This window comes from Eretmochelys imbricata, chromosome 23, assembly GCF_965152235.1.
Source record: "Eretmochelys imbricata isolate rEreImb1 chromosome 23, rEreImb1.hap1, whole genome shotgun sequence".
NCBI classification, from domain to species: domain Eukaryota; kingdom Metazoa; phylum Chordata; order Testudines; family Cheloniidae; genus Eretmochelys; species Eretmochelys imbricata.
Genome location: NC_135594.1, coordinates 10056017 through 10127603, shown reverse-complemented (window position 1 = coordinate 10127603; position 71587 = coordinate 10056017). Strand labels below are relative to the sequence as shown.

At 51.3% G+C, this 71587-nt stretch overlaps 1 pseudogene; it reads right to left on the bottom strand.

Moving 5' to 3' along the window:
* Window positions 1-54295: 54295 nt before the first annotated feature.
* LOC144278961 (peptidoglycan-recognition protein SC2-like) lies at window positions 54296-56386 on the bottom strand (annotated as a pseudogene).
* Window positions 56387-71587: the final 15201 nt, after the last annotated feature.

Here is a 71587-nt window from a genome sequence, read left to right as displayed (position 1 = left end):
TCAGCAGTGTGCCCTTGTTGCCAAGAAGGCCAATGGCATTTTGGGATGTATAAGTAGGGGCATAGCGAGCGGATCAAGGGACGTGATCGTCCCCCTCTATTCGACATTGGTGAGGCCTCATCTGGAGTACTGTGTCCAGTTTTGGGCCCCACACTACAAGAAGGATGTGGATAAATTGGAAAGAGTCCAGCGAAGGGCAACAAAAATGATTAGGGGTCTAGAACACATGACTTATGAGGAGAGGCTGAGGGAGCTGGGATTGTTTAGCGTGCAGAAGAAAAGGATGAGGGGGGATTTGATAGCTGCTTTCAACTACCTGAAAGGGGGTTCCAAAGAGGATGGCTCTAGACTGTTCTCAATGGTAGCAGATGACAGAACGAGGAGTAATGGTCTCAAGTTGCAGTGGGGGAGGTTTAGATTGGATATTAGGAAAAACTTTTTCACTAAGAGGGTGGTGAAACACTGGAATGCGTTACCTAGGGAGGTGGTAGAATCTCCTTCCTTAGAGGTTTTTAAGGTCAGGCTTGACAAAGCCCTGGCTGGGATGATTTAACTGGGAATTGGTCTTGTTTCGAGCAGGGGGTTGGACTAGATGACCTTCTGGGGTCCCTTCCAACCCTGATATTCTATGATTCTATGATTAGTCCTGAGAGGCATGTTCTAGGTGGGCTGTTAGACTGCCATCGCTGCCCTAGACCCCAGAGAGGCCTGTGCCAGCCCCCAACCCCCCTCACACAGCCCTGGTCTCCAGTACATCCCTTGCACTGCCAAACACTGTTACTTTTCCCTGCTTACTGCTTTCTATATCAGGGGATTTAAAACACTTTCAACCCTTCAGGCAAAATCCACATATTTTAACAGCTGCAATGCCTGTGCGATCTCAGGCCCTGGCCCGAGCACGGACCCAGCACTGAATATTGCCAGGGCCGTTTTAAATCACTCATTCACCTGATCCACAGGTGGGGGAAAGGTGAGAGTTCAGGAAAGAGCTACAGGAATGATGCGAGGTCTGGAACAGCTGCCTGACAGTGAGAGGCTGACGGAGGTCAGTCTGGTTAGCTGGTGGGAGAGAAAGTTAAAAGGTGACTAGATTACAGCATAGAAGCCCCTCTGCAGGGAGATTTCTGACAGCAATGGTAGATTTCTTGAATCGATCAGACAAAGGCTGAATGAGAGCCAACGGCTGGAAAGTGAAGTCAGACTAATTTACTCTGGAATAAGGCCCACGTAGGGAGGGTGGCTCGTTTACCGCTGGATCAGATTAATAAGGGAAGCAGTTAGACTGTCTGTCACTTGGAGTTATTAAATGAGGAGTGGATGTGTCTCTAAGAGATGCTGTCTAGCTCAAACACAGGTGCTTGCCTAGATGCAGGAATCATCTTGTCAGGTTCTCCGTAGAGTCCTTTGCAGGAAGTCAGAGCCAGATGATCACAATGGTCCCTTCTGGCCTGAGAATCCATGAGCCTAGGGATCCCTTTTCTCAGCAGTGCAGTTTGGTGGGTGAGAAGCCGTCGCAAGGGAGAGGGATTAGTTGGAAGAGTGCGATTAACAAATGCAGTTTTATTGCACAGGAGAGACTTAAAGGAGGGGATTCCACAGCTGTCACCATCCTGTGTCTGTATGTTGCCTTGCTGGGAGAATGTCCATTAATTTTAAACTGAATGAAGTGTTCTACAGCACATCTGTCTGCCCTACTAACAGGAATGCGGTGTATTTTATTTAAAAGGTTCGCTTGCTGCAAGCCAGGAAATTTGTAGCTCTCCAGGTGAGTGCTGAAAAAGTGCCTAATAATGAGTGCAGTGGGCTGGGAGTCAGGACTCGGCAAGGGGAGTGGGGTCTAGTGGGTTAGAGCAGATCACTGCGGGGTCAGGACTCCTGGGTTCCATTTCTAACTCTGACACACAAAGCCCAAACCTGCTTCCTGTGGTAGAATTGCTTGTAATTTGGGAACAAGATCAGAAAAAATCCTCTGCTGGTGTAAACAGGTCCAGCTCCACTGAAGTCACAGGAGCTGCATCCATTTACACCAACCAAGAATTTGTCCCATCAAGTTTCAGCACCTAATTTAAACCACTGAGGGCCAAATCCAGTGGCCGTGTCGACAGCACTGTGACACAGGAGGGCCGCGAGGTGGCCAGTGAGAGGTGATAGATCAAACCTTGCCGAGCAGTGGAAATTGCACCCATTTGGTATTCAGTGGGGACTGAATTCAGCCTCTGGCATAAGTGGGTGCCTGTCCTGCTTAGACCAGAGCTGGGTTTGACCCTGAGGACTCAGAGTATTGGGGTCGGTGCAGCATCAGTGTAAGTGTCTTGGGGCCTGACTCCCCTCTCTCAGGGGGGACTCCACTTGAGGTGAGTTACTCCTGATTTACACCAGCGTGGGTAGAGAGACATCTCTTTGGAGGGTGGAGGTGGCTGCTTTTCCTTGCACACAGCTGAGAGATGCTCTTCCTGTAACACTCACACCTCCCATTCCATTCCATCTTTACAGCCCCAATGGAACGGGCTCCCTGGGATGTTCTGGCCATTGTGCGCTACTCCAGTGACCCCCAGCATCTGCCATCCCACCGGAAATGGCCCATTGACGTGGGTTCACACGGCAGCACATAGCTGCTGGTACACTCAGGGGTATCCAATCCCAAATGGGGGCAAATAGCAATCTCTGCCCCTCTGCCTGTCTCCTGGCTGAACCCTTGTAATCCATTGCACTGCACTGGCATGGAAGGGAAGCATGCACTGGGGCATCGGGCCCAAAAGTGGGACAAACAAAGGCTAAAATCTCTGCACATGCCCAGTGCATCCTGTCCCTCCCTCCAGACACCACAGCCTCAGTGAGTGACACCACCAAGGGGCCAGATCCCAGCTGGTGTAATCAGCATTCCTTCATTGGAGTCAATGGAGCCAGATCCCCCGCTGGTGTCAATCAGCCCCACTCCAAAGGAGCAAATGCAGTTTTGCTGATTGACACCAGCGGGGGATCTGGCCCCAGGTGTTTAACACTGATGTGTTTGCTCCCCAGGCACTCTTCCAGCCCCGCGGCTGTTCCTGGACAGGCTGTCTGCACACGAAGGGGACACGGCCATGCTGTCATGTTTAGTCCCTTGTGGCATCCCAGTGACCCGCATTGTCTTCTGCAAAGATGGGAAGGAGATTTCTGTCCAGCCCAAGGGAGGAAACACAGTAGTCTACGACTCACCCTACACAGTGTCCAAGGAGAGTGCAGGGGCCTTTTCCTGCCTCTACCAGCTCAAGGATGACAACAACCAGGAGAACAATTCTCTCTCCAGTGACCCCCGGTACCTGCCCGTGGATGGTAATGCAAAGCACTAATGGTGGGCTTGGTGTGGAGGGTCAGGGAGCTGGGACGGGCTGGGGACACACTGTGATATCTAGAGTTAAGATGTAAAACTTCCCTCTTCTTCCCCGACATTTCCCAGGTGAGAACTCTGTCCCTGAGGGCATGTAACTGTTTTTTTAGTGACTAATCGTCATCCTCTCAGCCATTGCTGAGTTTCATGGTGAGGAAGAGAAGGTTTTTCCCACTAATTAAAAGACAAAATATTGCAATCTTCTCTGAAGGGCAGAGTGCGATACACAGATATTTGGTAGGATTAGTGTCATCATGGTCTACATTACTAAAACCTTCATGAAATACAAGTACGGAACAGAGCAGCAAAAGACTAGCTGATTTTTTTGGTTCACTGGCTATTTCAAAAAATCCGGGGGTGGGGACACTTGTTTCAGATTGACTTGAAAACAATATTTTTTTTTCCAAATTTTCAGTGAATCAAAAAGTTGAGAAAAATCTGCTTGAGGTTGCTCTTCTACCCCTCCTTTGTATGAGGCTTTTGGCTGTTTGAAGTGATGTGTAATCACTGTGTACCTGCCCCACAGGTGGTGATGGCTCTGGAGGGGACGCATCGGCCCAAGGTAAATGGTTTTGCTCTGTGCTGTGGGATTTCCCTGTAGGAAAGCTGGAGGGCTGGGCTGGGATGAGGGGGGAGCACATGCCAATCTCAGAGGGGAGACTTTACCCCACCACAGGTGCCTGGGTGGGCAGGAGGCCACGGGCTCACCTGCATGTGGGGAATGGAAAATGTCCAGGCAGCCCCACATGCCACCATCTGCTCCCCAGTGAGCCCTGGTATGTGCTCGTGGCCAGAAATGCTCTCAGCTAGTGTTAACAAGGGGTGAAGACCCTGCTGGGCAGAAGGGCAAAGAGGGACTGAGCTGGTGCCCTGACCTGGCCCTCGCACAGAATCTCAGCCCAAGTGACGAGGATTCAGATAGTGGCCGTTAATGCAGCACCGGCTATAGTCGGGGGGCTCAGCTCACCTCTGTGCCCTCACAGATTGCCATCGGTGTCACTCCATCGCAGTCATCTGTTGCAATCAGTGTGTTGCCCTGGTGACAAGCTGGCATCACACAAGGGTGAATCGGGGAAATCACTTTCCGTTATAACCCCCTGTCGTCAGTCACTCCTCACTCTGGAAACTTCCATCTCTTGTGCGGACGTTTTCCATGCCTGCCTCTGTCCCAGGGCGAAGGGGGGCTGGGGGCGTAGCAGGTAAATAGAGGAACCTTTGCGCCCGCAGCGTGGTTGCTGCACAGGTGCGAGTGGCAGGTGTGATTCTTGTCAGTTTGGCTGCGATTCAGCTGCTCCGGCACGTGCTTTGCTGGAGTTCAGAAAACAAAGCTGTGAGCTAACCGATGCCAAACTAGAATTGCTGGAAGTATGTCGCCTGACAAACATTCCACCAAAAAAATAGGATTTAATGAAAAAAAAGTCACTGAAAAATGTTATTTTTGACATTTTTATTTTGCTTTAAATGAGAACTTTCCAAAATAGCCAAAAATGTTTCATTCCTAACGGAAATTTTTTTTATTTCCATTTTAAAAAATCACAGCTTTTTTTGAAATTTCTTTCCCCTGCCCCTGCCTCCCCATTCCCCTTTTTTTGCCCAAGTGCAGCAGAATGAATGATGACAGGGGTGGTTTTTTGTTTTCATTGTTACCTTTTTATTTTTCTCTTTTTTCTGCTCTGTAACTTTTCAAAACATCTCCAACTCCGGCAAAATCACTGAACGGGAAAAGGAAAGCGTGGCTCTGGCTACACTACAGAACCGTTACCGACATAGTCTCCGAGTGTACACACAGCGTACACCGACGGAAGCAGTTGTTCTCCCTGTGGAGGAAACCATGTCCCCAAACAATGTTAGCTACACCGACAGAAACACTCTTCCCCCCGCTATATCTGAAGCTCCGCTGAGGGGGTTATCTGCATAGGTGGTCACTAAGGGCCCAGTGATTTCAGTGGGAGTTAGGTGCCTAAATACCTTGGAGGGTCTGGGCCCAACTCTCATTTTCCCTTTGGCCCCTGGGTAACTATTCCAAACATGGAGCCATTCTGAAAAAGTTACAGAGCAGAAGTCGGGGCAGGGGGGGGGAGGGGCAGAAAAAGCAGAGGAGAAAAGCAAAAATCCTACCCTGGCCATGGTTTATATTATCACACTCTATGGCAAAAAGGGGGAGGGGGGGAAAGAAGAGAAAAAGTTTGAAATTAGAAAAATGGGGGGGGGGGGGATGGGGGAAAATGCAAAACCAAAAATGGGGGAAAGAGAAAAAGGGGAGGAAATGCAAAATCAAGCATTCAGCATTTATTTATTTATGATTTAGTTGGGGATTGGTCCTGCTTTGAGCAGGGGTTTGGACTAGATGACCTCCTGAGGTCCCTTCCAACCCTGATATTCTATGATTCTATGATTCTGTGATTTGAACAAATATGTGTAAGCCCTGCCTGCCCGGTCTGGCACTTTGTCCCCTTCTAGTGGTGGACAGGCCAGCGAGACCGTGAGGAGCCTAGTGCCTCGCAGGTAAACAGGCTTTTATCTTTTCAGCTAGGGCAGTACATGCTCATGCATTAAGAGCAAGAGGTCCCAGGTTTAAGCCCCACTGGTGACGACCCACCGCGGTATCACTATTGCATACGTACTGAAATATTTTTTTTAATTACTCTATTTGAATCCTGTAAAACAGAAACATCAATAGTCTGAATTTTTTTTGTGAAACTGGGGTTCCCCCCCCACACACTTTTTTTAACATTTGAAAATCAACCCAGACCCAAGTGCAGTTCGAGGCCTGGTATAAGCTGAAATATTAGACTGACCTAGCTATCCTGTGCAGGGCTGTGAAATATGTCACACCCGCAGCTCTGTAATCAGGCCAATGAATTCTTTCAATGACTACATCACAAAGCCCTTTACCGAGTAGGTCAGTAGCCTCATCATCCCAATTGTACGGATGGGGAAACTGAGGCATGGGGCGAGGAAATGATTTACCCGAGGTTACCCAGCCGCAGAACTTGAAATAGGACCCGGGTTTCCTGAGTACAAGTCCAGTGCTTTATCCACTCTACTGAGTGCTTTATTACTTTGTTAATCGAATGTTCCCATGTCCCTGTGTGATGGCTCCAGAGCTGGTTGCACATATTTCACTGGCAATCATTGCCATGCTACATTGGGGTATCAGCTGTCTGAGGGGATCTGTGATCGCTCTGTGTCTGCCCCACAGATGGACCCAGCCCTTCGGGGAGTGACACCTCTGGAGGGGAGGCATGTCCCCAAGATAAAGGGTTTGGCTCAATGTTGCGGGATTTCCCTCTGTGTGTGGGGGGAAGTGGGGGGGAGCTGATCTGAAATTACAGGAGAGCACCCACCACTCTCAGTGGCGAGACCATTACCCTGCTGTAGGCACCTGGATGGGCAGGGGCTGCAGGGTAAGAATCCATGAGGAGCAATAGGGTGTTTCACAAGGAGATGGCTAAAGCCAACTTGTTATCTCACTGTGAAATGTGATGGCAGCCCAGGTGTCCCAGGGCGACTAGCCCCGTGATGAGGTGACTGGTCCTGCCCCTCCCTGCACTCCTCCCCTGCTAGGGAACATTATCACAGCCTTGTGACAGGTCGGCTATGTGGCTAAGTCAGTCCAGGCTTGGGATAACAGAAGCCTCCAGGGAGTCAAAGGCGGGAGGAGAAGATGGATGGATGTGAGGTGACCAGAAGTCCTGATATTATCAGGACCATCCTGATATTTGGAGCTTTGTTTTATATAGGCCAATATACTCCCCCTGCCCCCGCACCGGAGGAAAAAAAGTGTCCCCATTTTTCACACTTGCTATCTGGTCATCCTAGATGGCCGGCCTGGGTTAAAAGGGGCTGGTGCAGAGAAGCTGAGCGAGGGCTGAAGTTGGCCTCAATGATTCCTTGCAGCCCTGGGAACGAGGGCTGTGGGACTCCTGATTCCCAGGAGGGGAACTCCCTCCCCAAGATGTCTGCTCAGAGCTCAGAAAGAGGGCTGTGATATTCCTCTCCTAAGGGGGAAAGTTACAGGCAGCTTCCGCAGGCCACAGAAGGAGGCCTGTGGGGACCTTGAATCAAAGCAGAACCAGGGATGGAGAAATTTGGTGCCCTGTAAGAGATCTAATCAATGAGATCCCATAAAGGGAGGATGGGTCTTGGTTCGAGTGTCCCTGGCCCATGGGGCTCATCCCTGGTCCTGGATCCCTGCCCCTGGGGCTCACCCCCTCCCCCATCTTGTATCCCCACCCCTGGGGTTCACCCTTCATCCTAGATCCCTTTTGTGTTGCCTCTGTGTTCTGGATGCTCCCAGCCCCACCCACGTCAGTCCCTGGGCTCCTCTGCCCCAGCCTAATCCCTTGCTTTTCTCTCTGTTCCCGGCTGTTCCAATGGTTTTCTAGGACTGGGACCCATTGTGGGACTCGCCATCATGGCCGGCCTGGCTCTGGCATTGCTGGGCTGTTTTCTCATGAAGACAGGTAGATGTCGGTGGGGTGGAGCATGAGCTGAGATGGGCGGCTGTTGCAGAGCATCGCTCTGAAATCTTAAATCTCACTCCAAGGGCAGTGAAAGGCTATAACCCAGCTGTAACCTGGCTGAGGCACGGGGAGCAGAACTGACTGGTCTGAGATCACCCAGCACTGAGGTCTCTGGGCAGCTGTCCCCGGCACTAACCACTGCCCTGTGCTGCCTCCGTGGATCTGCGGCTGCAGGGCTCTGTGGGTAGCTAGACCCCACAGACCAGCGGGGAGGTGCAGCACATCGGGGGCAGAGGTGCACACTGTCAGGCCCCGACAGTCGCCCCAGGCCGTGACGTGCGCTGAGCTTCCCTAACGCTCTTTTCTTTCTCTCGGTAGTTGTGTCGCGCTGCAGGACTCACAGGTAGGAGGGAACCTCGCCCTGACCCCCAGCTCCATTCTGGGGTTGCTCCCCCAGGTGATGCCCAGGTCTGGGGGGGACCATTGCTGCCCTGTCTGGGACTCCGCCCTGGGGAGCTGACCTGGGCCGTACCCCCCGGCTACCCACAGTGCAAATTCTCCTTGGGTTCTGCGGAGGCCTGACCCTTGTCTGGAAGCCTCGTAATCCCCCCGCCCTAGTGATGGCGATGGTGCTGCTGCCCCATCACTAACGGCAGCAGGGCCCCAGCACCAGCTGCTGCACGTGGGACTGACGCAGCTCTCGTTCCACACAGGGAACCCGACCCAGACCGGAGCAGCCCGGCTGCTGAAGATCAGATCCAGTGTAAGAGCCTGTTGTTCCGGCACTGCCCTGGGGGGAGTTTGGCTCCTGCCTTTTGTCCGTCTGTTGGGTGGTGTCAGAGTGCGGGGTGTTGGGGCCAGAAGGGGCCCTGGGTAGCCAGGCCAGAGAGTCCTGTCCTGATGGGGACTGTTCTCCCTGTCTCCTCAGCCTCTGCCCAGCCCAATGACAAGGTGACAGGAGCCGTGGGCCGTGGGCAGGAACGGGACTGGCTGGAGCCTGGCAGCTTCTGCCACAAACTGCAGGGTGGGTGCAGGGGCTTGGGCAGACACCTCCCTGTATGGGGAGAAAGGAGACACATGACAGGAACAAACAGCATCGCCCCGTTATCTGTGGTCAGCCAGTGTCCATGGGACCTGTCCCAGTTCTCACCCTGCTGATATGGGGAGCAGTCTGGGCACCCAGTATCCATGGGGCCTGGCCCAGTTCTCCTCTCCTCTCCCCCAACATTAGGGTTGCCAAGTTTCTACTCACACAAAACCGAACACCCTTGCCCCACCCCTGCTCTGCCCCTCCTCTGAGGCTCTGCCCCTTCTCCGAGGCTCCGCCCTGGCTCAGTCCATCCCTGCTCCCTCTGTCGCTCTCCCCACCCTCACTCACTAGCTCATTTTCACTGGGCTGGCTCAGGGGGATTGGGGTGGGGGTGAGGGCTCCGGCTGGGGGTTGCGGGCTTCAAGGTGGGGCCAGAAATGAGGAGTTCACGGTGGAGTGGGGGTCTCTGGGCTGAGGCAGTGGATTGGGATGTGAGAGGGGTGAAGGCTCTGGCTGGGCATGTGGGCTCTGGGGTGGGACAGGGGATGAGGGTTTAGGGTTGCAGGAGGGGGCTCCAGGCTGGGGGGTGGATCCGAGGGGTTCAGAGTATGAGAGGGGGCTCTGGGCTGGGGCAGCGGGTTGCAGGGGGGCAGGGATGCAGATTTCAGGTGGCGCTTACTTCAAGTAGATCCCGGAAGCAGTGGCATGTCCCCACTCCAGCTCCTATGTGGAGGCATTGCCAGGTGGCTCTGTGCACTGTCCCATCTGCAGGTGCCACCCCCACAACTCCCACTGGCTGCGGTTCCCAGCCAATGGGAGCTGCAGAGCTGGCACTTGGGGCAGGGGCAGCGTGCGGAGCCCCCTGGCTGCCCCTATGCATAGGAGTCATGGGGGGACATGCCGCTTTTTCCAGATGCTGCACGGAGCCAGGGCAGGTAGGGAACCTGCCTTAGCCCTGCTGTGCCACTGACCGGACTTATAATGTCCTGGTTGGCAGTGCTGACTGCAGCCACCAGGGTCCCTTTCCAACCGGGCGTTCCAAGCGAAAACCAGACACCTGACAACCCTATCCAACACGGGCAGCAAGCTGGGTACCCAGTGTCCATTGGGCCAGCCAGCCCGTTAGTGCTCAGACTGCGGTGCCCGCCGCTGTCTCTCCTCAATGGACCCTGCTGGGGTCAGGGTCTGGGGCCCTGGGGGACATGGGGCAGTGTCTCTCCGGGGCATGGGGTGGCTGGTGAGGATGCACTGACCTCAGTTCTCTCCCCCAGACACCGTGGTCACTGGAGCCCGCGCTGACCAGGTGAGTCGCCGTGCCGGTGCCCGCAGTTTGCCAGGTTTGGGCAGAACCTTCCCATGAAAAGAGGCACCAGGAGTTACAGCTAAACCTGGGAACCCCCTGGGCTGATCCCAGTGCCAGCACCCCTGGTCTGGCCAGTAGTGAGGGTCGCTGTGGGGTGACCCTAACCCTGGGGAATAAATAGTGACCGTCTTGGCATGAAGGAAGAAAGAATTGAAGAATCTGAGTTTAATTCTCCAGCCAGTTTCATATCACTGTAGCTCCATTGGAGTCAATGGGATCAGATCCCACACTGGTGTAAATCAGCTGTAGCTTCATTGATGTCAATGAACCAAATCCCCAGTGAGTGTAAATCAGCCTCACGCCTGTGACAGCAATGGAGTGATGCTGATTTACACCAGCTGGGGATCTGGCCCCATACATGCAATAGAAGAAAGGAGAAGGGTTTGTCTGTGGGTCCCTGATGACATCCCAGCTCAGCTGGGGGAGTTTCCCTAACTGACCCATGGCTTGTCTCATCCCCGGAAGCCCCAGCTGATGGGAGCCCTTGATCCTATGGGGACTCCAAGCGCTTGCATCCCTCCCATTGATTCCAATAGGACTGAGGCAGGTGGTTAAAGTTAAGACCTGTGCTCCAGCACCCTCCTGAGCATGGCGCTCCCTTGCCCCAGGTCTAAGGAGGAGCTGTTCCTCCCCCTCCCCTTCACCATGTCCCTGGGCCCTGCTCAGGGCTCCCTCCCTGGTGTTCCCTTGTAGACAAATTCAGACTGGAAACAGGGTGTAAATGTTTAACTGTGTAAATGTATTGATGTCCCAGCAGCCCAGAATGGACGGGGATGTTGCAGTGACGTACGCGGTGGTAGGAAAGGTTCGCTCTCAAGTGCGGGACACCCAGACGGCTCCGTAGCACTGGGTAAGGGCGACACTCTGTGAATAGTCCCACGTGGGATGGGAGTTGTTCTCCCCACAAAGCCAGTGCAGGGACTGGTTGGGGGTGCAGGATCTAACCCAGGCTCCCTGCCAACTCAGAGCTTTCATCTCCCACACCTGCTACCAAGATCTGTGCTGAGACCACTCACTGGCTCCACCTGCCAGGCCCCAGAGCTCACTCACCTGGAGCCTGAGCCCCTGCCCTTCCCCAGCATTTTATAACCCCAAAGACCAGGGGCTCAGACTGGGGAGTGAGCAGCATCTGAGCAGGGGGGCTCAACAGCAGGGAACTACCCCAGCTCTCCTTGCAGATATGGGGACAGGCAGATAACACAGTATGCCCAGGGCTGTCCCCAGCCCATTGCTGGGGAATGCTTCCCTGCCCAGCACTCAGGGAGCTACTGGGGAAGGGGTGGGCAGCAGCTGCATTTGAGCTGGTCACTGGGATTCCCTCTCACTTCCCCACAGGATTCCCAGTGCCCCACAAGCCTGCATGAGCCCCACACTCGCTGCCAGCCTGATTGGAGCCCCAGGGAAGGAGATGGTGATGGAGCCTGTTAACCAGCCAGCAAGAACCAGTGTTTGGGTCAATCGATGACACGGGGGAAGCTCCGACTCTTCTTGGGTGTGGCCAAGGTTAGACTTCACGTCACAGCCCGTTGTTCTAGTTATGGCAGAACCTTCCTGGCTGAAGTTCCCAGCCCTCGGAGACTGTTCATGCGGAGGGACACCTGACATGCACACCTGTTTGTGGGAAATGCAAATGCAGGGTCCCAAATGGGTTCAAAATGTGGACCCAAATGGCTCCTGCATTTACTGAGGGTCCAGGAAGCAGATGCTGAGCCAAATCTCTCTGGTGCCGGCCTGATGGTGGGGGTGGGGAGAGGAGCAGCGTGGGGAGGCCTGCGTGGGCATAGCCGTGCCAGCGACACGCTGTAATGTTGCTATCGGGGGGACGTGCTGGGGTCTGTGCTGAGACTCTGAGCATGTCCAGGGGGAACAAGGCGGCAGATTTTTGACGGTCTTGAAGTGCCTAACTCCCATGGATGTCAATGAGAGTTAGGTGCCTGAGTCACTTTAAAGACCTGGTCCCAAGGAGTCTCTGGCAGGCTGGGTCTGAGCTGGCTCCTGTGCAGTGAATAAAGTGATTTGCCTTCTCTCTGCCCAACCTGCCTCCTGGGAGCGTCGTACAGCATCACCTGGGGCCAGGCATTACGGTGAGACACGCATGCGGCCATTGCCTCCCCGAGTCCGCTGGGGCCCCACGGAAACTTTGCGGTTACACAGACTCGGTTCAAGCAGCGTTTTCTCATCCCCACGGGGGCCGCAGAGACGCCCAGATACAGAGAGTCGTGAACATCACTGATCGAGGGGGACAGGGCCTGATCTTTCTCTCTCTCTCGCACACGCACACACACTCACACACACACTCTCCCTCTTTCTCACACGCACACATTCTCTCTCTCTCTCTCCCCCTCCCCTTTCCCTCCCCCCCGCTCCCCCCCGTCTCACACACACACACTCTGACAAACAGTTTCATTAGCACAGAGTCAAGGCTGCCCCGGGGTATCTCGCTCCCGCCCAGAACGCTGAGACCAGCCAAACTCACACGTCTGAAACCCAGAACATTCCGAGTTCAGGTATTTCACACTCAGGCTTCCTAAAACCAGGAAACCGAGGGAAGGGTCAGGCCTGTGCAACCTTAACTCTGCCCTCATTGGTCGATGCCCCAATACGCCCAGGCTCCGCCTTCGCAGTGTCGCAAACCGGAGCTACAGACACCCGCTCTCTGCTCACAGACCCAGCCTGCGCCTCCCCAAGAACTCCGCCTCTGCTACATTTACACCCCTTCCCCCAGCCTGCGCCTCCCCAAGAACTCCGCCTCTGCTACATTTACACCCCTTCCCCCAGCCTGCGCCTCCCCAAGAACTCCGCCTCTGCTACATTTACACCCCTTCCCCCAGCCTGCGCCTCCCCAAGAACTCCGCCTCTGCTACATTTACACCCCTTCCCCCAGCCTGCGCCTCCCCAAGAACTCCGCCTCTGCTACATTTACACCCCTTCCCCCAGCCTGCGCCTCCCCAAGAACTCCGCCTCTGCTACATTTACACCCCTTCCCCCAGCCTGCGCCTCCCCAAGAACTCCGCCTCTGCTACATTTACACCCCTTCCCCCAGCCTGCGCCTCCCCAAGAACTCCGCCTCTGCTACATTTACACCCCTTCCCCCAGCCTGCGCCTCCCCAAGAACTCCGCCTCTGCTACATTTACACCCCTTCCCCCAGCCCCTCCCTCCTACGCGCACGATGCCATTTCCTGCTCGACTTTCCCTCGCCCCTCAGCAAACCCCCAGAGCAGCCCCACCCCCACCTCCCTGCTGCCAGTCCCCGGGCCGAGAACACCCCCGAGCCCAGCGACTGGCCCAGCCTGCAGAGCGCAGCGCTGCACAGGGCAAACTGGGTCTCTCAAGTACAAACACCCCTTGGGCCTTCGCTCACCACCTGTCCCCCGTGGACTCCGAGCCCATCACAGCCCTGCCACGCTTCTCAGACAAACCCCGCCACCATTCACACAGCCGCACCTAGCGCAGGGAACGCAGCCGGAGCACAGACCCATGGTTCCCAGTGGCTGCTGCCGGCTCCCGGGGAGCAGAGGTGAGGTGTGTGGGCGTTAACCTTAACCTTGCATTTCCTGGGGTTGACAATCTGAGCTGTGCTGGACTCAGTGCCCTGGCAGGGCAGGAGCTATCGCCGGGCACCTGAACCCTGCGTTACCAGCGTGTTTTGTCAGTGACTGATCCAGAAGCAGCTCTCACAAGTGTGTCCTCCCCTGTTCTATGCCGCTAAAGCAGCTTCTCTGCAGACACCCCCAGAGCAGGTGTTGTGTTCCCCTGTCATGGGGGAGAATTCCTGCTACAGTCAGCTACCGACTGGGGGAACTGGGGCAAGTGGCGTCATCTCCTTGGGCCTGATAAAATGGGAATAATTCTCCCCTGCCTGCCAGAGGTGTGGGGAGGGAGAAATCCAGGTATGATTGGGAGGAGCTGAGATGCTACAGCGTCTGTCAGCCTAGCTAGACACGGCCAAGACAGAATGCCGTCTCCCCGTTCCAGAGAGAAAAGCAGCCTCAGTCGGGCAACCCGGGCAAGCCAGCCACAGAACTGACAAGCCTGACAAACAAATAATGTGGTGAATTCATGTTACTGGGGCTGGAGCTGTGGGAAGTAAAACCTGGGTTTGGACAAGAGACAGCAATTTAATATCTGATGACTCTGGAAAGGTCGATTGGGTTGCTAGGAGCCCCCGTAGCACGTTCATGCCAGTTCCAGCGGGTGGGCGAGGAATGTGCAAGGAGAGAGTTGAGGGTTGATGGCTAGAGATGTTTGTTTTCTGGGGCCTGGCTGAAGACACCAGGAAGGGACACTCAAGACACGAAAGACTAGTCCACGGAGGGCTGTATGGTCCAGACAACTGAGACGGCAGCACTGAGACAAGTTCTGAGGACATAAGACCCAGGAGTTTCTGAGAAGGACATCTGCCCTGGGATCTGCAGTGAGACTTTCCCATGTTCAAGAGGGTAAAGAGGGCACCTCTAGATAGACAGTCACTGAGTTCACTCCTGGCTTTATGTGCAAGTAATAAAGTAAGAGTTTGTTAAACAAGCCCAGAGTCGCGTTATGGTGACTGTCTGTTCCTGCCCGGGCTTTGAAGAGCACCTACCGTGTTCATCAGTGAGTAGCCCACTCCTGGGGTAGGGGTCTGGGATAAGGTAGAACAGTGGGAGAAGGCACAAGTAAAATTTCCACTTGTGGAGCTTGGTGGTGGCAGGAGATACATAACCCCAAAGCATAGGGAACCGGACGTTGTAACAGGCGGCTATATTATATAATGGGTACTAGGATCAGCAGATGGTGAGGGGTGGGAAAGGGGCATCTACGTGCTGAGGAGAAGATGATTATATACTGATTATCTGTTACTGGAATCTGAAATCGAAGGCCCAATCTGCATAAAGAAACAGGCTGATCTGCCCAGTGTAGGTTCTGGTTATGAAGCAGTTAAAAATTCGTAACCTCAGGGAAAATCCAGTTGTGAGTTTGGAAGCACTGACGCCTTCCGCAGCCTGAGGTGAACATCAGAACATGAGAACAGCCAGACTGGGTCAGAACAATGCTCCATCTAGCCCAGTGTCCTGTCTTCTGAAGAGAGCAGGCAATTTGTGAGTGATACGTCCCCTGTCGTCCACTCCCAGCTGCTGGTGGTCAGAAGCTAGTGAGACACAGAGCACCGGGTTTCGTCCCTGACCATCTTGGCTAATATTGATGGACCGATCTTCCGGGAACTTATCTAATGATTCTTTGAAACCCATTATACTTTTGGCCTTCACAACACCCCTGGCAATGAGTTCCACTGACCGACTGTGTGCTGTGTGAAGACGTACTTCCTTTCGTTTGTTCTATACCCGTTGCCTATTTAATTTCATTGAGTGGTCCCTGGTTCTTGTGCCATTTGAAGGAATAAATAACATTTCCTTATTCACTTTCTCCACACTAGTCATGATTCTATAGACCTTTATCAGATCCCTTCTCAGTCATCTCTTGTCTAAGCTGAAAAGGCCCAGTCGTTTTAATCTCTCCCCATATGAAAGCTGTTCTACACTCTTAATAATTTTTGTTGTCCTTTTTTTGTACTTTTTCCAATTCTAAAAGATCTTTTTTTGAGATGGGATGACCAGAACTGCATGCAGTATTCAATATGTGAGCGTACCATGGATTTCTATCCAGGCATTATGATATTTTCCCTGGTAGTTCCCAACATTCTGTTCACCTTTTTGACTGCTGCTGCACACTGAGCAGATGTTTTCAGAGAACCATCCACAATGTCTTCAAGATCTTTTTCTAATTTAGACTAATTTAGACTCCATCATTTTGTATGTGTAGTTGGTATTAGTTTTCCAATGTGAATTACTTTGCAATTATCAACAATGAATTTTATCTTCCATTTTTTTGCCCAGTCTCCCAGTTTTGTGAGATCCTTTTGTAACACTTCGCAGTCTGCTTTGGATTTCCCGATCCGGAGTAATTTTGTATTGTCTGCAAATTATGCCACCTCACAGTTCACCCCCTTTTCTAGATCATTTATGAATATGTTGAACAGCACTGGTCCCAGTACCAATCCCAGGGGAACACCTCTATTTATGTCTCTCCATTCCTTTGTTTCCTAGCTTCTCACCAATTACTGATCCATGAGAGGACTTTCCCTCTTATCCCATGACCACTCACTTTGCTTAAGTGCCTTTGGTGAGGGACCTTATCAAAAGTTTTCTGAAACTTCAAGTACATTATATCCACTGGATCCCCCTTGTACACATTTTTCTTGACCCCTCAAAGAATTCTAATAGACTAATGAGGCACGATTTCCCTTTACAAAAGCCATGTTGACTCTTCTCCAACAAATCGTGTTTGTCTGCTTGTCTGACAATTCTGTTCTTTACTATAGTTTCAACCAATTTCCCTGGTAGTTAAATTAGGCTTACCAGCCTGTAATTGCCAGTATTGGCTCTGGAGCCTTTTTTAAAAAATTGGCCTCACATTAGCTATCCTCTAGTCATCTGGTACAGAAGCTGATTTAAATGACAGGTTACAGATCACACTTAGTAGTTCTGCAGTTTCACATTTGAGTTACTTCCGAACTTTTGGGTGAAATCATCTGGTCCTGGTGAGTTGTTACTCTTTAATTTATTCATTTGTTCCAATACCTCCTCTAGTGACACTTCCATCTGGGACAGCTCCTCAGATTTGTCCCCTAAAAATAATGGCTCAGATGTGGGAATCTTAATTGCTGCTAGGTTTTGAATCTTTGGATAGTTGCTCTTCAGATTCTTTATTGGCCTATCTAATTCTACTCTTACACTTGACCTGCCAGTGTTTATGCTCCTTTCTCTTTTCCTCAGTAGGATTTAACTTCCAATTTTTAAAGGATGTCTTTTTGCCTCTAGCCATTTCTTTTACTTTGTTGTTTGGCCACGGTGGCACTTTTCTGGTGGTCTTACTATGTTTTTTTTTAATTTGGTGTATACATTGAATTTGAGCCTCTATTACAGTGTTTTTACATAGTTTCCGTGCAGCTTGCAGGCATTTCACATTTGCGACTGTATATTTTAATTTCCCTTTAACTAGCTCCCTCATTTTTGTATTGTTCCCCTTTCTGAAGTTAAATGCTACTGTGGTGGGTTTCTTTGGTGTCCCCCTCTGCCCCACAACACACAAGAATGTTAAATTGAATTATATTATGGTTGCTATTACCAAGCAGTTCAGCTGTAGTCCTCTAGTGTAATAGGTCCTGTTCTTCACTTAGGACAAAATCAGAAATTGCCTCTCCCCTTGTGATTTCCAGAACTAGCTGCTACAAGAAGCAGTCCTTTATGGTCTCAAGAAACTATATCTCTGCATCCTGTTCTGAGGTGACATGCACCCAGTCAATATGGGAAAGTTGAAATCCCCCATTATTATTGAGTTTACTATGTTTATACCTTCTATAATCTCCTGGAACATTTCATAGTCACCATCACCACCCTAGTTAGATGGTTGGTAATATTCTTCTTTGCTTGGAGCTGGGGTTGATCTCTGTTAAACTTTTTAGCCTGTGTGTAGGTTCATATATTGTTTTAATCTGTTTTCTCTCTTTCAGCTTCAGAATAAATGTGGTGGTTAGAAGTAGCTGTGTGGCAACTTGTAACTGCAGGTGAGCCACTGGCCATAGCCCTCGGAGAGAAAGCAGAGCTCAAACATTGGCCTTTTAGGGAGTCTGGCTTGCTGGGGGTAGCACAGTGTAGGCAGAGAACTGTGCAGCAAGGAGGGACACTGGGATCTCCACGCATGAAAGGTGATGATTCAGGAGTCAGAAGCCTAGAGCAGGTGCTCTTAATGGACCACAGTGGGAGAATACAGGTGCAGTTGCCCAGAATTGCCCTGGTAAGTGCATATTCATAAGGGAAGTGATTTGGGAGCTCTCTCTTTCCTAGGCCACTAAGATCATTTCACGTAAAGACTTTAAATCTGTAGGCAAGCAATTGGAGAGGACTTCAATAACTTGTAAACACAAGGATGTATGGCTAAACCCACAGTGCAATGCCAATAAGAAATGCTGCCCAGGGTGTAGTATTTAAGCATAAGTGAGACTTTACTGAAGTTGAAGGGACACTGAACGCTTCTGCTAAGTTTCAAAGAAAGGGCCTGATCTGACAGCTGCCAGTGAGAGCTTGGCCATGGGCATCAGTGGAAGTTCTCACCATCACAGACCCTCCCTAGTCTCAAGGTTTTGACAATTTTTGTCTAGTAGATGCTAGAAAGACTTTGCAGCTTTGGAAAGGATGCTATCTGAGGAATGTCTTGTTAAATTCCCTTCCAATTTTCTCACAATCTCTACTCCAGTCCCTGACCTGATTTACCAATTTTCAGACCACTCTGACTTTTCATAGGGGTTTAAAAAAGGTGCCAAATTCAGCTTTAAGCAGGGACACATCTGCAACTTGAACTCTGGAGAGGTGACCACCCAGCTGTCATTCCTCTCCGGTGTGACCCTGGCTCGGGTCTGATTTCAATGTTAAAACCACAATGTTCAGCGTAAGGCCTGTGACAAGAGCTGGGACAGCAGCGTCCCTCTGGCCGCAGCAAGGCCGGTAGCAGACACGGCCATGTCTCTCAAAGGTCTGTGGCTTTTCTTCTCTCTGAACCGCGGGGAGCCCATGGCAGATCAGAGAGGGGCTGCAGCTTTTATGCTCCCTGCTCCCTGCAGATCAGAAGGGGAGAGGTCAGATCAGAGAGCCACAGAGACGTCTCTCTCTGAGACACTGAGGAGCAGAGAGAGACAGGCCTTCCCTTCTGCCGAATCCCTGAGGGGCTGCTGCGATTCTCACCACTTCTCCCAATGCTCCTGCCGCTGGGCCTCTGGCTGCTCTGTAAGTATGGACACAACTGGCTGGGTTTAGCTTGGCTTTAAGGGAGGACTGAGAACTGCTAATGAGTCACTTAATTATTTCTAGGAGGAATGTTCAAGGTCTCCTCTTTTTAGCTTCCACAGCTCCATCAGTTACCACTGACACGTGTTACCAAGGGTTGCGGTGGATTCTCCGTCACTGGCAATTTTTAAATCAAGACTGGACATTTTTCTAACAGATCTGTTCTAGGAATTATTTCAGGGAAGTTCTCTGGACTGTGCTGAGCATCAGACTAGATAATCACAATGTTTAACTACTGTAAAATGATTTCAGTGCTTCATTCCAACTCATATTTCTGCTGCTGGCTTTGATTCAGAGGCAAATGCCACCAAATATGTTCTAAGAAAAGGAGTACTTGTGGCACCTCAGAGACTAACAAATTTATTTGAGCATTCGCTTTCATGAGCTACAGTTCACTTCATCGGATGCATGCAGTGGAGAATACAGTGAGGAGATTTATATACACAGAGAACATGAAACAATGGGTGTTACCATACAGATTGTAACAAGAGTGATCAGGTAAGGTGAGCTATTACCAGCAGGAGAGTGGCAGGGGTGGTGGTGGGAGCAACCTTTTGTAGTGATAATCAAGGTGGGCCATTTCCTGCAGTTGACAAGAACCTGTGAGGAACAGTTGGGTTCGGGGGCGGGGGGGGATAAACATGGGGAAATAGTTTTACTTTGTGTAATGACCCATCCACTCCCAGTCTTTATTCAAGCCTAAGTTAATTGTATCCAGTTTGCAAATTAATTCCAATTCAGCAGTCTCTCCTTGGAGTCTGTTTTTGAAGTTTTTTTATTGAAGAATTGCAACTTTTAGGTCTCAGAGTAACAGCCGTGTTAGTCTGTATTCGCAAAAAGAAAAGGAGTACTCGTGGCACCTTAGAGACTAACCAATTTATTTGAGCATGAGCTTTCGTGAGCTACAGCTCACTTCATCGGATGCATACTGTAGAAAATACAGAAGATGTTTTTATACACACAGACCATGAAAAAATGGGTGTTTATCACTAGAAAAGGTTTTCTCTCCCCCCACCCCACTCTCCTGCTGGTAATAGCTTATCTAAAGTGATCACTCTCCTTACAATGTGTATGATAATCAAGGTGGGCCATTTCCATCATACACATTGTAAGGAGAGTGATCACTTTAGATAAGCTATTACCAGCAGGAGAGTGGGGTGGGGGGAGAGAAAACCTTTTCTAGTGATAAACACCCATTTTTTCATGGTCTGTGTGTATAAAAACATCTTGTGTATTTTCCACAGGATGCATCCGATGAAGTGAACTGTAGCTCACGAAAGCTTATGCTCAAATAAATTGGTGAGTCTCTAAGGTGCCACGAGTACTCCTTTTCTTTTTGCAAACTTTTAGGTCTGTAATCGAGTGACCAAAGAGATTGAAGTGTTCTCCGACTGGTTATTGAATGTTATAATTCTTGACGTCTGATTTGTTCTATGTTCTGTTTTCAGTCATGTAACCCAGAAAGATGAGTTTTAGTACTGATGACAGCAGGATTTATGCAGCATTTATATTTTTATATTAACTTAGATTATTTTCATTCGTTGTAAGTCTAGTTTGAGCAGAGCGAGCGCGTGTCCATCTCCCCATGCTGGGAAGCTCTTGCCCAGCTGCAGTGTAGATGGACCCAGTGAGACGATACAGTCTCAGCTCACCAGCAGCCTCACCATTGTCAGGTCTATTGTAGGCAGCGTGACAATGGAGAGTTTCACGGCAGGATCTGGAGGATACAGAGGTAGCTTTGTGGATGTTTATGGGGATTCTTCCCAAGTGTAGGGACAAGAGAGGGGTTATTGGGAGAGTTAACGAGTGTTTGTACTGCGAGGGGAAAGAGCCAGCAGAGAGTGAGAGATGAAGCGGAAGAGGGAGGGAGGGGATGAGCGATTAGAAGCTGGGATGAGATGAGTAGATGAGAAACTTCTGTGTTTGTGACAGGGAGAAGAAGGAGAGAGCTGTAGGATGTGGGGAGGAAGGAAGCAGTGGGAAGGTCACATCATATTGTGCCAGCTTTCCCTCTAAATACCTTAGTGAGACCCTGTGCAGAGAGAAGAGGAGGCGGGAGTGGGAAAATCTGAGGAGGGTGACTAAAGGGCTGGGGTTGTGGACGTGGCTGTTGATCTGAGGGGAGAGGTGCAGGGACTTGACTAGGAAGATGGCAGAACTGACGGAGGACAGAACAAATTTGTAGTGGAGGAAACCTGCCTGGGGACGAGATTCCCACCAGAGATGCTCGGCATCGCGAGACCAGGAGGACGCCCCGTGTGCTCATTACCATAATGGCAAAAGCTCCATGTATTTTAAATTTGTGTAGCTCTGATAAGCTCCCAACTGACCTGGCTGCACTAACGATGGGAATTTATATTTTAGTGCACAGGGGCGCTGGCTGCAAGTCAGGAAATCTGCCGCTCTCCTGGTGAGTGTTGGTGCCGTGTAACAACGTTAATTATAGAACAGAGGGGCCCGATCCTCAGGCACACTAAAACCTCTTAATAGCACTTGTGCAGTGTAAGGAGGCTAACAGAGGGTGTAAATTCACACTCACTTTACCCGTGGGCTTTAGTGTAAATGAGAAGCAGGCCCTGTGTGTCTGGCGGGTGGGGCAGAGCACCAGGAATCAGGTCTCATGAGGGACACTTTGGATATTGGCACTGACTGTAAAAAAGCCTGGTGCTGATTCATTGGGCCCGACTCCTTGTGACTTCAGTGGGAGAAGAGTCAGACCCACGGGGTGAGTGCGGGGGCCGTGAATCCAATGGGAGTGTAAATGGCAGCACACGGGATGGGGTGTAAATTGATCTGAAAATAGATGAAAGGTTGTACGTGGCAGAGCAGTGGAATTTGCACCAATTTGGCATCAGGTGAGGACCAAGTTCGGCCACTGGCATAATGGGAGCAATTCCCACTGAACTCAAGTGGAGTTCCACATGCTTCAGTCATGCCCTGCTTGGTGCGTACATGCCGCACTCCGGGCCTGCTCCACAGAGGGTGTGAGTGTGTCAGAGCCTCACTCACTTATGCTTTCAGCTCTGGAAGTCCCGGGGGTTCTGGCCATGACGACGGGTGTGTAAATGGGGGTTCAGCTGGGTTTCAGACCCAGAGTTCCTTGGAACACAGGGCAGGAGTTTTTATATCTTAAGCTGAAGCTCAAGTCACAGAACCTCCGCCCTCTGTGGAATGGCCCAGAGAGGACACACACACCCCAGAGGGTCCCACAAGTCCTCTGATAAAAGCAAACTTCTCCTGAGCATTGGAGGCCCCCAGCAGTTTGACTCCCGGATGAGCCCCACTTACAAGATGGACACCACCTTGGTCAACACACGAGGGGCTGAGCTCATCTCTCTCGCCCATTTTGCAGATGGCAGTGACCTCACTCGAGGCGCGTCCCCCCTGCAGTCAGAGGTGTGATTAGAGCATGTGTAGACACGCCTGGGCCAGTTCAGATAACAACAGCAGTAACAACACGGCAGCCTGAGACACTGGGTTCACCCTTGAGCAGCTACCCCATTCTGCCGTGGCTTCACTCCTATGGCTACTCAAGCTAGTGCGACCAAAGCCAACGCGAGTCTGCTCCACGTACTGCAGCCACAACTTGCAATGTGCAAAGTGCCAGGCAGGGAGAACCAGACCCCAGGGACATGGCTGCCGGTGGGGATAAGTCATCAAGCGAAGGCTAGTGACTCCACCCAGCTGCTTTCCCAGGTTGTGTCCTGCCAGTCCCCTTCCCTAGGTGAAGGCTCTGGAGTAAACAGGCGTAGCCCTGCTGGAGTTGGGGCAGCTTTGCCAATTTACCCCCAATGAGGAGCTGGCCCAAGAGGGACAAAAGCAGAAGAGCTGGAGGGAGCTGACGGGGCTGTAAAGCAGGAGGGGGCAGCTCCCCCTGAGTTAGGTGGGGCATCTGGGTTTGAATTTACAAATCCAGCTCGTGAGAGTGAGACCCTTCTTCCCCATGGCAGAAAGTCCCAGGCTGAGGTGAGCCCAGTCCAGGGTGACACACAAGGGCCTGGCTAGTCTCTGCCGTAATTCAAATGTCAGCTCCATGAGAGAGGAGCCGTTTCACCAAATAATGTTTCCTCCCCATGAAGGTGACCTCCCTTCCCCGACACTGATCCTGAACAAGGGCCCTACCCCCCAAGGGGACACCATCATACTGCTGTGCTTCGTCCCTATGGACACCTCGGTGACGCGCGTCATCTTCTGTAAGGACAGCAAGGAAATTTTAATGCTGCCCAAGGACAGAAACAAATTCATCTTTGAGTCAGCCCAGCCAGTGTCTCCAGAGAGCCCAGGGGAGTATTTCTGCCGCTACCAGCACAAGGACGACAGAAACCAAGAGAAGACTTCTCTCCCCAGTGCCCGCCAGTACCTGAGTGCACCAGGTAACACGCTGAATGAAGGGAGGGCTGCTTAGCACACAGGGGGCAGGCAGTGGGGGCGCAGTGGGAGCAGCCAGTGGCAACTAGAGTAAAAGTTTCTAAACTTCCATCTCTTGTGCTGAAGTCTCCATTCCTGAAATCCAGCTGAACACTAATTGTTTTGTTTTATTTTATTTAACGGTTGAACAAGATTCCACCAGCCCTTTCTGAGTTTTATGCAGGTGAAGAACAGGTTTAACCTCTTCAAAAAATGGATCAATCCTTAAATGAGAAATTTGTCAGGTGCATCGTCAGGAATGTCATATGGACTTTGCTTGAAGTTCAGAGCAAATGGGGGTAAACTAACCCGGTTGTGGCCATTTGAAAAACACCCCGGGCACATGCACAGCAGGAAATGATGCTAAATTATAAACTACTTGTGGCTGCATCTCTAAGTTCTGGGCACACATTATCCAGACCCATATTTTGCAATTCTCCCCTATCTAATGACCTTGGTCAAAACCCTGACTTAAAATCCCTTCCATCTTTTCTTGGCGCTGGGAAAGAGGAAGTTCAAAATCTGCCTTTGAATATTGCAGCTCTGACCCATCTCTCTCATTTATGTTCTAGGGCTTATTTCATTTTAGAGACTCCATGGTAAGGGAACAGGTGCTCAGGCAGGGAACTCATTTAATATGTGGTGGATTCTCCATGGCTTGAAGTCTCTAAAGCAAGACTCAAGGTCTCTTTCTAAAAGACATGTTCTAGCACAACAGAAGTTGCGGGCTGGAGATACAGAAATCGCTTCTGTTATGCAGGAGGTCAAATCATAAAGTCCCTTCTGGCCTTTAATGTCTATGAATCTATTAATAGATAGAGCTAAAATATTTTAGTCCTAGTACCAAATAGATCCTAACTCCTTTGAATGCAAGAGAAAAGCTTCCATCGATTTCAGTGAGAGCAGAGTTAGCCCCTTATATATATGTCTCTGCCCAGTATCATGTGGAAGAAATTTAGGTTTTGTATATTTTACTTTGTGAGGCCGGACACAAGGTGAAAAAGGCATATCAGTTACTCAGGGTCTGATCCAAAGCCCATTGAAGTCAACAGGAGTTTTGGGACCCAGTTCAGTAGGGTTCAAATTAGTATCTGTTTTCTGGACAATGTATTCCTAATGTCCAGTTCACACCACCACTTGCATAGCCTGTGAATTCAGGACATTAGGGTTTCTCAAATCAGCTTCAATTTTTCAGTGACTCCCGTAGTTTACCAGTGGTTTTCCTGGTCACATGCTTTAAAGCTTAAAGGACTAATCAAGCAAAGTGCTGAGCAGCTGCAAATCTCAGTAGGCCCAACTGGAGCTGAGGGAAGCCAGCACCTCGTGCGGATTTGGGCTCTGAGTTCATCTTTCCTCGCCTGGACTTTGGTGGAACTCTACAGATTCAGACCAACTGAGGAGCTGGTCCGTTTTCTACTTTCTGAGTAACAGTAAAGCCTGGTGAGCTGCTAGAGCCCTCTAGTCTGCATGTGGCACAAGACGTTCTTTTATTTATTTGATCATTGATTTTTTTGGTGTCCCCATATGATGATTTCAAACAGTCACATGTGATGACTCTACAATTTGTGGGATCCTGGGAGAATTTAAAATCCCACCTTTGTGTTGAGATAAAGAAAGCTCTTTTGCCTGTAAAAGTGGTGTTTTAACAACTATTTTGATTTTTACTCAGGTCAGTGGAAAATAAGGGAAATTAATTTACTGATTACAAAGAGATCTTTGTTTGTTTGCTTGCCCTAAACTGGGGGACGTAAACCTTTCTTCATGACATTTGCTGTATTGGGTAAATAATCTGTCATAAAAAGATGACCTAATCAATCCTGATTGGATGAAACTCCATGGAGAGTGCCGTGGAATTGTCAAAGTACTCCAGAGGAAGCGGGGCCATGAATCTTTAGAAGTGGAGGCAGATGGTGTCCCTGCCTAAACCATCAACTCCAGAAGCCGTGTGACATCATGCCCTATGCTTCCTCTCCTACTGACTGGCCATCAAATGGGTGATTGCCCTGTGATGTTACCAGCATATACATAGAGAAGTTAAATAAAAACATCAGTACTCTTGTTGGAAGGTTAAAGCATAATACGACGATTATTTCTTAGAATTCAGAATGACACCACCAAAACCAGAGAGAGACAAAGCAGGCTGCTCCCTAAGGAAGCGAGACACACCTCACACAACTTTACTCTGGGCTGGCTCTTACAATCCAGACTGACACAGATCACATGACTTCCCTCAGAGCCCACAGGCCCACAAGCAGTACTAGGAACTCGCTCACAAATTAAAGTGATAGCCCTCAATTCTGCCACAGTTTTCAATACACCTCAGAACCCAACATCTAAGACATGTCATAGATAAGGCTGTGAGATTGTCATGGAGGCCACGGAAGTCACCTCCATGACTTCTGCAGCACCCGGTGTGGCTGGCTCCAGCGCTGCCCGAGCAGCTCAGGCAGCCCCTGGGCCTGCCACAACAGCTGCTGCTGGGGCAGTCTTGGGTCACCGCCGCCTCCCCCCCGCCCCCCGCTGCAGCAGCAGGAGTTTGGGTGTGGAGGGGGCTCAGGGCTCAGGATTGGGGCATAGGAGAGGGTAAGGGCTCTGGGCTTACCTTGTGGGGGCTCCCCAGAAGCGACAACATGTCCCTCCCTCTCTCTGTGCCTAGCTCTGTGCTCTACTTCCACTCACAGGCGCCGCCTCCACAGCTCCTATTAGCCGTAGTTCCCAGCCAATGGGAGCTGCGGAGCTGGTAGCCTGCGGAGCTAGGAGCTTAGGGAGGGACATGTCACCACTTCCAAGAAGCCGGGTAGGGAGCCTGTCAGCCCCGCCAATCCCCCCCACATCACCAGCGGGGGTCCCGGGCTGCTCCCACCTGAGCACCTGTGGAGCCCCCACAGACCAGCCCTCCAGCACTCATGGCACCCCCTGGGCTGCCCCTCAGCACTCGCAGTGCCCTCCAGGCCATCCCCCCCCCAGCACCTCCCTCCCCCGTGCACACCCAGGGGGAATATGTTTATATAGCATTATCTTAGTTGTTAGGTTTAGTACATTGACATGACACAAAGTTTCAGGGTTTTTTTTTGGGGGGGGGGGCATATATACCTGAAATTTTGTGTGATGTCAATGTTCCTTAAGTCAGACATTGAGGAGTAGAATCTAAGATTTATGGGGTGATTTTACGAAGCCTGTGTCCTAGAAAGAAACCCCAGTCTATTGCTTTCACGCCCACGTACTTCTGTGGTAATTTCTGACATTTTGCTTCTGATTTATATACGGGTTTCAGATTATTGAAGGGAACCATAATCTGTACATCTACAGATATACTTGGGGCCAGCAACTCTGGAGGGGAAGCTTCTGCCAAAGATAACCAGTTTTCTTTAGTTCTGTGTGATTTCTCTGTAAGAAGGGGGAAGCCTTGCACTGAGATTAGACAATTTTGGCCTGTCCTAATTGGGAGCAGCCCCAGGGAGACAGCCTAACCCAGTGGTGAGTGTGTTACAAGTTTCTCTCACTGCCTAGCTACAGAGGCTGTGGCTTGTTACAGCCGACGATGTCAGAGGCTTGGTTCTTTAGTTCATGAAACAGCAGCTGATGTTTTCGGCTCTGGAGGTCCCCAGTTTAGTCCCCAATGTAACAGCCCAGATTCCAGTTGCTGGCACGTCTCAGAAAGGGCCCCAAGGGTACAGAGCAGGGGGCTGACACCAGCTGACCAGGTGCTAGGGCAGGATACCATGGGGCAAAGAGGAAGCAGTGAGGAAGATCCTCGCAGGAGCGGAGCCAGGAAGGGTTACATGAGACCTCTAACCAGTAGGGCTGGGGTCAGTCAAAGGCCTCCCCATGGCTTGTCCAGGATGCATTGTTGCTGGGTGAAATGCCCCGAACGCACACCCCATGTATGTGGTGTGGGTGGGAAGCACTCAAAAAAGACCCGTCCAGCCAGGCGGGGAGTGGGACTTGTCCTGTGCATTTGCTCCCACACTCAGCCCCATGGCGCGTGACCTCTCACCCCGCTCTCTCCCATGTTCCAACGCCTGCTGTTCTGCTCTGGGTCTGGATCCTGCGCTCCACCCTGGTCCTGCTCCTCGTGACGGCTGCCCCGATCATCACCTGCAACGTGGCGAAAAGAGCTGTCACTCAGCCTGACCCGGAGCAACAGGAGAGGCCTGCAGGGAATGGCAGGGGAGAGCCCCCATATGCTGAGAGGAATGGCAGGGAGGAGGAGTAAGAAGAGGAATTTGGAGGTTCTGGGGGCCCATGACAGTCCCTGGGGGCACCCGGGGCTGTGAGGCACTTCACTACCAGCTGCCCCTGGCATGATCAAGCCTTATCTGTGCCCACCAGGGATCAGCTCTCTGACTCCCCCGGCTACAGGCCACACAAGCCGTGCCCTCTAGGCCTCGCAGGGTGATCTCGCTCAAGGTTGGCAATAGGCACACTCCAGCCCCCAGCCCTCCGAGCATCCCCCTGCAGCACCCAGCCCCTGTCCCGCAGGGCACTCACAGCAGTCACAGATCCGCTGCTCCCAAAGGAACAGAGCCCCCAGCTGACCAGCTCCAACTCCAATCACCACCCTGATCAACGCACAGCTCTAGATCCCTTCATAGGGACACCAAGGACAAGTGATTTCACAGAGTGTAGAGATTCGAGGAGTAGCAAGGAGAAGGGTTGGAAAGAAATGGTTCCATGGCCAATAAAATCAAACCACCTTGACTAGAGCCTAGACTCACTGAACGAGATATTTTTATGTCTGATAGAGCAACGCTCACCCCAAAGCCTTCCAGGGTTTTACTCCAGGCTTGGCTGTGATCTCCTGTTCCTGAGACAAACACTGTCAGCCATCTCCTGGGTGAAAGGAAGCTCTTGTCCCCTCTCCTCTTTCTTTCTAGGTTCAGACCATTGTCTCTTCCCAGAGGAGGTGTCTCTTCGCAGACTTACCCTCGGGGTCCTTTGTCCTAGGCTTGGTCTACACTATCAGTGTATGTTAGTCTAACTACATCGATCAAGGGTGTGGAAAATCCACATCCCTGAGCTACGCAGTTATACTGACCTATCCCACAGTGCAGACAGCGCTGTGTCGACAGGAGGGCTTCTCCCTTTGGCCTAGCTACCACCTCTCGTGGAGGTGGAGTACCCACGCTGAGAAACTCTCTCATAGGTAGCGTCTTCTCTAAGCAGCACTGTAAGTGTAGCCAAGCCACTGGAAGTGTAGCTGGGGGGAAGGATAGCTCAGTGGTTTGAGCATTGGCCTGTTAAACCCAGGGTTGTGAGTTGGGGATTGGTCCTGCTTTGAGCAGGGGGTTGGACTAGATGACCTCCTGAGGTCCCTTCCAACCCTGATATTCTATGATCTACAAGCCCTTTGCAGATTCTCAGGTCCGCACCTGGCCCAGACAGTGCATATAACCTGTCTCCACAGCTGTGCTTTGTTCTGTGTGCTGATTGGCTCAGCCGAAGGGATTGCCATGGTGCAGGAGATGAGCTTTTCTTCAACACTTCTGGAGCCTTATCTCTCACTTTTCACATCTCTCTTAAGCTATGTCCCATACAAACACCCTGCAGCAATGAAGATGCCCAGTGGGCTACGGACTCTTGGTAGAGACCTCTCAGGCCACCCTTTGGTGAGCTATTGTGCATATATCTCACCCAGGGGATCCCATAAAACTCTGTGCACCCCTCTGCCCTCCGTCAGTTGGCACCAAGAAGTTCCTGGGTCACCGGGGCAGACCAGGGGGGCTGGGATTAGAGAGGGGTCTGTGGGCTGCGTAATTGTGCAGCGATGTGTCCATGAGACTCGGGGCCGGGGGAGAAACTCACTAATGAGAATAGATGGGGGGGGGGTAACTGATAAACATGGGGCAACAAGGAGTAGCTCCAAGAAGCAGCCCGCAGGCGCTCCTCTGTGGTGAGATCTGAACTTTATCTGAGGGCGTCTTCACTGGCAACGTTAAAGCGCTCTAAAAACCCACCTCCACGCAGGGAATAGCACGGAGGAGCACGGCTCCCAGCGCTGGTGCACTGTCTACACTGGCACTTCACAGCGCTGAAACTTGCAGGGCTCAGGGGGGTGTTTTTTCACACCCCTGAGTGAGAAACTTGCAGCGCTGTAAAGTGCCAGTGTAGACAAGCCCTTAAAGACAGAGCCCTGAACGGTGAGTGTGACTGAGTGCCTTTCTTAAAGGGACATGCACTGTTTCTGAGATTTCCCCAGCAGCCAGCTCACATTGTCTGTCTCTCTCTCGCTCTCTCACACACACACACACACTGTCTCTTTCACACTCACCTCCCAACACATACTCGTATTATTGTTGTTGTTACTTCTTCGTACTTCCTGTAATGCACATATATTCTCTGTAATTTTATTCTTTCAAAGTGTGTGATTTTAGTGTTTTGACTGGTTTGTGCATTTCATATTTTTCATTTCTCTTCCCCTTAAATTTAATGCTTTGAGTAGTGAGTTCTAAAAGGCCTAACCTGTCCTGGCTGGAGTAATTATCCCTATGGTAACTTTTTAAAAATATATATTATATCTAGTTTTTTTGTTTCTACTGATGGCACACATAGGCACATACCTCGGTGCACATACCAAAATTTATTCTGCACATGGATGGAAAAAATTAGAGGGAACATTGCTATGGCAGCTCCCGCTCTCTGTGCCCATGTCCTGGAGAGACTGCGAGGAGACTATGTAAAATGGCCCTCCCGCACACATCTCAGTCCATGCTCTTCAGTCACACTGCTCTGTGTGTGTGTGTAAATACAGAGGAACCCCACGGCTTGCAACAGTGTCATTCTGGGATCATGCTCCTGTCCCCAGGACAGAGTCCGGCCCCGTGTGTGAGCAGTGACACATTCACTTCATAAGGGTTTAATTTTCATTCCTGCAGGGCCTGGCCCGGGGAGAGGGAGCCGGATCCAGCAGGAGAGAGCTGTGGGCCTGACCCAAAGGGTGCTGTTTGCTTGCCCTCCCTGGGGCTGTGTGTCTATAAATACTGCTAGGACCGAGGGGATGGGGTTGGGGTTGGGGGAGGAGACACTCCTGTGCTGGGAACAGGGACCACAGCCTGCAACCACAGCCCACGCTCTGTGCTCATCTCAAGCACAGCGCGGGGCTCTGTTTAGAACTAGGCTTGGATGGATGAGATTGTTATTGGTAAATATCAGTAAACATCAAGTTCCCTGCATGCACACAAACCCACAAGAAAATATTTCCATCGATAATAATCATACATTTGCAGATAAGCAAAGTAAGAGAAATGCTGCTCGAGACATTGTTAGAGGTTGATTTTGGGATATTTACTGTATATTTTGACATGTGATTATGCCAATTTGTGTCTTAATGGTTAGAAAGCTTTAACTTTTTGCATCTCAACATCTACTGCCATTAAATAATTATTGTCTGACCCCCCCTTTAATTCCCTCCACTGTGAAATATAAATCAATAAATATAAAAACGTTGCTGAAAACCCATGATTTTAACCAATAGTGGACATTTAAACTGATAAAAATTTAAAAACCCTTAAAAATCAACATTGACATTGTCAAAATTATAAAGAAAAAAAATTAAAAGTTGAGTTCTACGAAGCCTATTTATAATCCAGGGCTGGGACCTGCGGGAGCCACCCTGGGGCATCCTCCAGAAACAGACACAGCACATGTTATGGGGTCAGTCATGTGACTCAGCCACACACACACCCCAACTGGTGTCCCAGCACTTCCACTGTGATCTGCCCATGTGATTTCAAACACCACATTTATCTTTGGCCTTTCCTCCTTGTTCTGGTGGCAACAGCTAGGGAGCAATTGCCGTAGCATGTCTTTCACCCGCCAGGACTCACAACCACCTCTCGAGAATGGGAATCTTGAAGGAGGCTTCCCCAACACTAGCATGATTACAGGCTTCAGCACTGTCTTCAGCAGATCAAAGGACAGCTGGTGACACCAGAGCCCTTTTAACTGATGGCCTGGCTGACTGGTTAAGGCGATGGACTGCTAATCCGTTGTGCTCTGTATGGCTGCATTCGAACCCCCCTTGTGGTCATTGGCCTTTGCTTCTTATCTTGGCCATGGCCGGGTTATTCCTCCATTGCTCTTCTGGTCCTTCCTGCCAAAGCAACTCTTACAATAAACAGCAGAAGAAAAACTTCCAACAAAACGGATGCCATAGCATGGCTTGTACTAAGCAGAACTTGAATCTTGCTTGAAAGACTGGGATTGCCAAGGCTGATTCCCCACTCTGGCACAAGGTGGGGGCCCGCTAGGATTCAAAAAATTAATACTGGCCACTCCAGGCTTGTATTCAACTCCCAAGGTTACAGCTTCTCTCTGACCTTGGATGGATAGATGCTGCCACCACCCAAGTGCAGAACCCCTTTGAGAGCCCAGGAAGGCGCACTTGTGAATTCCTTCCTCTGGGGTACCCTCAAGCCCTTTCACCCCCACCCGCTCCGGAGAAGAGTTGAGAAAGAAAACAAAGGAAATTAGTTGTTGCCCCCAGCTAATTAAACAACATGCACAAACCTCTTAGGACACCAAAAATTCAATCCTGTTCTTAAAAAAAGTAAATTTTATTAGAAACAAAAAGAAAGAAAATACATCTGGAACTTAGGCTTTTGCTAGATTTTAAAAGAGCAATTCCAAAAATTAAGCACCCAAAATAGCTTTCTTGGGGGTTCAGCTTAAAGGTTACAAGCAAACAAAAGCACCTGGGGTTAGCACAGAGGAGTCCACTAGCCATAAGAAATAAACAGAAATAAACCTAATTGTGTCTTTCTAAACATTCCTGATCTACTTACACATCTGGGGGTTCCAAATAAGTTGTTCTAGGTATGATCTGATGCTCTATGATCATATCTGGCTTAAAGCTTCTCATAGCATAACTGCTCCCCGTCCCCCTCTTTCCTGGAGAACAACATCAGACGTTTTTTCCCCATTTTAAAAAGTTCTAGCCTTCCCATTGGCTCTTTTGGTCAGGTGCCCACTCCCTTTCCTTTACCTGGGGGACTTTTTAAGCCTTTACAGGTAAAGCAAGCAGAGAACAGCCACCAAGAGGGACTTTATAGGTAACTGGCTGTCTGGGCGTCCATAAAAAGAAGCTCCCCCCACCTTCATTTATCACAAGGACTCTTACTAGATATCTCTGCACCACTGCAGGCTTTAATGGCTATGTCTTGTATTCCTGACTTTGGCTGATCAAAGGACAGCTGGTGGCAATGGGGTCCTTTCGCATGATGAGTTAGCCAAGTCATTAAAGCAATGGACTGGTAATCTCGTGTGTTCTGAATGTGTGGGTACAAATCTGTCCTTTGTTTTTACTCCATCTTTTGGCTGTGATGGCTATTGGGTCCTTCCTCCATTCCTCTTCTGCCCCTTCCTGCCAAAGCAACTCTTACAGTGACCAAACGAAGAACAGCTCCCAACAAAGTGGTTGTTTTTTTTGTCAGTGGGGACTCATGCACGAATCCTCTACACCCTGCCATGCCTAGTAACGTGCATTTGCCTCCCCCAGGTATTTCCCCAGAGCCCATGTAACTTTGTTTGTCTGGCGAGTTCTTTGAAATAGTCCTTTGAAGCTCATAATGCTTCTGGAGGTTTACACTGGCCACGCCTCCCCCCTAGAGAAATTTTGTACAACCCCCAATAATACAGAAACTTTGCATTTTTAATACAATGGACTCCAAAGTGACTTACCCTTAATTCAGGTAGGTTCGCCCAGGATGTGCCAGGACATTGCCAGATCTGTCCCGCACCCTAAACGCTAACATTCCCTGAGAGGGGTGCTTGTATCCCACAATGCACTGCAAAAAGCCCACACAAGACAACGTGCCTGATGGCGGCATGAGGGATGCTGGGATGACGACCCCGGAGCCACACACCTCTTGCCGATGCAGCCTGTTGCTGTGGAAAAGCCCAGCGCTGGCAAAGGCGATGAAGTGTGCACACGCGCTAGTGCCCTGGCAGTGCTGGCACCAGCAATGTTCCCATGAACACTTTTTGTGTATCAACAAAAGGGGTCAGAGCGGACGGCGTGCAGTAAAATACTGCTCCCTGAAGATGAAGCGAGGAGGAGAGAAGAGGTGTTGTGTAGTCTAGGACAGATGTGTACAGTCCAAAGGCTGTTCTGTTCCTTGTGCTTCTCCTGAGATAATTCCCTGCACAGGAGGAGATGCTCCCCTGCTGGCCTGTTCTAGCATCATAGAATATCAGGGTTGGAAGGGACCGCAGGAGGTCATCTCGTCCAACCCCTGCTCAAAGCAGGGCCAATCCCCACTTTTTGCCCCAGATCCCTAAATGGCTCCCTCAAGGATTGAACTCACAATCCTGGGTTTAGCAGACCAATGCTCAAACTACTGAGCTATCCCTCCCCCCCGCCCCCCCAGCTGAGTGAATGCAGCTCCCCAGAAGGGAAACAAGCTCCATCACTTCGTGTCTTTAGTGCACTCTCTGAGAGGAGCCATACGTTCGCCTCGGCTCAATTCAGCTGCAGTGTAGCACTCCCAAGGGAACCAGAAAAGGCTTGAAGCTCTTGTTTGTTTTGTGGATACTAAGTTTAATAAGACTCCACTATTCAAACCGCCCCTGCTCTGGGAGTGTAAGATTTGGTGAGCCCAGACAGGAGAGGCTGAATTGCAATGATCTGATCTCTCCAAGAGAGTAACCCACCAAACCGCTGCAGACTGCTCCAGAGAAAGCTGTCAGGGAAGATTTCATTGGTTGCAAGTGCTATGGCTGGGAGAGAGTTAAAAGACCAGTAGTGGAGGTAGGAGGACTCTGATACCAGCTAAAGGATGAGCATTTAAGAGAAGTCTGTGACTCCCTGGGCATTTCTGGGACACATTACAGTGAAACTGCAGCCAAAAGCTCTTTGACCTTACCCAAATATATCAGAATTCATTTCAATAGTGAAGAGCCAAACCTGCTGGAAAATCAGGGATTGTCTTACATTGCTGGCATTAAGAGAGAAGATTTTACAAGCCATTGATACAGCAAAAGAGGAGCAAAAGATCTGTCAATCCCATCCCAGAAAAGAAAACCAGTGTTAAAGAAAGACTTTAAAATAACAGGACAGTTTAGGAACTCCCTGCAAAAGGACAGGCTAAACCAAAGCAGTTTGGCTTATCAAATTGCAAATGGTGTTCTCAAGGGGACCACTGAGACAGAGATAATGGAAACTGTAATCAGGGCAGTTTGCCCAGGATTGAGCTTCAGGAGCTAGCTGGAGTGAAAAACTAAGCTGAGCCTGCCAAAATTGTGTACCCCCTTTCCCAGATCATTAATGAATATGCTGAACAGCACCGGTCCTAGTACAGATCATAGAATCATAGAATCATAGAATATCAGGGTTGGAAGGGACCTCAGGAGGTCATCTAGTCCAACCCCCTGCTCAAAAGCAGGACCTATCCCCAATTAAATCATCCCAGCCAGGGCTTTGTCAAGCCTGACCTTAAAAACTTCTAAGGAAGGAGATTCCACCACCTCCCTAGGCAATGCGTTCCAGTGTTTCACCACCCTCCTAGTGAAAAAGTTTTTCCTAATATCCAACCTAGACCTCCCCCACTGCAACTTGAGACCATTACTCCTTGTCCTGTCCTCTTCCACCACCGAGAATAATCTAGAACCATCCTCTCTGGAATCACCTCTCAGGTAGTTGAAAGCAGCTATCAAATCCCCCCTCATTCTTCTCTTCCGCAGACTAAACAATCCCAGTTCCCTCAGCCTCTCCTCATAAGTCATGTGTTCCAGACCCCTAATCATTTTTGTTGCCCTTCGCTGGACTCTTTCCAATTTATCCACATCCTTCTTGTAGTGTGGGGCCCAAAACTGGACACAGTACTCCAGATGAGGCCTCACCAATGTCGAATAGAGGGGGACGATCACGTCCCTTGATCCGCTCGCTATGCCCCTACTTATACATCCCAAAATGCCATTGGCCTTCTTGGCAACAAGGGCACACTGCTGACTCCTATCCAGCTTCTCGTCCACTGTCACCCCTAGGTCCTTTTCCGCAGAACTGCTGCCTAGTCATTCGGTCCCTAGTCTGTAGCTGTGCATTGGGTTCTTCCATCCTAAGTGCAGGACCCTGCACTTATCCTTATTGAACCTCATCAGATTTCTTTTGGCCCAATCCTCCAATTTGTCTAGGTCCCACTGTATCCTATCCCTGCCCTCCAGTGTATCTACCACTCCTCCCAGTTTAGTATCATCCGCAAATTTGCTGAGAGTGCAATCCACAGCATCCTCCAGATCATTTATGAAGATATTGAACCAAATCGGCCCCAGAACTGACCCCTGGGGCACTCCACTTGACACCGGCTGCCAACTAGACATGGAGCCATTGATCACTACCCATTGAGCCCGACAATCTAGCCAGCTTTCTACCCACCTTGTAGTTCATTCATCCAGCCCGTACTTCTTTAACTTGCTGACAAGAATACTGTGGGAGACCGTGTCAAAAGCTTTGCTAAAGTCAAGAAACAATACATCCACTGCTTTCCCTTCATCCACAGAACCAGTAATCTCATCATAGAAGGCGATTAGATTAGTCAGGCATGACCTTCCCTTGGTGAATCCATGCTGACTGTTCCTGATCACTTTCCTCTCATGTAAGTGCTTCAGGATTGATTCTTTGAGGACCTGCTCCATGATTTTTCCGGGGACTGAAGTGAGGCTGACTGGCCTGTAGTTCCCAGGACTAAATCTGCGATGCACAATCCTTCACAGTTAACAGAGATAATAATGTGCTAACCTACATCTCCACCACTGCCAGGCTGAACCCCATAGTGCACTGGTGGGTTGCAGAATTAGCTGACTTTAACTTCATACAGTAGAAAACCTGAGTTATGAACATCAGAGTTATGAACTGACCAGCCAACCATGCACCTTATTTGGAACCTGAAGTTCACAATCAGGCAGCAGCAACAGAGAGAGAAAAAACAAATACACTACAGTAGTGTATTAAACATAAACTGCTAAAAAAATAAAGGGAAAGCAGGATTTTTCTTCTGCATAGTAAAGTTTCAAAGCTCTATTAAGTCAATGCTCAGGTGTAAACTTTAGAAAGAACAACCATAACATTTTGTTCAGCATTACGAACATTTCAGAGTAACGAACAACCTCCTTTCCCAAGGTGTTTGTAACTCTGAGGTTCTACTGCAGTTAAATATCATCTAGGGAAATCTAATGCTTTATCAGGAATTCCCCTTGATATTGAGAGGATGCACAGAATACACAGAAGAGACGAACACAGGTGTTGTTAAAGCAGTCAAACTCCTTGGATATACAAACTGATGGCAAGGTGTCCAGGTTAGCAGTTATTACTACCAATCCTTTGACAGTAAAAGTCTCCTTCATGGGCATTACATCCATCATAAAACTTATTCCAGGAGAAGACATTTTGGCACCTCAGAAGAAAGATCCAGCTATTGCTAAAATGCTTCCGTATAAGTTTTTGGGGCACAAACCAAATACCAAGAGAACACAGGAGGATGTTGTACATCGAACATTGTGTCACTAGAGTTTGTATGTGCACCAAGCAAAAGAAACCTCACCAGCGTACCAGATTTCATCTAACTACCATAGTTACAACAAGTACCAGGGGGTAGCCGTGTTAGTCTGTATCCACAAAAACAACAAGGAGTCTGGTGGCACCTTACTTCCTTAGTTACAACAGAAGCATTTGTACTTGTATCCATAGGCTTCTTCCATCTAGGAAGAATCAAAGAAAGATTTGAATACATCTGAGCCTCGGTGGATCACTTTACTTGGTTTGTCAAAGTCTACCCTACCACCAAAAACTCAGGAAAGACAGTGACAGACAAGATCTTCAATTAGTTTGTTTTAAGATTTGATTTCCCCAAAAGAATCCATCGTCAATAAGGAGCAGAGTTTGAAAATAGTTTTTTTTCCAAAGGGTAGAGTACTACAGTAAGATTTAAACTTCTCCCATAACCCCATACCACCCACAGGGCAATGGGCAAGTAGAAAGGCTGAATCGAATTCTGCTGGCTACATGGATAACCTTGCCAGAAGAACAAAAATCAGACTGGAAGGACTCCCTTAATAAGACCATAAGACCATCAATGCCTATAACTGTACACAAAATGATGCTATGAGTTCCCACCCTTCTATTTATTATCTTGAAGATAATCACATTTGTCTATTGTCATTGCATTTGCTCTACCTATGAACTCTGAATCTGCACCTAGGAACCATAAAGAATATGCTGAGAGACAGAAACAGCAATTGAAAGACGTTTATGAACTGGCCTCAATATGTTCTCAAAACTCTGCTATTCGTGGTAAGAATCATTATGGTCAGCAAGTGCATGGTGCTGCCCTCTGGCCAGGGGACAGGAGTACTTGTCAGGAAGGGGACCAGGCAAACTAACATCCTATTGGGAAGATAAAATTCATGTTAGAACATGAAAGGAAAGGGGAGAGTTCACAGAGTAAAGGCAGAGGGTGGAGAAGGAGGTGATAGAGTTTGTCACCACAAGTTTTTGCTTCTCTGGGTTTTCTTGCCCTTGGATATGACACTGTGCTGCACAGCACCACTGCAGAAGATACAGAGATCAAGGTAAATCAGCAAAACTGGAAATCTAAGGGCGAGTCTCTGCTAGAAGCGCTACAGCAGCACAGATGCACCGATGCAGCTGCTCCACTGTAGCGCATCTGGTGAAGATGCTCTATGCTGATGGGAGAGCGCTCTCCTGTCAGCATAATAAGTCCACCCCTGCGAGAGCTATGTTGGCGGGAGAGCACTGTCTACACAGGGGGTTAAGGTCGGTATAACTATGTCACTCAGAGGGTGTGGATTAATCACACCCCTGAGTGATGTGAGGGATACTGAAGTAGGCTGTAGTGTAGACCAAGCCTCAATAAGGACAGAATTTGGACTCCAGTGATTCTGACAGTGAGAGCGAAGACAAACAACATGGTACCCATGGCATGGTGACTCTGAATTCAGAGGCAGAAACATTCCTTCCACAGCTGGGAAATGGGGATGTTGTTGATCTTGTAAACTTGAAGACAGATGACTAGTCTGATGTGACATCGACATCAGCCAATGAAAGACATGAATGGCAAAATGTGACCATGGACCCGGAAACCATCAGTGCACAAGAGGACAGATCTCGAGAACAATCCATTGTCACCTGAGGTCCTCTGACTAGAGAGGGAAGAGCCCCCCAGACACTGACCTATGAACTTACTCATCAGTGTCTAATTCCAGCTACTGGTGAATGCACCATGGCTTTATCCTTGTGTTTACATGCTGTACCTAGTACCTATTCCTGTATCTTATCCTGCATTCTCTCCAAGATTAATGTAAATGAAGAGACATTGGCTTCTGGTTTGGATATTGCTCTAGAAAAGGGGTCGATAGCGCTACATAGTTAGTTTTATGTTTCTTGAGTAGATGTTTTTTATGTCTAATGACTTTGTCTTACATGGTTATACCGCTTACCATGTGGGAGCTGGTATTTCATAAGATTTGAGGATCTCTGGGAATGTAAACTGTTCAACAACTGGCTATTTGGTTGGGCAATGGAACAACCCTTGACACTGACATTTTCTGCTTAATGTGAATTAAACCAAAGAGAGATGCAAAAGTTTCCAGATCTGATGAAAAAGGAGCAAGACAAAAGCTCATCTGAGACCGAAAGCACGAGCTTGTGGAAGTCGTAGGTGTCTGCTAATAAGCTAAATGGCTGGACGGAATGTTTTATATTTTGTTAATGGGAATATTTGGGGGATATTATATTTCCACAGGAGGAGTGTAGCACTGATACGGGAATGTCAGGGTTCTACATACCTGCATCCTGTATCTCTAAGGCTGTGTCCTGTCCCTTTAAGGGTTTGGAGATCTGCTAGCGAGGCTAAAGAGGAACAGTGGGGATGCAAGCTGCACCCCCAGGAGGGTTTCTGTCATTCTCCAGGGGGACCCAGCGGGTTGCAGCCTGCGTTTGTTTGGGGAGTTGGACATTAAGTTTAATAAAATTCCATTTTTAAAACCATCCCTGGTCTGGCAGTGTAACACGTGCTCTGACCACCAGACCCCTACAGTCCCAGATCCAGCAGAGTTGGGGGTAACAGCTTGCACCCAGATTCTGGTCTGGTCAGGTTGGTGGAATTAACACAGCTCATCCCCCAGTTCCCCTGGCTGTCCCCTGTGCAGCACAGAGACGTGGGCAGCAGTTGATGGGGATGTGGTTTGTTGGGAGTGGCAGGGACCTTGGTTTGCTCTCCCTGAGCATCACAGGCTCCCTGTGCCTGCCGCCCCCTGCTCAGTTCCTCATTTGAGCTCCTGGGGCATCAGGCTCCATGGAGCTGGGGACTGGGGTATTTGGAGCAGCACTGAGGGGTCCCTCGCTGTCCCATCATGTGGTGTGAGCTCACTGCCCTTTTTCTCCATGAGTGCCAGCTTGGGCGAGGGTCTGAGGCCAGCACTTGTGTCAGTGGGGCAGGATCGGAGACAAGGGTGAGTTGGCTGTTCAGGCAGCGTGAGAGGCCGGGTGCTGAGTACCAAAGGGGCCAGAGGGCTGGGGGAACGTTTGTATTAATAATGGGGAGCTGAGTCAGGGAAAAGAGGAGCTGAGACCTGAACCTTCACTCCAAAATGGAAACAATATCCTGCACCCTGATCAGGTTGCCCGGGGTCAAGCCAGAGTCACTCATCGCCTGCAAAGGCAACAGGGCTAGAGTCTGATCTCAGCTCCCCACAGGTTTCAGAGTAACAGCCATGTTAGTCTGTATTCACAAAAAGAAAAGGAGGACTTGTGGCACCTTAGAGACTAGCCAATTCATTTGAGCATAAGCTTTCGTGAGCTACAGTTCACACATCCGATGAAGTGAGCTGTAGCTCACGAAAGCTTATGCTCAAATAAATTGGTTAGTCTCTAAGGTGCCACAAGTCCTCCTTTTCTTTTAGCTCCCCTCAGGTCATTCTGGAGTCCCTGACGGCTGCAGTTAGATCAGGGGCTACATTCGCATCTTTCATCCCAGAGTAAATAAAAATAAATATTGCAACCTAGTCAGGGTAATTGGATATTAGACCTTGTTTTGACTGATGAAAATGTGACTAGGGTTGTCAGGTACCCAATTTTCAACCAGAAAGTCCGGTCAAAAAGGGGACTTGGCAGTGTCCAGTCAGATGTACTGACCAGACACCAATAGTCTGGTTACTGCGGGCGGGAAGGGAGAGGTGCCGGGTCATCAACCCGAGCCAGACCCCGCTCAGCTGAGGCCGCCTCCTACTTGCATCTGGGCAGGCAGGAGACTTCATGTCAGGCTGCAGCTCTGTGACAGAGGGATCCCAGTGGGAGTAGAGAAGGGAAGTGGAGAGAAGAGGAGCCAGCTACAAGGAAGGGGGAGGAGAGAGAGCAGCGAGGGGCGGGATGGGGAGGAGAGGAGCGAACAGGGGTAGGGGCTTGAGGGAAAGGATGGGGCAGGGGCGGGGTCTTGTGAAAAGCGGTGGGAAAGGGACAGGGACTTTGGGAAAGAGGCAGGGAAGGGAGGTCCGGTTGTCTGCAAATAGAAAGTTGGCAACCCTAAATGTGACCAATGCTGGGGCGTGGTTTAAGATGTATCAGATGCCCCCAAAACACAAAATTCAGCAAATTGTGAAAGTGGCTTCTTCAGCTAAACCCCCATCCTGGTTATCAGTGGAAGTGAAAGCAGAAATAACAAATAATAATATTAAACAACTAGGAAATGGGGAACTTCATCTCAATAGGTGCAACTGAGGAGTTAGGAATTGTAGACACTTGATAAGAAAAATCTAACAATATCAACGAAAAATCTATGGCATTTTAGGATAAGGACAATAAGGAGTTCTTGAAACATATGGAAAACAAAATATCCTAGCAATCAGTTTTAGTGCAGCTGGAGATGAGGATGGTACAACTGTAAATCATGATGCAGAAAAAGGAGAAGTATTACAAATATTTTTGTTCTGTATTTGGGAAGAAGTGGAATGACGTACCCATATCCTACAGTAATAGTGAAATACTTTCTATTCCAGCTGCACCTAGCGAGGATGTTAAACATCAACTATTAAAATGCAACACTTTTTAAAGGTATAACAAGATGCATTGGCTGGAAGTTGAAGCCAAACAAATTCAGACTGAAAATACAGCAACAATTTGTTAAGAGAGAGAGTAATTAACACTGGAACAATGGACCAAAGGACGTACTGGAGTCTCCATCCGAAGACAGCCGACATGACAAACTTTGGATTGGATACCACACAGTCATTTTACAAGGATGAAAATGGGGGTGTAGGATGTTCCCCCGAGGTACAGAGCATCACCCCACACACACACCAGCTCGTGCTGCCATGGCTCAGCAGGGTTGGGAAGAACAATTCTGCCCCCGATGGCCTGAGGGGCAGCTCCATCGGTAGGGGCAGGAGCCACCCAGGGGATATATAGGGCAGAGAATGCTCTGGAAATTCTGGGAGGATTCTGGGGGCTCTTCAGAGACTGGGGTGCTGGGAGACACTCCCCCCCAGGCTGAGGAGGGGTGATGGAGGGGGGGTGGAGAAAAATTCTTCTGGTGACCCAGCAGGGCCCAGGAGAGCTGGGGAGAAGGTCCGAGGGGGCAGATGGGATCCAGGACTGTAGGGTCCATCCCTACAGAGATGGGATCAGCTACTGGGGAGGGGGTGAGAGCTGGGGGAGGGAGCCGGGTGATGTATAGAGTGGGGGACCCTACTGCAGGGACTGAGGCAACAGAGAACTGAAGCTCCAGAGAGAGACCAGGACAGACAGCCTGGGGTTGGGGGAGCAGTAAATGACTTTATTTCAGTGCCAGGGGCCAGACCTCATGTCCCCATGCACAGGGGGCTGGTCACTCTATCTCAGGAGCTGGGATTCTGCAGTGTCGATGCCCATCCAGGAAGGGCTGTCTCCGGCTCTTCTTTGCCCCATCCCATTCCCAAGTGGGTGCTGGGTCGTGCTCACACATTGGCCGAGGTGGCTGTTTTCCCTGGAGGTGACAGATTGGCTGCATGTGCACGGAAAGCCACATGTTGGGCTGGACGGTGCCGGGCTCAGGCCAGCAGATCCCTTCTGGTATCAGATTTCAGAGTAGCAGCCGTGTTAGTCGGTATCTGCAAAAAGAAAAGGGGGACTTGTGGCACCTTAGAGACTAACAAATTTATTTGAGCATAAGCTTTCGTGAGCTACAGCTCACTTCATCGGATGCTTATGCTTAAATAAATTTGTTAGTCTCTGAGGTGCCACAAGTCCTCCTTTTCTTTTTTCTGGTATCAGAGCGATTCCTGAGTCTGGGGAGAAATGGCCCCGGCATTAACATGTCCCTGAGGTGTCTCCTGTCCCCTTCTCCCTGCACCCAGATCCCCTGCCCCACGCCCCCCCCCCCCAGCAGACAGGACACTGGGCTGAACAGACCCAGTATGGCCATTCTTATGATCAGGGAATCTCGCTCTGCTCCACCCCCTTAGTCTGACATTGGCTCCGGGGCATACTCAGGGATCATAGAATCATAGAATCATAGAATCATAGAATATCAGGGTTGGAAGGGACCCCAGAAGGTCATCTAGTCCAACCCCCTGCTCGAAGCAGGACCAATTCCCAGTTAAATCATCCCAGCCAGGGCTTTGTCAAGCCTGACCTTAAAAACTTCTAAGGAAGGAGATTCCACCACCTCCCTAGGCAACGCATTCCAGTGTTTCACCACCCTCTTAGTGAAAAAGTTTTTCCTAATATCCAATCTAAACCTCCCCCACTGCAACTTGAGACCATTACTCCTCGTTCTGTCATCTGCTACCATTGAGAACAGTCTAGAGCCATCCTCTTTGGAACCCCCTTTCAGGTAGTTGAAAGCAGTTATCAAATCCCCCCTCATTCTTCTCTTCTGCAGGCTAAACAATCCCAGCTCCCTCAGCCTCTCCTCATAAGTCATGTGTTCTAGACCCCTAATCATTTTTGTTGCCCTTCGCTGGACTCTCTCCAATTTATCCACATCCTTCTTGTAGTGTGGGGCCCAAAACTGGACACAGTACTCCAGATGAGGCCTCACCAATGTCGAATAGAGGGGAATGATCACGTCCCTCGATCTGCTCGCTATGCCCCTACTTATACATCCCAAAATGCCATTGGCCTTCTTGGCAACAAGGGCATACTGCTGACTCATATCCAGCTTCTCGTCCACTGTCACCCCTACGTCCTTTTCCGCAGAACTGCTGCCTAGCCATTCGGTCCCTAGTCTGTAGCGGTGCATTGGATTCTTCCGTCCTAAGTGCAGGACCCTGCACTTATCCTTATTGAACCTCATCAGATTTCTTTTGGCCCAATCCTCCAATTTGTCTAGGTCCTTCTGTATCCTATCCCTCCCCTCCAGCGTATCTACCACACCTCCCAGTTTAGTATCATCCGCAAATTTGCTGAGAGTGCAATCCACACCATCCTCCAGATCATTTATGAAGATATTGAACAAAACCGGCCCCAGGACCGACCCCTGGGGCACTCCACTTGACACCGGCTGCCAACTAGACATGGAGCCATTGATCACTACCCATTGAGCCCGACAATCTAGCCAGCTTTCTACCCACCTTATAGTGCATTCATCCAGCCCATACTTCCTTAACTTGCTGACAAGAATACTGTGGGAGACCGTGTCAAAAGCTTTGCTAAAGTCAAGAAACAATACATCCACTGCTTTCTCTTCATCCACAGAACCAGTAATCTCATGATAAAAGGCAATTAGATTAGTCAGGCATGACCTTCCCTTGGTGAATCCATGCTGACTGTTCCTGATCACTTTCCTCTCATGCAAGTACTTCAGGATTGATTCTTTGAGGACCTGCTCCATGATTTTTCCAGGGAGTGAGGTGAGGCTGACTGGCCTGTAGTTCCCAGGATCCTCCTTCTTCCCTTTTTTAAAGATTGGCACTACATTAGCCTTTTTCCAGTCATCCGGGACTTCCCCGGTTCGCCACGAGTTTTCAAAGATAATGGCCAATGGCTCTGCAATCACAGCCGCCAATTCCTTCAGTACTCTCGGATGCAACTCGTCCGGCCCCATGGACTTGTGCACGTCCAGCTTTTCTAAATAGTCCCTAACCACCTCTATCTCCACAGAGGACTGGCCATCTCTTCCTCATTTTGTGATGCCCAGCGCAGCAGTCTGGGAGCTGACCTTGTTAGTGAAAACAGAGGCAAAAAAAGCATTGAGTACATTAGCTTTTTCCACATCCTCTGTCACTAGGTTGCCTCCCTCATTCAGTAAGGGGCCCACACTTTCCTGAGGTCGGGAAGCAAATGCTCTGGCTAAGGAAGCACTAACGGCCTTCCCTCATCTTCTCAGGTCATATCCCCAGCAGGGAGCAGGAGGAGCAGGGAATCTGGCAGGGAAGGGGTTATTTATTGAAGAGGCCCTATACAGCGCCCAGCCCCCCACACCCCACCCTGGGCTTCCCACAGAAATAGGCAGCACCTTCCCTGCACGGGGCTCTGCTACAGCCCTGCTTCCCCACCCCCTGGGGCCCTGGCAGGTGCTCCCTTAGCTGGTGACACAGGGGCTGGTGTGCTCGGTGCCGGGCGTCGAGGGTTTGCTCCCAGGGGTCCAGCTGTTGAGTTGGGAGCACCATGGAATAAATGTGGATTCCCTGAAGCAGGGATTTCCTGGGGGAAGGGAGAGTGGCTTTTCTGCCCTGTGGAGCCCTCCAAGCAGATAGGGCTCTTCCCCCAGGGAGATCTTCATCTCTGCATGGCTGGATCCAGGCTCCCCTGTAAGCACAGAGAGACGGCGGGTTAGAGGGGCCAGTGTCACCCCACAGGCCCAAGCCCCCTGACTGGGATGGGATTGAGGGGAGGGGAGGACAAGACAGCTGCCCAGGGTGGGTAGGTTTCCAGGGGCTGGAGAGCTGGGAGCTGCTGGCCAGAAAGAGACCTAGTGTCTGTGTGCACTGCCCCCCACCCCCCCACCCACCACCACAGACCTACCCACTTGGGGCACTCAGAGTGGGGTAGGGCCAGGCATTGGGGTGGCTCCAGCTCACAGTGGGAAGGGGCATCTCTGGACATCACACACCCTTCATAGCAGCCTCAGTGTGTGCAGGGGACACCCTGGTCTGACTCCTCCCACCACTGACAGGTGGTACAGGAGCTGGGCCAGCTGCCCAAGGGTTATGTGCAGATGAGGTACCCCCATGTTCAGAGGGGCTTGGCAGACTTGGGGGGCCTTGTCCTGGGGTGGGGGAAGGGATAAGAGAGGGGGGTCATGTCACCTGGAGTCTCCTTCCAGCAGTAACCAGCCTCGGCCATGATCAGCACCAGGGCCAGCAGAACCCCGGAGACCAGACCCAGATGGAGGATGTTGCCCCAGGTGAAATCCAGGCGCTTCGTGAGGGCTGTGAAAGGACAGCACAGGTCTGTGGAGTTCTTGGAAGTATCAGGGCTGGATTCTGAACTCAGCTCCTCCACGGTTAATCCAGAGTCACCCTCTGACAGCAATGGGTTGAGGGCCGGATTCTGATCTAGCTACCCATTTAGCTATTTAATGAAGGATAGATGGAAGAGGCCAGCTGGGCAGCCTCTGAGCCCCAACTCCTCTGTGCGCCCCCAGAACAGGAACAGACCTGAAAGACCTCTCTGCTCTGCAGCTAACCCTGGGGTCAGGGATCCCGCCTCCGCCTCCCTCAGATCTAGAGTTGCCCCTTTAATCTGTGATTCCACAGAGTCCCCATCTCATAAGAACATAAGAGTGGCCATACTATGTAAGACCAAAGGTCCATCTAGCCCAGTAACCTGTCTTCAGACAGTGGCCAATGCCAGGTGCCCCAGAAGGAAGGAACAGAACAGGTAATCAACAAGTGACCCATCCCATGTCACCCATTCCCAGCTTCTAGCAAACAGAGGCTAGGGACACCATTCCTGCCCATCTTGGCTAATAGCCATGGATGGGCCTATCCTCCATCAATTTATCTAGGGGGGTTTTTTGGAACCCTGTTATAGTCTTGGCCTTCACAACATCGTCTGGCAAAGAGTTCCACAGGTTGACTGTGTGTTGTGTGAAGAAGTACTTCCTTTTGGTTGTTTTAAACCCGCTGCCTACTAATTTCATTTGGTGACCCCCTGGTTCTTGTGTTATGAGAAGGAGTAAATAACACTGCCTTATTTACTTTCTCCACACCAGTCATGATTTTAAGGACCTCTACCATCCCCCCGCCCTCGTTAGTTGTCTCTTTTCCAAGCTGAAAAGTCCCTGTCTTATTAATCTTCCCTCATATGGAACTGTTCCATGCCCCCCAATCATTTTTGTTGCCCTTTTCTGTACCTTTTCCAATTCCAGCATATCTTTTTTGATATGGGGCAACGACACCTGCACACAGTATTCAAGATGTGGGCATATCATGGATTTATAGAGGGGCAATATAATATTTTCTGTCTTATTATCTATCCCTTTCTTAATGATTCCCTAAATTCTGTTCACATTTTTGACAGCTGCTGCACATTGAGTGGATATTTTTCAAAGAACTATCCACAATGACTCTACGATCTCTTTCCTGAATGATAACAGTAATTTAGACCCCACCATTTTATATGTATAGTTTGGATTATGTTTTCCAATGAGCATTACTTTGCATTTCTCAACATGGAATTTCATCTGCCATTTTGTTGCCCAGACACCCAGTTTTGTGAGATCCCTTTGTAACTCTTAATGGTCCGCTTGGGACTTAACTATCTTGAGTCGTTTTGTCTCATCTTCAAATTTTGCCACCTCACTGTTTACCCCTTTTCCCAAATCATTTATGAATATATTGAATAATATTGGTCCCAGTACACATCCCTGGGAGACACCACTATTTACTCTCTCCATTCTGATAATTGACCATTTATTCCTACCCTTTGTTTCCTATCTCTTAACCAGTTACTGATCCAGGAGAGGACCTTGTCTCTTATCCCATGAGAACTTACTTTGCTTAAAAGCCTTTGGTGAGGGAACTTGTGAAAGGCTTTCTCAAAATCTAATTACTCTATACTCACTGGATCACCCTTGCCCACATGCTTGTGGACCCCTTCAAAGCATTGTAGTAGATTCCTGAGGCATGATTTCCCCACTCAGGTACCTGTCTGTGTGGTCCCTGGCCTGATTGGATACGGTGATGTTTCAAACCCAGTGAGGTTGTTTCCACCTGTAGGTTTAGAATGAGAGCTGTCAGGGCAGGGGATGAAATGGGCAATCAGGGGGAGCTAAGAGGTAGAAAAAGCGACTCAGCAATTGGGCCCCTCCCCCCTGGACTCAGCCTTTATGATCACTCTAACCTCCAGGGGGTTAGTGGATTTTATCAGCTGGGGAAGGGACTGGTTCTGCAGCTGCTGGCCCTGACTTCTCTGGGCATACTCTGATAGGGAGCATTCCCCTGGGAAAGGCCTCACTGTTCTGCAGCTTGCCCTGGGGGCAGCGTTCCCCCTTCCCTCTGCCTTACATCAACAGCTGCTGCTGCAGCTTCCCCCGGCTGCATGACAAATCCACTGATTTCCTGATCCCACATTGGGCATCCCCTCTGTAAGGCCCCAGGCAGATCCTGGCTGTGAGCATCTCCTTGGGGCATAGACTCTGTGAAGGCTGGGCTGGGTACAGGGCTGAGAGCGGGGACTCCAAACCAGGCCCCTCACCTCTCACCACCAGCTCCACAGGGTCACTGGGATCTGACCAGATGAAGGCTTGTGACGTGCTCCCATAACGTCAGGTGTAGCTCCTGCTGTCATCCTGTATAACGCTGCGGATGGGAAACGCAGTCATGTCTGCAGGACTTTCCATGTGATGCAGCGTGGCGTGGTCTCCTCCTTTGTACAGAACAACCCTCAGCCCTGGTACCTACACTCACACTGGATGGTCACGGTGCACCCTATGGCCATTACCTCCCTGGGGCTCACAGAGATGGAGGGTTTGGGATAGAACTCTGCATGCACAAAGACACAGGACTTCTATGGGGGAGACATATACCCTTGCTCCTCAGTCTGTCTGTCTGTCATTTGATCTCTCTGTGCCCAGCCCTAGGGCATTCAGCTGCCTCCCCTTGTCTAATGTTCCCTGCATTATAAATCTGTAGACCTGGGCTTTGAGATTTGTGGCTGCTGGTATTTTTTGCAACGTAGCCATAACCTAAGAGCTGAGAACACTTGGGGCTGGAGCAGTGCAGAAACTTCAGAAGGTGACAGCAGTGTGCAGTGGCAGAGTGGGCAGTGACCGGAGTGGGCAGAGGCATCATTTGATTTGCCTGCATTCCTCCCCTAAGGCTGGAGCTGAATGCACCTAATGGCACCCCTAGACCCTAGGACTTCACTTATGGAGGACAGCAAACTAAGAGTGCAGTGTCATGGACAGAAAGGGGAGTGGTGTGTTAACGGGACATTTGTCCACTGGTCTTTCAGAAAGGGGGAAACTGAGGCAAAGCCACTGCTCCACCTGGGGCCAGGGATTTACTTGCTGTTTGCATACTTTTGAGTCATTGTTGTCATGTTTTCTCACATTAATGCCATTCTTCCTTCTCCCCTTAATAAAATATTTCTTTTGTCGCACACAGACTCAGTGCTTGCAAGACAGGAAGTATTACTTCTTAGAAACACCCAGGACTGGTGTTTAGTTTTCCCAGATTTCTGGGTGGGACCTCAAGCCAGTGTTGTGTTGTAATTTTGAGAGGAACCCCTATATATTGAAGCCAGAGCTTGTTTCTGCCCACAGCAACTGGAAGAAGGGTTACATATGTATTGCAGAGTAGTTTAATCTCCTCCTTTGTGCAGAGCAACCCTTATGCCCTGGCACCAACTCTTTTAGAGGATGGTCACAGCTCCTCCCAGGGCCATCATCCGCCCTGGGGCTCACAGAGATGGTGGGTTTTGCACAGAGCTCTGCATGCACAAAGACACAGGACTTCAAAGCAAGAGACACAAACCCTGCCCCTCAGTCTGTCATTCTGTCCCACAGAGGGGTATTCTGGTGCCTCCCCTTGTCTAATGTCCCCTTGGTAATAAATCCAGTGACAACACAGGTCTGTGGAGTTTTTGGAACTGGCGGTCTTGGGTTCTGATCTCATCTCCCCCAGGGTAAAACAAGAGAAACCCGCTGAGTGCAATGAGTTGAGGGCCAGATTCTGATACATTACCCTGAATCTATCTATCTATCTATCTATCTATCTATCTATCTATCTATCTATCTATCTATCTAATGAACACAGTACTGATAAGGCAGCTGCTGGCTGGGGAGCCTCCTCTGTACAGCCTCAGATCAGAGTAAGCCTGGGGAATTTAGGAAAGACCTCCCTGCTCTGCAGCTAGCCCTCCATCCCAAATCTAAAGGTGCTCCTTTAATCTGAGATTCCACAGAGTCCCCATCCCAGCCCCAGTACTTGTCCATGTGGTCCCTGGGCTGGATGGAGCTGGTGATGTTTCAAACCCAGTGGGGTGGCAGCTTGGGAAAGACAGGGCCGCACCTTCCTGGGGGCCACTGACCCGTGCCCTGTGCCATCTTGCTGAAACTGGCCACGGCCTTGGACGTGGAGCTGCTGAAGGCCAAGGAGCAGGTGAGAGTTTCCCAGGTTGGGGGTTCTACTCTTGTCTTGGGGAAAGGAATGGAGACTAGTGTGCAAAACCAGGAGAGATGGGAGCCGGGACTCCTGGGTTCTATCCCTAGCTCTGCTGCTGTCCTGGGTGCAGTCCCCTCACCTGTCCAGCAGTGCCAGGTGTTGAGTGAGCCCCGTGTCTCTCCCCAGGGCTCTGAGGTGACGCTGCAGCTGCTGTTCCTGGACGGTAAGGAGGCCTTCTGGGAGTGGAGTGAGAGGGATTCCCTGTACGGGGCTGTCCATGGCCAAGGTTCAGCACCAGCCGGGCACCAGCCAGCTCCAGGCTATGGTGAGAGCCGCCCGCCTGCCCCTCTGAGGAGTTCTGCATGGGGGATCTTTCAGGCTGGAGGGAGATGGTGGGGGTGCCTGTCCGGGGTAAGCGGGGGGCTCAATCTGTCTGCACTGGATCTTGTACCAATCCCTCCCTCAGATCCTCCTGGGGTGACTGGGCCCCTACAGATTTAACCCCTCATTGCCTCCTTGCAGAGCCTGTTTGTCTTGCTGGACCTGCTGGGGGCCCGCCACCCGACCATCCAGAACCACTTCCCCTTCACCGCCTCCTGGTTCGACTGGCTCGTCGGCATCAGTACCAAACCTTCCTTTCTTCTAGGGGTGGGAGGGGGCTTGCCCCCCCAGGCACCTGTAGCGGGACAGCTACCTCCTCCCTCGCCCGCCAGTCCTGATGGTCCTGCGTCTGTCTGACAATGAATAAAGGTGCCTGGGTTCTAGGCCCAGCTCTGGGAGGGGAGTGGGGTCTAGTGGTTAGAGCAGTGCGGCTGGGAACCAAGACTCCTGGGCTCTATCCCCAGCTGTGGGCAAGAGCTGGGAGTTGGGGGATTCAGTCCCCGGGGCTGTTGACCTGGCATCTTTCACCAACACTTTATTTCCCTCAGACACGACTTGTCAGGTTTGAAATCCCCCCTCCCTCCCCGGCAGCGTCTCCGTGTCCTCAGGGAGCTCTGTGTGAGCGGCCAGGTGTGGCCCCATGTGGGGCTCGTCCTGCCGTGCCCCAGCCTGGCAGGTCCCAGGAACCAGCCCATTCCTCACTCTCTTCTCTGTGTCGCCCAGAGAAGTGTCTGCACCGGCTGGGCCTGCTGCAGTCCCACCCCCGGGAGCAGACGTACGTCCAGAGGGAGCCTGTCTATAGGCCTGTCGAAGAGGACCATGTCCCCTTCCTTCGCAAAGGTACCTGTCCTGCCCCATGCTACCGGACATCCAGGTGCAGAGCAGTGTGGGATGGACAGCTGGGGAGGCCTCCCCGGGGGAGCCAGGGCAGAATGTGTGCAGACAAAGCGTGGTGAGACTCCCCCAGGCTCCCACACAAGCCTGGCCTCATGAGTGGAGCAAGGGACTGAGACCTGGGTTCAGATCCTGGCTTTGCCGCTGCCCTGCTGGGTGACTTTGCTGCTGTCTTCCTCAGTTTCCCCATCTGTGAAGTGGGGGGAATCATTCTGACCCCCTTTGTAAAGTGCTTTGGGATCCCCTGAGGACAAGGGCTATGCAAGAGCTAAGTGTTATTTACAGGGGTAAAATGCTTTATAGATGATGTTTGCCTGCCTGGCACACTTCACCCCAGAGGTGGCTGCATTTTGAACTTAGGCTCTGGGATCCTTGGGAGTGAAAGACTTTATAAACATATCATTGCTATCTAGCCACTTGGCCCTGACTCGCTTGATGTCTCTGTCCAATCTGGTTCCCATAATGCACCTGGGCCAGCTGCTCGTTGCTAGGTCAGGGGAGCACACGGCTCCTAGATGTAAGGTCAGGTCGTGCCTGAGGGCCTGGCTCCATCTACTGAGACAGTGTGCGCATTTAGAATGTCGCCCGTCGCCCGCTAGTGGCTGGGCCACATGGGGATAATAGTCTACTACTGCTGACAATAGTGGAATTACTCTTGTAGCTCCAGCAGTAGAGGCTGGTGCTTGCAGTGATGCAGATCCTGGGTTGGATCCCTGCTGACTATCCATGTATCTGTCTGGCCGCAGGAGTGCTGGTGCTGCACCTCATCGCCACCCCCTACCCGTGGGTCTGGCACACGATGGAGGACACGGAGCAGAATCTGCACCCCCCGACTGTGGAGAACCTCTGCAAGATCCTGGCTGCCTTCCTGGCCGAGTACCTGTGGCTGTGGCTACCCAGAGCCTCCCCGGCGAGGGAACCAACCCCCCCCGGGTCTCACAGGATCCTTCGCCCCTCCTGGGCCAAGCTCTATGGGGCCAGCAGCCAAAACACCCTAGGGACCAGGCAAGGTGGCTTGGGGGGCCCGGGCTGTGGCAGCCCCACAGGGTCTTGGGGAGGTGTTACAATGCTGGGAGGATGGGAAGGGAGATTGTGCTGAGTCTGTTCCGGGGCTGCAGCGGGGCCGTGGCCAGCCCAGGAGTGAAACCTCTTGCTTGAGCCCCTTGAGCCCCTTCCTGGGCTTTACACGCTCCCCAGAGCTCCAGCCGCCAGGGCCTGAACTAGCCTTTTCCCAACAGGGAGCCTGGATCCCAGCTGGTCGCGTCCCCCAGGGTCCACGGCTCAGAAGCAGGAATAACTGGGCTGAACCTGGACTGTGCCAGGGGCAGGACACCGGGGGCTGTGGGGGGGCCAGACCTGCACTCTCTGCAGCGCGGACTCCAGCTGCCAGCCCACCAGGGGTTGCTCCTGTTTACGGGGCCCGTCCAGCCCTGGGGTGCTGGGCTCCCAACCTCGCTCAGGGGCTGCTCCACAGCGACTCTCGAAACAAAGAGCTGCCCTGTCAGTGCTGCTGCCCCCTTCCCACATGCTGGGCAGCCCTGGGCACTGTGGGGCTGGGACACTGCTCCTGGCATGGCTGTTCCCTCCGCTCCGGCCCCTCCTGCCAGTTTCCAGCCGCAGCCCCAGCTCCCATCAGCAGGCGCAAACCCCAGCTCCCCTCCCCTTCCTTCAGCTCAGGGCTGCCGGGCCTGACTGTGTGTGACCCATGCGGAACCAGCACCCCCTTGGTTTCGCTCCACCTCCTCCCTCTGGATTGAGAGGCAGCACAGCCTAGTGGGCAGAGCACTTGACTGCACCCATGGGATCTGTTCCACGCTCTGCCACTTACTGGCCCTGTGAGTTTGGGTAAAACCCTTTTCCCCTCCCTGTGCCTCAGTTTCCCCTCCCATCCTTTGTCTAATTAGACTGTGAGCTCTTTAGGGCAGAGACTGTCTGTCTCATGTTCTGTGTATATAGCACCTAGCCCAAGGAGGCCTCTTAGTGCTAATCTGACAGACCATAATCACACCCTCTGAGCTCGCCCAGCCCAGCCCAGCGGCAGGGTGGTTATGGTTTAACAGGAGATGAAATGTTTCCCGGCGCTTCAACTTTTCATGTGCTAGAAGCTGGTTTATTGTCACTGCTCAGTAGCTCCCAAGCAAAGCAAGCACTAAGCCGCGGGGCGCTGAGGTAAAGGCAAATTGCACTTGAACTAAAAACCCCTTTGTGGGAATCTGCGACCCACCCGACGGGTCCTTCCCCGTCCAAACACTTTGCCCCCCTCGGTAAGAGAGGCTCGTGGGAACGGTCTGTCGGGGGGAAAGGGGCGAGGGCTGAAAGCTTTGAGAGGCAGACCCTGCGGGGGCCAGGCAGAGCCGAGTGTCAGGGCTCAGGGACACTTGGGTTCCCTTTGTGGGGGGTTAACTAGCGACCGGTTTCTGGGGGATTCCAGATGAAATCTTCGCTGCAGAGCTCGGGGGGGCTGGGGGCAGAGGCGGATTTGACTCTGGAATTGATAATTGCTCAGACGTTTCACACGGGAATGGAGGCGATGTTTCCTGCGCTGCCCAGGGATTGGCAGGGCCGTCGCCACAGACCTCGGCTGAGGCTTGGCCTGACCCCCCTGGACGCTGTAAGACCCTGGGCGTGGCTGTATGTGGACCTGGGCTAAGCTGACATGCCCGTTGCGGGCTGGAGCAAGGGGCTAGGCCTGGCGTCTGCCGAAGGAAGTAGCCTGGGGGAGGCAGGTGGCTCCCAGGCGCCATTAGAAATCTGAGCCCCTGGGGGTAGGGGAGGCAGCAGAGCCCAGGGGAGACGGGAGCATAACCCCAACTCTCAGAGCCCTGCTCTCCGGGCCCCAGGAGGCAGCAGGTGGGTGAGAAGTGAGAGGCCGCCCCATGCTTGGGGGCAGAGGTGTAGCTCAAGCAGGCAGAAGCCGCGGGCGGGGTCAGCGATGGGTGCAGGGGCTGCCCCGAGGCTGCAGGGACTCAGGCTTCAAACTCAGACCACTGGCTTATGGCCTCATAGAGGGCGTCCCCGGGGCATTGGGTTGACTTCACGTTGCGATGCCCCTTCAGGGTGTAGCTTTCACTCAGGAAGCCCCCGGAGACAGCACACTGGATCAGGCTCTTGGCAACGGTCAGGGTGGTGTTGTCAGGGGCTGTTTCTGCAGGACACCAGCAGCCCCCTGTTAATTTCACACACGCCCCTGGCCCCTCTCTGCTGCTCAGGGGATGTGAATGTGGCCTGAGTAAATAAACACCCTCTAGCCCTGTTCTTGATTGACCATGTCAATGTCTCTCTCCCCCACCCCACTGCATTTGGTGATGCATCTCCCCGCCTCCACACACACATTTGCTTCACCACGCTCCCCCTTCCCCTCCCTTTCCTGATCCTGTGCCCCAGCCCAGTGCCCCACCGTGGTGGAACCAAGAGCAGCTGTGAACTTCCTAGTTCCCCTGGGGGCCTAGCAGGGAAATCTGTACAGACGGGAACCACGTACTGGAGAAGCTGCCCAGGAAGCTGATTCCCAGTGACTTATCGTTCCAGTTCTTGACATGGGCCCCCATGGTGCTCCAGCCTCTGCCCTTGTAGACTCTCGTCTTCACCGATCAGGAAGCTGCAGGCAGAGCGCAATGTGAGATCCACATGGGCACGTCTGCCGCACCCTCCCCTCCCCATCGCTCTCGGCAGCTCCCCCAGGATCATCGCTGGCCCGGCCCGGGTTTGAACCTGGGACCATCAGAGCTAGAAGCTCAATCCTCTGCCATGGAGCTAAAGACCCACTGAGGAAAAGGACTGGAATGGAGGGGCCCTAACCTGTATTGCACTGTTTGGCCATTAGGTGGCGCTGTGTGTAATACCCCTTATGGAAGGCACCAAGGGCCCCACCTGGACAGAGCTGGGGGTCGAGTGAGGGCTGTAGCGGGCCCAGATGTGGGGCAGGAGAACAGCACTGGGAGCCGCTGCTCTGCAGGAAATTCCCAGCTGGGTTTCCATCTCCTGACATCACCATCTCAAAGCATTTCACGGAGCAAAATCTCTGGCCAGGTTTTCGTTGCGGGACGTCAGGCCGGCTGCAGGGAAACGTGTCAATAACGCCGGCATGGGGCGGTGTCACAGAGGCCTTTGCTGGCCCCCACCCCACCCCATTGCCACGGCTCCAGCCCCACACACAAATGCTGTAGGAGTGTAACTGTCCCAGGCTAGTTAACACATTACAGCCCCGGTGGGGGGACAATCCTCGGTGCTTACGGTGACAGCACTGCCGAGAACACATGTTAAACCAATCAGCAAACCACCCGCCTGCTAATGGGCTTACCAGGGATCCCTCCCCTGACTCCAGCCAGGGCTCCGGCCGGGGTGCAGCCCGTCGAACCCACCCACGGGCTTTCCAGTGCTTCCAAGCTCAGCACAGCTTCTGCTGCGAACACGACCCCTAGGAATCTGTGAGTGCCGCAGGCCGGTCCCTCGATCTGGGAACAGGTCATTCGCAGCCAGTGTCTCGCTTCCCAGGGCGTCGCTTCAAAAGGCTGGGGGCAGAGGTGGTAATTTGCATCCCCGCCTTAGCTGGTCGATTGTTTAACAAGTGTCCTGTGATGGTCCTGACCCTTCCCAGGGTTTGCTGGAATCACATCTCCCCCAGAAGAATCACGTCCCATCCCCCCAGACTCAAGACCCATTTGCATTTGTAATACAATGAACTCCGGAAATACCCACACTTCGTCCAACCAGCTTTGTGCAGGGTCTGGGAGGGAACTGCCGTCTCTGGCCCATTTCCCCCTACAGAACTGGGTGGAACCAGGTGCTGTCCGGCAACTTGGGGAACCCATTGACTTAGTGCCTGGACAGGTTTCTCCTCTGCCTGGCATTTCTGCTATAGCCTGTCACAATGTCACGTTTTGACGTTGCATTTAAGAAGCATTCTGCCATCACGCCAGCACCCGGTCATCACAAACCCGCCCGGTCGGCTGGCAGCCTCCTACCCCAGTTCTCTCTAGAGCCCCTGGGCCAATCTCTCCCACGCCCCTCCTTACTCGGGGTGCCCCCAAACCTTTTCCTTCCAGAACGCAGTTCATTTTCTTAACTTCCGACACGGCTCAGCTGCCTTATTAACGATGAGGCTTGTCCTGCTCCATCACATCCTCCGGGTCCTCCTCGCACTCAGCCGGCTTCCCCAGTGCTCCCAGTGTCACCTCAGCCAATTGGTCCTGTGCTGGCCGATGAGCACTTCCACCGTCCTCTGCCCGTTTCTGACAACCCCACGTCTTCACCGTCTCCTCAGCTCCTTCCCCTTGCCCGCCTTCCCCTTTCCTTGCGGCGCTTGCCAGCCGCCCATTGACTTCCCCATTCTGCGGCTTCCCTTTCTGAGCATTTTCTGTCACTTCCTTAAGCTTCTGATTAAAAGCCTCGTGTGCCCGATGCTGAGCTGCCGCCCCAGGTCACGCTTTCCCCTCCACTCTCTGGTCAGCCTCAGAGACAAGCAGCGCACACGTGTGATCCCACGGGCCGGCCGGCCGCTGTGCAGCCCCAGATCCTCCATGCATAACAGCACATTTCTTTACAAACAATCCAAGCCCTCCTTTACTATTTCGGCCATTCTTTGCCCGCATTTTACTCTTGATGGAGTTAACGTTTCGCTGGATCTAGTCTTACATCTCTTCTTCAAACTTTTCCCCTCCCCTGTAGGCCCCTAGACCGTCCCAGCCAGAGTCTCCACACACGGCTAGGTCTTTACTCCCAACACAGAGGTTGTTACCCTGCCTGGTCCGGTTCCAGCCGGTAAACTTGGGTTGGAGGATCCCCCAGGGAAGCAGATTTACTACCAATTCAGCTTCGATCTTACTTCCTACTTAAAGAGACCTCAAGGACCCAAGCCCCAGCCAGTATTTATTAGTTATTAGTACAGCGCTCAAACAGAAAGGCAGATCCATTACCAAGTCTGCTGAACCAAATTTTGCAGCCGTTGACGTAAACGACAGACTGAGCCCCGTGATGTCTTTTGCCGCGGCTTGCATACAGCCTTGCATTGGGAAAGAGGAAGAGATAAGCTGGAACTAAGTTACCTATAAGTAGTCCAAGCAGTATGCAAGCCGTGGCAAAAGACATCACGGGGATCAGTCTGTCGCCTGCAAAATTTGTGTCTGGTAAATACCATAGACTTCCCAGCACACAATCACACATCTGCTGCTTAAGCATCAACTTTTACCATCACTATGTTATTTATACATTTCCATTTGTTTGTGGTTAGTACATTTCTCGCACAGTTGTGTGGCAACGCAAATAACAGGGCGCTAGGCTACAAATTTTAGCAAACTGGCATTTTTCACTGCCTGTGAGAGTTTAGCAGCATTCCCAAAGCATCTCAGGAGTTTGGGTCACCAGTTGGCCTGAGGTCTGATAGTAATTTGGCCTCTACCAGTCAACAAACCTTTGTACTGGTATAACGGCATCCCCATGGATGGGGTGGGGGGGTGTTGTAATGTTTTAACTAGACCGGTCCAGTTAAAGTCCTCAGGCTTTTGCATACAGACATGGCCGGCCTGTGGAGTGACCTTGGTTAAGTTACGTCCCCCTTTTGTGCTTCAGTTTCCCCATCTATAAAGTGGGGATAGTGATGCCAACTTCCTTTGTGAAGGGCGTTGAGATCTGCTGGAGAAAGAGGCTAGCTCAGGGCCAGGTGTTATAACTGGGGAGCAAGAGGGTCTGTCGCTGCCCCAGGCAGGTCGTGGGAGCTTTGTGGAGCGGAGAGATGGTGGCAGACATGGGTAGCAGAGGGCGCTGTGCTGGGCTCCAGTGGGGCAGGTTGGTGGCAGAAGGGGAGGTTTCTCCAGAATCCAGCAACACACCCAACAGCCACGTGCCCTGATGCCTGACCCCACTGTCATCGCCCCCAGCACGGCCCCCAGCACCTCTCTCATGTGTGTCGGGGGGGGAGGGGATTTCTGCTTGGGCCGCCCCCACGCGCTGGTGCTTAAACTCCAAAAGGAAGCTTACAAGCAGTGGAAATTTGGACAGATGACTAGGGAGGAGTATAAAAATATTGCTTGGGTATGCAGGGGTGTAATCAGGAAGGCCAAGGCACAACTGGAGTTGCAGCTAGCAAGGGATGTGAAGGGGAACAAGAAGGGTTTCTACGGGTATGTTAGCAACAAGAAGAAGGTCAGGGAATGTGTGGGCCCCTTACTGAAAGTGGGAGGCAGCCTAGTGACACATGGTGTGCAAGAAGGTGAAGTACTCAATGCTTTGTTTGCCTCAGTCTTCACAGACAAGGTCAGCTCCCAGACTGCTGCACTGGGCAAGACAGTATGGGGAGGAGGTGAGCAGCCCTCAGTGGTGAAAGAACAGGTTAAGGACTATTTAGAAAAGCGGGACGTGCACAAGCCCATGGGTCCAGATCTAATGCATCCAAGGGTGCTGAGGGACTTGGCTGATGTGATTGCAGAGACATTGGCCATTATCTTTGAAAACTCCTGGTGATCGGGGGAGGTCCCGGACGATTGGAAAAAGACAAATATAGTGCCCATCTTTGAAAAAGGGAAAAAGGAGAACCCGGGGAATTACAGCCTGGTCAGCCTCACTTCAGTCCCCGGCAAAATCATGGAGCAGGTCCACAAGGGATCCATTTTGAACCACTTGGAGAAGAGGAAGGTGTTAAGGAACAGTCAACGTGGATTCACCAAGGGCAAGTCATGCCTTCTATGATGAGATAACTAGCTCTGTGGATATGGGGAGAGTGGTGGTTGTGATACATCTTGACTTTAGCAAAGCTTTTGATACGGTCTCCCAAAGTATTACTGCTGGCAAGTTAAAAAAGTATGGATTGGATGAATGGACTATAAGGTGGATAGAAAGCTGGCTAGATTGTCGGGCTCAATGGGTTATCAACAGCTTGATGTCTAGTTGGAAGCCAGTATCAAGCGGAGTGCCCCAGGGGTCGGTCCTGGGGCCGGTTTTGTTCAACATCTTTATCAATGACCTGGATAATGGGATTAATTGCACCTTCAGCAAATTCACAGATGACACTAATCTGGGGGAAGAGGTAGATACACTGGAGGGTAGGGATAGGGTCCAGAGTGACCTAGACAAATTGGAGGATTGGGCCAAAAGAAATCTGACGAGGTTCAACAAGGACAAGTGCAGAGTCCTGTACTTAGGACGGAAGAATCCCAGGCACTGCTACAGGCTGGGGACCGATTGGCTAAGCGGCAGTTCTGCATAAAAGGATTACAGTGGACGAGAAGCTGGATATGAGTAGCAGAGTGCCCTTGTTGCCAAGAAGGCCAAAGGCATATTGGGCTGCATTAATAGGAGTGTTGCCAGCAGATTGAGGGAAGAGATTATTCCCCTCTATTCGACACTGGTGAGGCCACATCTGGAGTATTGCGTCCAGTTTTGATCCCCCCACTACAGAAGGGATGTGGACAAATTGGAGAGAGTCCAGCAGAGGGCAATGAAAATGATTGAAAATGAAAAGGGGCACACGACGCACGAGGAGAGGCTGAGAGAACTGGGGTTATTTAGTCTGCAGAAGAGAAAAATGAGGGGGGGTTTGATAGCAGCCTTCAACTACCTGAAGGGGGGCTCCAAAGAGGATGGAGCTCGGCTGTTCTCAGTGGTGGCAGATGACAGAAGAAGGAGCAATGGTCTCAAGCTGCAGTGCGGGAGATCTAGGTTGGATATTAGGAAACACTATTTCACAAGGAAGTTGGTGAAGCACTGGAATGGGTTAACTGGGGAGGTGGTGGAATCTCCATCCTTAGAAGTTTTTAAGGCCTGGCTTGACAACGCCCTGGTTGGGATGATTTAGTTCGGGTTGGTCGTGCTTTGAGCAGGGGGTTGGACTAGATGACCTCCTGAGGTCTCTTCCAACCCTGATATTCTGTGATTCTATGAAATGCAAGTGGTGCAAAATAATAGCGAGATGGCGCCCTGGTGATGCAAATCCAAGGCAGCATCCACACTGGGGCGGTCAATTTGAGCCAGGGGTGGTGGGTTTTGTGATATGGTGACATATCCAGGTAGGGGTTTCCTATCCCTTTTCCAGGGCTGGGATAGAACCCAGGAGTCCTGGCTCCCAGCCCCCCATTCTAACCACTAGACCCCACTGTCATGGGGCCCCCTGGTGATGCTCTGGAACTGCTACAGACGAAGCCAGTCAGGACTCTGGGGAAGTCTCCTTTCTGTGAGCAGCCGGTCTTCAGGACACACAGCTCACACAACTTCCACCTTCCTGGGTCTGACCTCGGAGCATTCAGCATCCTCTGCCCCTCTGTGCGCTTCCCATGGCGAGTCCACCCAGGTGGAGTCCTGGGGAAGCTAGACGGTCCTGCCCCACAACTTCGCAGTCAGACGTGACTCTCAGCCAGCCAGTAAAACAGAGGTTTATTAGACGACAGGAACATGATCTAACACAGAGCTTGTAGGTGCAGAGAACAGGAGCCCTCAGCTGGATCCATTTTGGGCGGCAGTGAGCCAGAGAACCACGTCTGCCCTTCACTCAATGTCCCCAGCCAGCCCAAAGTGAAACTATCTCCAGCCCCCGCCCTCCTCTGGGCTTTCTCCCTTTCCCGGGCCAGGAGGTCACCGGATTCCTTTGTTCTCCAACCCTTTCGTTCTCACCTTGCAGGGGGGAAGGGCCCAGGCCATCAGTTGCTAGGAAACAGGGTTTTGGCCATTCTCTGTGTCCAGACCCCTGCACACACCTGCCCTCTAGGGCTCTGCAATCATCAAACACCCTTATCCCACCATCTAGATACTTAAGAACTGCCTAGGGGAAACTGAGGCAACCCCACAATATTCAGAGGAAACATTAAGAACAGTCCCGCTTCATCACACCTACTCCCCTCCCAGGGCTGGTGATAGAACCCAATGGTCCCAAGCTGCCGGGTGCTTTGGCCATGGGGTGTAAAACGGTCCCGTCTTTGCTTCCTCTCCCACCGCTGCAATGGTGCAAAAGCTGCTTTAATAGCAGCCTCCCCCTGCCCCCCCCCCCACGCCCAACTGAGTCTCAGGCCTTGCTAACGCTCAGTACCACGGCAGCCCCAGGAGATGATTGCTGCGGGGGTGTCAGCCCAGGGGGAGGTAGTGACTCCTAGAAGCAGGGAGAGCAGCAGCACCGTAGATCAGGGAGGTCTGGCAATGCCAGTGGCTGTCTGGGGTCTGGCAGCCCTGGCACTCAGAGCAGATTGTCAAAGGCCAAACCCCTCTCACCACCGGCTCTGTAGCTCCCCCTTGCTTTCGGTCTGTCTTAGGCACCATCCTGGCCCTCATCCCCTTGGCATCCGAGCACTGCCCAACTCAATTGCATTTATTCTAACTGCCCCCTGCAGGGCAGGGCCTGGCTGCTACCTCCACTGTACAGACAGGGAACCGCTGCAGAGAGAGAATAAGGGACTTGCTCAAAGCCAAACAGAGCATCTGTGGCAGAGCTGGGAAATGAACATGGGTCTCCTGGGTCCCAGGATGGCACCTTCTCGTTCAACCTCCTGCCCCCTTCGTCCCTGGTTCAGTGGGAGCTGTGGGAGCTCTCTGGGGCACAGGAGCTGGCTGGTGCCCAGATGGAGCTACGTTGCCTATTGCACAGATCTCGCTTTTCCCGAACATTGAAAATGCTGCTCCAACCATACCTGGGCCCGCCAGGATCCTTGCAGCTGGTCCGTGCTAAATTGTGAACTGTGCCCTGGCCTCCCAGAGCGGGGCAATAGGAGAGGGTGGGGCTGGCCCAAGGCCCTGCTGGATTGCGGCTCACGCGTACGGAGTCCCAGTGCTACAGAGCTCTGTGCGGGGGCAGAGCTTTGTGGGGGTTTCGCAGCTCCTCTCTCCAAGGCCTGTGTGGCAGCAGCCGCTGCAGAGAATCCCAGGCCTGATTCCCCCCACGCTGGGTCTCCTGAATGGCCCCTGCCCCGGGGGGCTCCATTCCTCACCCAGTGTCTCCTGCCTGTTCCCCCGGCAACCTCAGTGCCATTCCCTCTGGAAGTGATGGTGTCAGCGAAAGTGCTGGAGGTGGTCAGGCCTCGTGGTTGGAGCTGGACTCAGGAGGCCGGGGCGTGGGTGGAGCGAGGCTGGAGCGAGAGCAGGGCTGGAGCAGGACGAGGAGCAGGGCTGGAGCAGCCTAAGACTGTTGCCAATGTCAGGCAGGAGCGAGTTCCTGGCCCTGGAATCATGTTGAGCAGACTGAGCTGCTGTGAGACTGAAATACTTGCTCCGAGAGTCACGGGCCTGTTCCTGGCTTGTGGATTGGCGGGAGCCCGGCACAGGAGGGACTCAGGGCCTGACACATGGCTCCAGGGGGTGCTTGGCTCCGGCCCCGCTGGGCACTGACAGGCCAGGTGCAGGGGGCCAGGCGCAGCACCAGGGAGGACATTGGGGAGGCAGGAGCGCTGAGGTGGGGCTGAGCGGACAGGTGCTGAGGAGCTGCGGCCGGCTGGCCAGCAGGGAGGAGGAGCAGCACCCAGCTGTGGAGAGCCCAGCTGCAGCTCCACACGGGGCGCGGCCAGAGCCTGGCAGGCAGCTGGCTGAAGTGTCACTTTGTGATCTGGTGCAGGCGGGAGCTGGCTCCCCACATCTGAACGCTCTGCAGCGCCGGCGGATTCACATCTAAACCCGGATCTGGCTCCCAATTCACAGCTGGCCCCTCCCCCCGATCTGGAGTGGCTGAGACTCCAGCGCTCTGGGGAAGAGGCCAACAAATGCCAGCTCCTGGGGTGGGCTTCCCCCAGAGACAACCCCGTCCTGGGAAGGGAGGTTCCAAGAGCCGGCAGCTCCACCACTCACACTCCCAGCTTCCTGGGAATGAGCCAGGAGCAGAGTCCCAGTCCCCGTCCCCCGGCATTAATCCAGGGACTCCGCACTGGGGATGTGCACCTGGCAGCACGCAGCCTCCTGAGGACACACAGGCCAGGGTGCAGGGCGAGGGCTCCCAGAGAGAAACGGCAGGAGGGCAATGCTGGGAACCCCCAGGCCGTCTTCAGCTCAAGCATGAGGGCACCCCAGCATCCTGGAGAGCAGGAATCTAGCTTCAGCTCAGCCTTTATGTCCCCCCGTTCTCTGTGCTAGATGGGTTGGTCTCACAGAGGGACGAAAGAGCCCATCAGGAGTTCCTGGCTTATCCAATGTCAGTTTCCCGCTCTTGTGAAAAAAAACAGTGACTTCCCTTACACAGGAGCTGGTGTTCTTCAGGCTGGGCTGGGCCTGTACACATTCCCCTGTAGGGGTGTGTGCACCCAGGGCCCGTGAGTCGCAGACATTTGCCAACGAACATTTGCCAACAGACATTTGCCCCCTGCTCTCCCCATGTGCTCAGGGACCGCCATCAAAAGGGCACGTCTGCCACCTCCCTCTCAAGTCCTTCGCACCTGCATACTGCCAGGGGAACATCCCCATTTCTACTGAGGCCTCAGGGACAGGGTTTATGATGAAGCAGCTGGAGTTGATCTCCCCCGCCCCCACCCCCCGTGTTGCACCCCAACGGCTAGCTGGAGATCCAAACTGACACTCCCCGGTTTGAGCCCCTGCCTAGCCAGGCCCTGTTCCCTCCCCCCAGGCAGTTGTTGGCCCTGAATTCCTGCAGGCAGCCATGACACACAGGTGCTTGGGGGCTTGAGAGAAGGGCTATCACCAGCTGAATGACCCCTGCCTGTACGGTGGGGACTGAGGCCACTTTGCCAGCAGGTGTCCCCCAAGTCCTGTGCTATGCTGAGTCTGGGGAGATGGGCAGGTTCAGCCTCATTAGAAGGGATCGGCCAGACAGAAAGGCAGAATCGGGTCCCCGCACAGAGCCCCTCTACTTCCTGCCTGTGTCCTAACCACCAGGACAGTGGCCGATCCCACCTTCAGGTCAGGTTCCAGCGTCGGGCCCTGTCCATACCCACAGCGCGTGGCACCCAGCATGCGGTGATAGACTCCTGTACATGCAGTAAGTTCACAGACACTAGAAACTGCCTAACGCCAGGCTGGGGGCTGGGGATGTGTAGGGTACAGAGCACAGCATCCCCTAAGGCCGGGCAGGAGGGATGAGAGATGCGGGGTGTAGGGTACAGAGCACAGTGCCCCCTAACGCCGGCCAGGGGGCCTGGAAACTGGGGGAATATGTAGGATCCAGAGCACAGCATCCCCTAACACCAGGCTGGGGGGCAGGGAGAGGGGGGATATGTGGGGCACAGAGCACAGCACCCCTAACACCAGGACACGAGGTCTTGTCCATCTCAGGGCGGAAATGATCACACCCTTCGAATGGCAGGAGCGCGCTGCTTTACATTAAGGTTCTTTGGCTGATGGGCGAACCTCACCCCGCCCTGCGTTTCGAGTGTGAACAGCTGTCGATGGAAACCCAGACAGCAGAGATGCAGCAGGACTAACCGGGGTCACTGGGTGTCGCCCTCACCCCGTGTCTACACTGTACGAGAATGGGAAATAGCAGGTGCCTTTTCTTGCCGTGATACGATTTTGGAGATGCCGACGCTTGCAACAGCTTTCTCCCTGTGTGGGTTGTGGGATCCAGGGGAGCCGTCTGTGTGCTCTGTACAGGACAAGGCATGTAGATCATTTATACCTCAATGGATCACAGTAAATACAGTTATTTAATATATCAAATAAAAGCAGAACAATACATCAAAAAGCATCAAAATGAAACAGAGGATTGCTATGTACAGGGGGGATTGCTATGTACAGGGCGGATTGCTATGTACAGAGGGGTTTGCACGTGACTAGTTAACTGCTCGAGAGCTTTCATCACCGTGTACTTTCTGACAGGTTTCCACGCCCTGTGTAGGGTTTACGTCCCGCCCTCCGTCCCCGTTTCCGGTCGTGTACGTTTTTGGCGCCGTCGGCCCTTTTGAACATTTCTTTTGTATTGTTTTCTGTGTTTGGCCTGGGGAAGGTTGCGTTCTTGTGTTTTGACATATTTAGAGAAAAAGTATGAACAAGTAGAAAGAAAGGCTGTAAGGGGTTTGCGGCTCCCTTCCCGTCCATCAGGGTGGGAGACCACACCCCTTGCTACGATACTTCCGGGGTACCTTGGTTCAGGGGAAAATTAGCCCAGTGTTAATGGTTCAGGCCTGCAGTCAGGCTGAGCAATGCTGGAGAGTCTGTTTGCCTGGGGCCCTCATTCAGGGCAGGGCTGCAGTCAAGTAGGGGCTCTGGCCTACAGTCAGGCAGGCAGAGCAGCAGAAGGTCCATTTGCCTGGCCCTTGATCAGGGCGGGGCAGCAATCAAGTAGGGGGGCTCTGGCCTACAGTCCGGCAGAGCCGTCGCCGTCTAGGGGAGGTTAGCTCTCTGGTGGGAGAGTCAGCACAACCATCTGGCGTCCTGATTCAGGCGGGTGCCAGACCAATCAGGCCTCCTGACAACCAGGTGGGGAGCCTGCCACTCCTGACGGTGGCGTGGCGGTGGTAGGGGAACCCAGGCCCTCTCGCTCCACTGCGTCCCCACCCAGGGCCCTAAACAGCAGCGGAGTGGTCTGCCACTGGGTCAGCGGGGAAAATCTGATCACAACACGCTAGCCGGCTTGTAGTCAATAATACAGCTGAACCCGATTTGGCTGCCCTGGGCTCCTTCCTACACACCCATTCCGTGTGTACATGGGTTCCAGGGTTGTTGTTCGCTTCACTGGGGTTGACGGCTAATGGCAGCCCCACCAGCTCCTTGGAGTCCCCGGCATCTGGCAGCTCCGGCAGCCCCTCTGGCTCTCTGTCAGGATAGCGCTCTCCATTAGGGGAGCAGGGAAGAGACGTTCTGCTCCTCCAGCAGCTCTCTCCCAACTCAGCTGGAGGGGCGGCCTTTTATAGTTCCGCTTCCTGTCCCACCCCTCTGCTTCCGGCAGGGTGGCATGCGGTGGGAGACAAGCCTGCTTTCTGCAACCCTCCTGCCCCCAACAACCCACTTCAGCGAGTCCCAAAATCAAATCCACTTACCAGGGGCCTCCTCTCCTCTTTGTGCTTCGCCAACATCCGGGGTAGAAAAGAGCTCCTGGCCGCATGCCTCTCTGACCTCCGAGTCATCTTCTGCCTCTGGGTCCCCCTCCACATCCTCGTCCAAGATTTTCTCCTCCTGGCTCGATCCACTCTCAACTGACATGCGAGCCACCGAAGTATCCACAGTGGTGTTCGCAATGGAGGTGGGTTCGCCGCGGAGTATCACGTCCAGCTCTTTGGAGAAACGGCAGCTCATAGGCGCAGCACCGGAGTGGCGGTTTGCCTCCCGCGCCCTGTGCTCGGCATTCCGCAGCTCCTTCACTTTGATCCTAAACTGCCGTGTGTCCCGGTCATCGCCCCTTTCTGTCTTGCATCGTGAAATCTGTCCGTAGGTGTAATGATGCTGGTTCTGGCGGGACCCAACTGAGAGTGCCAGTTCAGGACAAACTGCTTCAAGCAGGGCAGTTACAGCCGAAGGCTGGGGCTTTTCCACCTCTAAGGCAAACCAAACCAGCCAAACAGAGCAGACTTTGGTCTCACCCCACTGGCTCACCACAAGTCACACAAGCAATTCCCTTAGACACTCCAGTTTCCCAGGATCACCAATTGTTATGGGGACAAATGGTTATGAAAACCAATACCCCAGGAAAAGAAAAAAGGCTCTCTTGATCCCAAAGGACCAAGCCCCAGACCCAGGGGGCTGTATACAATATACAAATCAGATCTTGTCCCAAATCAAATTGTTGCCAATCCTTTAGAATCTAAAATCTAAAGGTTTTGTTCATAAAAGGAAAAAGCTATAGATGAGAGCTAGAATTGGTGAAATGGAATCAATGACATACAGTCATAGCCAAGTTCTTGGTTCAGGCTTGTGGCAGCGACAGAATAAACTGCAGGTTCAAATCAAGTCTCTGGAGAACATCCACAGCTGGGATGCGTCTTTCAGTTCTTGGTTCAAAGCTTCAGTGTAGCAAAGTCCCTCCAGAGGGATGAAGCAGGACTGAAGACAAGATGGAGGAGCTGCAGCAGCTTTTTATATTCTCTTGCCATGTGGTCCTTCTTTCTTTGTCCCAAAACAAGCTGTCCATCACGTGGCCTGGAAAAACCTCCGAGTTCTGTCCATAGGCAGGTCCCTGCACACCGTGCTGAGTCCCAAGGCTTGTCTGCCTTCTTTCAATGGATCAGTTGTGTAGCTGATGGTCCTTAATCGGTCATCAAGCAGGCTAGACATTGCATCCGATGAAGTGAGCAGTAGCTCACGAAAGCTTACGCTCAAATAAATTTGTTAGTCTTTAAGGGCCACAAGTACTCCTTTTGAACTTGTCTGGGGTGTCACCCAGAAGCATAGTACAAGTTTGAACCACAGACAGTACAGAGTCAATACTTATAACTTAAAATACAAAAATGACACAAACATATAGAGAGCATAATCATAACCAGCAAACCACAACCTTGCCTTAGACACCTTATTTGGCCCCCCTTTATACAAGATTTGGTGCCACTACAGGACCTTGGTTGCAACAATGATCTATATGGTCCCAGTTCAAGTCAATAAAGTCACAGTAGGTATCATAATTGCTACGTCCGGAGTGCAGCTGGGACTGTACAGCCTCCTCTCCCCAAATGCTGATGAGGTCCAGCAGCTCAGCATAGCTCCAAGCAGGGGGATCGCCTGGTGCGTGGAGCAGGCCTGGCCACCTGGAAAGATGCGCTGCACGCATCACTGAGCAAACAGGAAGAGGACTTTCAAAATGGCAAAGGAGTTTACGGAGTGGGGATGATGGATGGTCACCTGAGGGCCGGGCAGTAGAGTTCAAACCGATGACCAGAGAGGCGAGAGCAGGCATTGTGGGACATCTCCCGGAGGCCAATCGCAGCGCCGTAATCGACCTCGGTGTCTACACTGGCACCGCAGCCTTGTAGCCCCGGTGCAGAAAGTTTTTTAAACTGTGCAGGGCTTTTTTTAAAGTGCTGCAACTGCCCTGTTTCCGCGCCCTGAGTGGCGTGGCTGTGCGTACACCTCACCAGTTGCAGCGCAGAAAGCTGCTTTACCGCGCTGCAACTTGCCAGCGTAGACAGGACCTAAGGAAACAGTGCCATGACTTTAAACCTCCTGTTCACCGGAAAAAAACAAGGCTGTGTTTTGGAGTGGAATAAAATGCACCTTTTAAAAATGCAGTAACAGTTTTAACACATGATGAAAGTTATATTAAGCTTATTAAACATTTTAGATTTTTGTTGCATTATCAGACTGCTTTTGTTCTTAAATGTTTGCAGCCCAAGGGCTGAGACATAAATGCATGCTTCTGTGTTTGTTTTGGGTCTAGAGGCTGTATTAAAAGTAATGCTTTATAAAAGCAAAAAGGCTTTTTCATTTGTACTTTGTGTTTCTAAGAAGACAAAAAGCATTTTAGTAATAAGTTTGACAGGGGCATTTTTGAATTAGCCAGTTTGTTTTCAAAAGATGTCTAGTTACCATTAAGCAAAAGCCAGGGCCCTAAAGTTAATTAAAGGAAACAGGCATGTACATTTCAAAGCCTTCTGGTTACAGAAATGGGAATGGCCATATCACCATTTACAAAATCTTTTTATTAACTCTTTAAATAAACTTACTATATAAAAGAATACAAAAAGAGACCCAAACCAAAACAGCTTTACCTTTAAATTGTAAAGAAAGCTTTAAAAATCAGGGTACAGTTAAAACCCTCATGTTTTTAAGGTTTGGATTTAGACAAAAAAGAAGAAAAAGCAGCTGATGTGAAAAAGTTCTGACAGAGATAAGGGGCTTGTTCTGTTCCCAACATACACACACATACGTTCTTCTTCTTTTCTCATGTTTTTTTGAAATGTAAACCAGGACAAACAAGTTTGCTTTAGGCCTGTCATAGAAAATCTGCATGAAGCAGGATTTAAAAATAGCTGCCTTCCCCTGTTTAGCTCGCATGTCCTGTGACCAAAGTTGTTTCACTGTAAAGATGGCCAGAACATGTATGAATTTAAAACAAACAAGAACCCACAGCAGATTGCTTTTCAAAAAACACCCTTTGAACTTATTAAGAATGTAAAATAAAGAAGCATCTCGGGGTTAAAACCACAGGCAGTTTACAAAAGTAATTTGTTGAAGTTAAATTAAGTTTTTATTGACTTAGGGATTTTAGTATGATTTTTTGTTGCATTATCAGACTGTCTTTGTTTCTAAATGTTTGCAGTCCGTGTGCTGAGACCCAGGTACAAGCTCTTTTTTAACTGTTTAAATGGACTTAATATATCAAAGAATGCAAAAAGAGAAAGTTGGTTTTTTTGGTTACCTTGAAATTATAAAGAAAACTTTAAAAATCAGGGTATAGTTAAAAACCTCACCTTTTGAAAGTATGGATTTCTACAAAACACAAGAAAAAGCAACTTATGTGAACCAGTTAGCTTTTTTTTTTAAACCAGAGATAAGGTATTTGTCACCCCCCCGCTCCCCCCCACATTTTTCTTTCCTAGTGACTTTTTAAGTGTAAACGAAAGGCCAAATTTGACCTATTTGAAGCAGGCCCTTCTGCTTCTACATTTTTTTTTGCAGCAAAGGCAGAGGATTAAAACTAAATGTAAACCTAAGGGGCTGCCAAGTTTTACTGAACACTAGTAAGATCAACACCTGTTTACAGCAACGTTAATGGTAAAGAGAAAGCAATATTACCATTCACAATCTATTTAACACATTTGTAACCCTTGAAATGAACTCCCTTGTTCTGTAGTGAAATAAAGAGGTCCCTTTGTAACACGAACAGGTTTAAACTCTTAAGAAGGTGTCTACACTGCCCACGTGAAATCGCTGCCGCGACAACGCTTTAAGGTGGCAGTGTCCTCGCGGCTCCAGCTGAGGAGGGTGTTTTTTCACACCCCTGAGCGGGGCATGTTTCAGCGCTGTAAGTGGCAGTGTAGACAAGCCCTAATTGAACTGTGGAATTTTAAAACAGGGAACACTCTCTAAAAACCCCGCAAATTATTTTTGTTGTTTGTCAGCCCCAGTGGGAAAAGTCCCATAAAATTTAAAAGGCCTTAAAGCCAATGGGGTTATCTATCTATCTATCTATCTATCTATCTATCTATCTATCTATCTATCTATCTAGTGGGAAAGGTGCTTGGGGCCTGTTTTTTTAGATAAGAATAAGGCAGTTAAAGGGGGTGGGTAGTGAGGGGAGGGGCGGGGAGGGGAGGGAGAGGGCTCTTGTTTAAAAATCTTGGGTTGATAGGATTGGTTCACGAAAATGCATTCTATGATGCAGCTGTAGAACAGTTTCTGATTGGTCCGCCCGAGAGGCAGAGATAACCATGCTGGGGGCTGTGAGCCTTGGGAGCTCCCTCTTTCCCCGGGGGCAGCCGCAAGGGAAGAATTAGTAGGGGAAGCAAAAGTGGATGGGAACCTGGGAGGCAGTGACCATGAGATGGTCGAGTTCAGGATCCTGAAACAAGGAAGAAAGGAAAGCAGCAGAATACGGACCCTGGACTTGAGAAAAGCAGACTTTGACTCCCTCAGGGAACTGGTGGGCAAGATCCCCTGGAAGAATGACATGAGGGGGAAAGGAGTCCAGGAGAGCTGGCTGTATTTTAAAGAATCCTTATTGAGGTTACAGGGACAAACCGTCCCGATGTGTAGAAAGAATAGTAAATATGGCAGGCGACCAGCTTGGCTTAACAGTGAAATCCTTGCTAACCTTAAATACAAAAAAGAAGCTTACAAGAAGTGGAAGATTGGACAAATGACCAGGGAGGAGACAAAAATATTGCTCGGGCATGCAGGAGTGAAATCAGGAAGGCCAAATCACACCTGGAGTTGCAGCTAGCAAGAGATGTTAAGAGTAACAAGAAGGGTTTCTTCAGGTATGTTAGCAACAAGAAGAAAGTCAAGGAAAGTGTGGGCCCCTTACTGAATGAGGGAGGCAACCTAGTGACAGAGGATGTGGAAAAAGCTAAGGTACTCAATGCTTTTTTTGCCTCTGTCTTCACGAACAAGGTCAGCTCCTAGACTACTGCACTGGGCAGCACAGCATGGGGAGGAGGTGACCAGCCCTCTGTGGAGAAAGAGGTGGTTTGGGACTATTTAGCAAAGCTGGACGAGCACAAGTCCATGGGGCCGGATGCGTTGCATCCGAGAGTCCTAAAGGAGTTGGCGGATGTGATTGCAGAGCCATTGGCCATTATCTTTGAAAACTCATGGCAATCGGGGGAAGTCCCAGATGACTGGAAAAAGGCTAATGTAGTGCCCATCTTTAAAAAAGGGAAGAAGGAGGATCCTGGGAACTACAGGCCGGTCAGCCTCACCTCAGTCCCTAGAAAAATCGTGGAGCAGGTCCTCAAGGAATCAATTCTGAAGCACTT